Source organism: Buteo buteo, chromosome 5 (genome assembly GCF_964188355.1).
Source record: "Buteo buteo chromosome 5, bButBut1.hap1.1, whole genome shotgun sequence".
NCBI classification, from domain to species: Eukaryota; Metazoa; Chordata; class Aves; order Accipitriformes; family Accipitridae; genus Buteo; species Buteo buteo.
In genome coordinates this window covers 3,983,981-4,044,928 of record NC_134175.1, presented here as the reverse complement: position 1 = coordinate 4,044,928, position 60,948 = coordinate 3,983,981, and the positions used below count along the sequence as shown (strand labels likewise).

The 60,948-nt window shown below is 40.1% G+C and overlaps 1 protein-coding gene and 1 long non-coding RNA gene across 4 annotated transcripts; one reads left to right on the top strand and one right to left on the bottom strand.

Moving 5' to 3' along the window:
- Positions 1-1,221: 1,221 nt before the first annotated feature.
- On the bottom strand, positions 1,222-8,492 carry LOC142031561 (uncharacterized). The gene is made up of 3 exons (XR_012650567.1): positions 8,421-8,492; positions 7,295-7,490; positions 1,222-1,462 (listed from the first exon to the last, which is right to left on the bottom strand). It is a non-coding gene; the product is annotated as an uncharacterized LOC142031561 (long non-coding RNA).
- A 67-nt stretch (positions 8,493-8,559) lies between these two features.
- On the top strand, positions 8,560-28,286 carry C5H1orf159 (chromosome 5 C1orf159 homolog). Of its 3 annotated transcripts, none has more exons than XM_075027280.1 (10): positions 8,560-8,667; positions 10,164-10,280; positions 14,724-14,814; positions 16,352-16,427; positions 18,385-18,489; positions 19,398-19,463; positions 20,811-20,945; positions 23,089-23,114; positions 23,449-23,479; positions 25,211-28,286. In XM_075027280.1, exons 3-10 carry the CDS (start codon positions 14,743-14,745, stop codon positions 25,306-25,308), a joined length of 609 nt encoding a protein of 202 aa, XP_074883381.1. In that variant the 5' UTR covers positions 8,560-8,667; positions 10,164-10,280; positions 14,724-14,742; the 3' UTR covers positions 25,309-28,286. The 3 variants fall into 3 exon arrangements, with proteins under 3 accessions (XP_074883381.1, XP_074883380.1, XP_074883382.1); XM_075027279.1 differs by lacking the exon at positions 8,560-8,667 and adding an exon at positions 8,774-8,863; XM_075027281.1 differs by lacking the exons at positions 8,560-8,667; positions 23,089-23,114 and adding an exon at positions 8,774-8,863.
- The last annotated feature ends 32,662 nt before the right edge of the window (positions 28,287-60,948 follow it).

Here is a 60,948-nt window from a genome sequence, read left to right as displayed (position 1 = left end):
GTTGCTATCTACTGAATCACTGCTCTAAGTAACTGCTGGGGACATAAAAGTATGCGTGTGACAGACGTATGTCCACCTTGTTGATAGTTGTATTCTCCAGTAGCCCAAACAGGCTTATAGCCCAAACAGCCTCATAGCCCAAACAGCCTCATAGCCCAAACCCCCTGAAGAACAGTGATGTTGGTGGCACACTGTGTGCCTTGGTCATATTAAATAGTACTTCTGGATGCTTTAGATTCAAATCCAGGTGTTGCTGTGTTGTGAATGCATTGTAGACTGCCATGGAACTACAGAGTTTGTAAAATAAAAGCAGATGCCCAGTTTATCCTGTTACAAGATAGCTGGCCCACATAGAGAGAGAGAGAAATAAATGCAGCATTCCTCTAACAAACTCAAACTAGTAAAAAAGAGGCCCTTAGAGCTGCAGACGTACTTTTCTTGTTGAAAATTTCTTGCATGTCTAGGCTTCTAAATCCAGTTAGGCCTTTAGGAACGGCCATGAAACAAGAGTAATTACCCTGGCTGTCTACAGCCTCTGCTCCAGAGGCTCATCTGTAATCTTGCATTGATAATGGCTAGTGAAATTGTAAACGTAGGTCTTCCATCTTAAGGCCACAGTTAATCTTTTTAAAAAGTACTACTCCATAAAGCAGTTCTCCAGTAAATTAATCGGTCACCAAGAAAAAAAAAACAAACAAACCAACAAACCCAAAAAAAACCCAGGGACTGCAGAAATTACGGCACTGTATTTTTAAAATGCAGTAGCAATTCTCGTGATTGCTCAAGAATATTATGCTCTTGCTCCTGCCCTCATCTTAGTAAGACCCACTGCTGTTCATCTTGCCTAGATACTGCTCATTCATTTAGCACATGATGCATGCCAGCACGTATTACATTCTGAGACACCTATGCAATACACCGATCTCTTCAGACTGTGAAGCTATACTTTCACCGACATCGATTTTTGCGCTTATCAAGCCAAATGAAAAATCCTACCAAAGCAGAATGCAATTTACTTTTTAATAAAACTTAAATGGAAGTCAATATATCACTGAAAATCTCTTTTCAATGTGGTAGTAATTAAAGCTATATATTACTGGAAGCATTAAAACTTTAATACATTTTCACGTATATTTATATAGCTTATATTTAATCTTTGTACTCGCAGCAAGAGCCTCAAGAATGATTCCCCAGCCCCCTTTTCTCCCTCCCTCCCCTTCTCCCTGTGTGAAAGGTATAGATAATATTTACAAAGCCATGGAAATTGAACAAGATTTAAAACTTATTAGCAGTAATTCATATAATTATCATATTTGATAAATTTACCTTCAACTAAACATGCAGAAATAAATGTTTCATTAAGAATGATGAATATTTATGTTTTTCCACCTCCTACCTTTGCATGCTTTACAAATATTTGCATATGAAGACACTGTTTTGTCTTATAACAAAGAACAAACACCTAAGGAGAGAAAAAAACCAAATCTATAATACCACGTGTAGAATTTGCAGAGTACAACTTTTAGTACTAGAAAAGTTTAGCTAACAGACATCATGAATCGCCATGAATCAATTCCATGTCCCCATAGAAATAGTTTAAGTGGAAAGCGAGATTATCCTCATGTTACAAATCAGCAGGTAGCTGGGGGGGAGGATTTGTTTAAATACGGTGGAATCTATAGAATTTTCAATCAGTACTATTACATTCATCTATACAAATTGCTTAGTTCTACAGACAATTTATGTACCTGGATAATTCTTTTCAATGCTTTTTTCCAGGCAAACATTGTCTTTAATATTTAGGATGGGACAATCTGCTTTGGAGGTTATGGTCCTTTGGTTGCGCATAGGTGTTCAGACTGATTAAACTACATAATATTTATGGTCTTAAATTTCTAAGCAGAAATTATAGTTCCGTAGCAAAGAAAACACAAAAGTGCTTACCTGTCATGTTTTGACCTTCAACTATTGGGTTTTTTTATGCATTTAAAAGCTTAATTTTACAGTTGTCATTTATACAGTGTCAAAATTTCAAAATGTATATCAGCATTTATCTGGTCAAAAAGCACGTAGGGTCATTGTATCACAGTATGGGAGAGAGCTTTTTATGAAATTACTAGAAATGGATGCTACCGTCCAAGGTTCTATCATAAATCTAGACAAAGCTAACAAATAACATTTTGTTTCAGGAATGAATGCTCCAAGTCATGATGTAATGACATTCAGGTTCCTCCCAGCCTGGTTCTTGTTGCCAAGGTCATACCCTGGGCAGTAATTTACAGCATGATAGCTGTGCTCAGAATGGGGGACAAAGCATGGAATAGCAGTCACAAACGAGGGACAGCAGATCTTGGGTCTTACTAGCATGCTGCAGGTATAGGACAAAGGCAAGATAAAGGTGATGAGCAATTCCCAGCATATCTAGCTTCCAGATAAAGCCTAAAAGGTTTTTAATTTGCATGCCACAACTCTGTTGTCAACCTGCAACTGTTGCCTGATGGCAAAACATCTGATGCAAATGAGTAGTTGACTTAGAAATGCCAAATTTAAATATATATGCGCTCCAAAGTAGTAGGATAGCTCTAGAATTGCTAGTCCTCATAGACATGCAAAACAGCAACAGATTAAAAGGGAAAAAAATAAACCACACAAAAAAAGCAAGCTGTAATAATGACAGCCCCTTGCAGAAGAAATTTGTTGTGCCTATGGTGCCTAATCTGTGGTTTGCAGATATCTGAGAATGTGTAGATTACTTCTAAGGAATTTACATATCAGTATTTAGCTAAGAAAAACAAAGGTATTTTCTCCTCTACAGGAATTCTTCATAAAGGACTCTACACCTCCACTAGAGAAAAAAAAACAAACAGAAAATCCGAAAAGGTTGAAAAGCACTGTACAAAACAGAAGTTTTCAAGCTTCTATCCTTTACTTGTATACTACAATAAGAGTAGTGTGATTACACAGGCAAAGCCATTTAGCTATCTGAGAAGCAGTATGTTTACAGTAACTCCCAGCTTTCCACTGGTGTCAATAAAACCGCAAGCACAGCAGTAGATTACCAGCGAGAGTGTGGCAATACTTTTTACAGTAAACATAGTTACAGAGCATTAGTTTCCACATTTCGAACAGAAAGAAGGTTTACCATCAGCAGGGACAATATTGTATGCTTCTGACCTTAACGTTTTGGGGTTTTGGTTTTTGTTTTTAAACAGGAAGAATTTCAGTTTCGATGCAATATTCTTATTAATACTTGATCAAATTTTCTTGAACTGCTTCTTGTTCTCATGTGCTTTTATCTTTAGCTGTATTTCTCAGGATAAAACTTGAATTTCAGCTGGTATCTATCTTAAACACAAACTTACAAAATATTTGAAATGAAAAGGTACTTCTAAGTTTGCACTGTGAAATTAACAGGCAGGAAGGTAATACAGGGTGGTTCTAGCTTGGGGAAGAGAAAGGACTTGAATTCTTCTGTTATAAATTATAGCAACCTTGGACATAAGAATAATTTTGTGTTGTTTTTGAATGCCTGTTGTTCATTATCAGACTAAAAGTGGCCTGTGAATTGCTTATCTCATACCCTACTGTAACCCAGACAGCTATTACGCCCATCTGTTGTTTTCTTTTGAACTCTGGAAACAACTCCTGTATGCATCAAGTCTGTGACTGCTTTTCATTTGTCTTCTACTTTTACACTTTCAGGATTTACCATAAAAAGCAGTTGGGATTTCATTTTCCTTTCTAGACCACTGCCTTAAGGGAAAAAAATGTTTAAAGGAAACTTGTCAATAAAATATAGCTGGTAAGTCAAGTGATGTGCATGTTGATCCTGCTAGTATTAAAAAATCTATTTAACAATAATAGTAGAGCAAGTTACTATATTAGTTTCAAACTGTGCATGAAAATTGGTCTGGAATTGTCCCCTCTCCTCTTTCCCCTCCCCCCCCAAAGTTAGCAAATGAAAGAAGTAGAGGGTATATTGGGAACAGAAAATCTTAAGCAAAGGGCTTCTGCTCGATAGGAGCATCATACGTGGCAGTAGATGGACACATATGTTTTAGTTCAAATGGCTAACAAATATCCTTTGGCTTGACTGAAAGGTGTTTCTCAAGGAGGTCGTTAATTCTCAGAAATCATACAATGAGAAGTCAGGGAGTCCTCTTCAAATTTCTCAATTAACAGTTAAGTAATCTGAGAATGACAACTGTTAAACTGCCTCAATCTATCCAATTACACTGGTAATACAGTTCTCCTGTAGGGTTGCTATATGTGGCAGGAATACATCAAGATGTTTTCCCAGTTAACAGAAATATTGCCAGTGGATTAGCAGACCATAAAATTATGTCAATGCTAGCAGTCATTCTCTTGACAAGGCAACTAATGTTTTTACTTCTGTTATGTAGGTCATATCTGCTCAAGAGCAATAACTTTCTGCTTGACTGCCTAGCTGTGTGTCACCCAGGTACTCTTCCAGGAAAAGTACAGGATGAGCAAATGTATTTGTGAAAGGGAGTATCGTTTACCATCTGGTATGCATTGTTTGAGTCCTATTACAAATTTTACAAATAACTTGTATATTCTTCTTAAAAACAGAAAGCTTTTGAGCTTTTTTGAGCTTTTTTGAGCTTTCCCTTATTACTAATGCAAACCTACCAATAGACTGTTATCATTTAAAGCTGATTTGAAAGAGAAAAGGCTTAAGCCTTCCTATTCCTGCTTTGATCAAAAGCAGACCTTTGAAATTGTCAATGTGAAATCAGCAGTGCTTGCTTAGTGAAGAGAAACCCTGCATATTTGAGATGATGTCATTTAGAGGCACTGTCAGGGCAAGCGGCCTAATAGACAGAATTCCAGAGTAGAAGATTAAAGACCATGACTGATTTGGGGCAGTCTGAATAGGAGCGAGTACATACAAGAGCTGATGCTTTAATTTACTAGAAGGATGGTAAGTCGGATCTGGGAAAATTTGTCAGCATCGGTACGGATGGTGTTATCCTCCACATGAGTCAATATTCCAAGCTTTTTCCTTAAGGATACGGTATTCACTGAAAAATGTCATTGGTCAAAGAAATAGGGAATGGAGTATGCTCACAGGCATCCGGCTTTCTACAATAACCTCTAGTCTCATCCCCATTCCCCAAATCTTTTGAAGCATCCCTTCAGACAGCAATATCAGAAGGCACTTGGTCGTTGTGCTGTGGATGAAAGGAATCCGGTTACCTGCTAGTGTGCCTTCAGCAACTTTACAGAACATCTTTCTGTAACAGCAGCTCTTGCATAGAACAGAAAGCTCTCTGAAGAAATCATTGCCTGAATAACTGCACGCTGTATTTTCTGCTTTGTTTCAGAGCTGCTAGTAACTTGCAAAGTGAGAGTGGTTTCGCTTTGTATCTTAGGGGAAATCTTGGTAACGGCCTCAACCAATTGTTAAAAGCCACAAATCAGGAAGCTGAAATGACAGAACGCTTTAGTGGTAGTTGTGTGCAGAAACAGACAAGTCAGGAAGCTGAGTACAGAAATCTAATTAATATAACCACTGCAAAAGCAAGGCTAGACTTAAACTTGCAGGATGCTGAAGTACACAGTAAACATAGCAGAAACAGTGTGGTTTCCTCCCAGCTCTACAAACTTCTGGCAATGCCTACATATTACACAGATATACTGGAAATACCCTACAGAGAAAATGGATAATATAATCTAAAAGAGTTTTTTCTTTCCTTTCTCACAGCTTGACAATAGAGTCGATAGATTAGATCTTTCCGTTAAGTAACATGCAATAATAGTTGTTTTGTTTATTTTGAAGCAATTTGTAACTCTCTGTCTACTAAAGGAATGTTAATTTTGACACCTTTTTTTGCCAAGCACTCCAAACAATATGCAACAGTTAAACCACTGCAAAGTTGTGTCTGCCAACATCACTTTGAAGAGATGCCTGGACATGTTGTGTGAGAAAACCTTAATAAACAGAGCTGAATGCAAAAATTCAGTAAAGTAAGAACTATTTTAAAAGCACTATTGAGGTATAATAGACATATTTTGAAAAGATTTTTATTAATAATGTATCTGGTTGTAGTTAATTGTCATAGTAGCTTGCACTTTTTTCACACAATGAAACTTTCCATAATATCCTATTTTTGCCCTACCCTCAGATTGGAAAGGTCACTGCAAAAAGCTGTTAGAACCGTACGTCCTGTTGATTTACTCACTCTTTTGTTCTGGTAAAATATGTGCTTGTGAGCAGCAACCTAGTTTTGAAGGACTGCACTTTAGTTTTAGTGCTGCAGTGGCAATAACTATGGGACCAGCCAGAAAGACAGCTATTTAGTGTACTCATTTGTTTTGCCAGCATCTACAATTCTTTTCCAGCAATTTTATTTCACAGTAGTGCTGCCCTTCTGAATTATGAGGGGAAAAAAAAAAAACCCAAACCAACAAAAAACCTAGATATGCCTGTCCATGTGCAGAACTTTTTTCTGCCTCGTGAATTGTTTGTTGACCCTAAATTCAAAACTCATAATTTCTACCTTTCCTTCTTCCATCTATAAACTTGAAAGTAGCATATCTTGTTCTGCACAGGCATGTTGCAGAGAAAGATACTGAGTTTTATAGCATAACTATGGTTATGGAGAAATGTAATAAGTTTGAGTGTCAACTACTAAACCATTCATAGGATTTAAATCACAGCCTCTTACATGCATTGAATCTCTTAGGCAAGAAGAATTCCAATCACACTGTCACACTATGCATTCAGCCAAGTGTCCTATTTTGTGAAATGCCGATGGAAGGCTGGGGTGGGGAGGGATCGCAAACAGCTTACGAAGCTGCAGAACAAATTTCAAGTGACACATTTACGAAGTAATGCAAACCACAATACACAGCTAAGAAAAGAAGGCGAGAAATGTTTTTCCTGGCTATGAAGTCATTGTCAATTTTATAGCTAGTGAACAGAATAGAAGGCAGAAGGCTTAATCTTTGAAGAGATAAGGGTGAATTCGATATCGAGATGAAGTACTTTTAAGTCAAAATACTTTGTCCTAGTATAATTTTATGTGTGGTTTTTTGCATCCAGTAACTCATTGAATCCAAAGGTATTTGAGAATCGTTTCTAACTAACTGCTCTACTAAAGTGTGAATTATGCACCTCTGAAAGTTCTGTGTAACCGCAAATGAAACCAGTAACAATTTGTTTGCAGTTTCAGCACTTTAGCTGCTCTGTATATTTATCAGAAGCTGAATTCTGTGTATCATTGGGTGCTACACACAAAGAACAGAAAGCAAACAAGTGTCCACCCACCTTCCCCATTTTCATCTCTTCAGCAAAGTGTACTGAATTATACCATATATCCACACTTTGTGGGAGAAACTCTAGGACTGCTGTGTCAAAAGTTCAGTGAAAGCTTTTTCCTGCTGACTTCTTCAGTCTTGAGAATAAGTAGTGCATTTAAGTCTTTCTCTGGGATTCTAGGTTCTGCTCCGAAACATTGCACCCACTTTGGAAAAAAAAAAAAAGAAAATCACAGTAAATTGCAGTTCTTCTGAGGTATCCAGGTGAGGAAATCTGTAAAGAGCTGCATTTAGTTTTCATCTGCACAGCTATATAAATATGCAGTAAAACTGAACATGAATTTTCTTGGTAAATATTTTTATTCTTTACATTTAGTTTTCATCTGCACAGCTATATAAATATGCAGTAAAACTGAACATGAATTTTCTTGGCAAATATTTTTATTCTTTATTATACTTAACCAGGTAGTTTCTTCCTTACTGGAAAAAATATTTCCACGTATGGTTCAGGAGAAGGCAACTTCCAAAGAATTTAAGTATTTTAAAATCTTTTATTTAAAAAAGCATACTATAGAATTGAGACCTTTTCCCAAATGATGTTTGACATTGCCTATAATCTTTGTATTTTAAATTCGTTACAAAATGCACTGCCATCTCAAACTTGGAACACGTTCTAATTCTCTTCAAGACCTAGGTGACTTGTTGCATGAAGGCATAGATTTCGGATCAGAAGTGCAGCCTCCCCGTTCCAAGCCCTAATTTTTAACGAGAGATCCTGCCCTTTCTGCCACATTTCGGCAGCGGTTGTTAACTGGGCTGAGACATGATGGTATGTAGGGTTAGGCAAGCAACTCCGTGCTGGGTGTCATCCTTCTGGACACGGGCATTGCCCTGCGTTTCTCAAGGCTTCCTTCCTTTCTCTGAAATCCCTGTGCTTCCTCAGGAGGCTGCTGCCAGGCGGTACCCAAGGACGTGTGTGAGGGCTCGGGAGGAGCTCAGGCGTGCCGTACCCTCCTTGCGTCCCCTATCCTGACGCCTCCCGAACGAAATATTTAACCCTTCGATCACGATCTCCCCCGCTTGGCAGAAGCCTCGAGGGACGGGGGGAAGAGGCCTTCGCCTTCCCGCCTGCCTACCTGCGGCTTCGTTCTCCCTCCCGTCGTCCCTCCCGGGGCGTCCGCGTCGCCAAGCAACGCCCAAAATGGCCGCTCCGGCGCTAGGCACACCGGGAAACGCAGTGCCGGGGCCCGCCCGTCCCTCGGCCCGTCTCCGGACGGGGGACTCCATTTCCCAGGAGGCACCGCGCGGAGGAGAGCGGCGCTAGCGAGGCCGCTGCGGGGAAGGGCTGAGGGAGGGGATTTACCTGCGGGGAGGAGGGCGCAGGTAGGGCGCGGCGCGGAGGCTGCTGGGACTTGTAGTTCCCAGCCAACGGCCCCTTCGGGGAACCCGAGCGTCGGGCCGGCAGGGGGGGAACTACAACTCCCAGGGCGCGGCGGGAAGGAGCGGGCAGGGCGCCGCCTGAGGGCGGGGGGTACGAAAGGGAACCTGCCGCCGGTGCTGCCGGCGGTTGTTTCCTCAGGTAAGGAGGCGGCGGCGGGAGGGCGGCCGGGCCCCTCGGGCGGCGGCAGCGGGGGCGGGAGGGAAGGAAGGAGGACGGCGAGCCCCCGGGAGGGCGGCGAGCCCCCGGGCGTTGCCCCATTGTTCGGGGCGCGGGAGGCGCCGCCGGGCAGGTGAGGCGAGGCGCTGAGGGCGCCGCTGCAGCTTTCGGTGAGGCCGCAGGCGGCAGCGGGCCCTACCGGCCCCGCCGGGCGGGGAGCGGTCTGTCAGCCGCGGGCCAGGCCCCCCCCTTCACCTCACACACACTCCCTCCTTCCTCCACGGTGTCCCGCTGCCGGTGGAGGCGTGTGGGGCCGGTCCCCGTGAGGCGTCCCGGGGTTGGGCAGCGGCGGTAGAAATGTGTTTCCAGAGCGGGCAGAGGGAGGGTGCCTTAGCCGAGGAAAAAGCCCCCGACCCTTCTCGCTGGGGGGGGTGGTGTGTGTGAGGGAACCGCGGTTTGCCATGTAGGTTGAAGCCGGGGGGGAGTTGCCCCTCGGTCCTCCTTCTTGCCCAGCTTTTTCAAGGCTGCTTGGTTCCTGGAACGTTTTACGTTGAAGTGCTGTATTCTCGAGACGCGTTTGGAAACAAATCGTCTCCTTCTCATGGTCCAGTAAAACTTTGGATACTTTTTTCCCTAATAAACTAACTCAGTTCACTACCGATTTTGGCATTCTGAGACTTTTTAGGGTTGTGGGTGTTTGGTGGGTTTTTTTGGTTTGTTGTTTGTTTTGTTGTTTTTTTTCCCTTGATACGTTTCAAGCAAATATATATGTCTATAACACAAATTTTTGTTGCACTGTTTTTGGGGGGGGTAAAAAGCCCTAAACAGGCCATGAATATGCTGAGTTTCCAAAGCATCTTTCCCTGTACTGTATAGCTATGCTATTGGCAACCAAATTGTGCTAGTATTCACTTCTGCTCTCAGTTTTTTAGCTTGCAATGACTGTTTCAACAGCAGAATGTGTTACTGCCAATTTTTTGTTGACTGAACAACAGTAAATGTTGGTGTTAATTAGTGTTTGCTCTAGGCGTATTCCAGGTATGTAACTGCTTTTGAAGCAAAGCCTAGCTTAAAGTAGATATCTTCATTGTCATGAGAGGAAGGTGTGTATTTTTAATTGCTGGTTGCTGGCCTATTACATAATCATTTTGATGGAAGGGTAGGGATAGTAGTTCTTTTCATGGGTGCATGTTAAGAAAGCTGGAAAAACAAGTCCTCCTTCAGCTTTAATTTATAAAAGATTGTTCTAAGCACAACCCATATCTGTTCGTCTACTGTGCAGGTTTATTGTGAAACACTTGCAGTGTCAATGAGAAGCTAGCAGTAAACCACATACCACAAGCGTTCAGTGTTATCTGAGGAAGATGCAGTGTCCTAGTGCATACCTCTGACGGAGCTGGTAAGTGAGAGTTTAGGCCTTTACAAGTCTGTTTGTGAGACTGCATTTTGACTCTTCTGTTTTATCATGACTAATTCAAGGTCACATCAGAATTAAGAAGCCTTTGGCAGTGGGATGAGTGTTATTAGTTTCAAACTCTGATCTGCTGAATGAATTATAAAACCACCTGAAATTTAGGCAATGTTTCTTTTTACTGCCATCTTCTTCCATGTACCTGAAAAAATTACCTTACTCAAACAATGCTCCACCAACATTTTAAGCAAGGAAGATACTGATAATACAACAGAAATAATAGATGCACAGCTATATGTGTGGAAAATGTAGACATAAAAATGAATTAAAGAACACTTGCTTCCAGGCATGGGAGGGAAAAAGTCTTCTAGTGCTTGGTGTTCATGAATTGTTTGTGTTCTTTTTTTAAAAGCAACAAGAGGAAGAATTCCCTTAGTGAATCTTGATGTGTTTAGCTTATGTGTATTGTGGCACTTGAGATCCAAGTTGACAGTGACTTGAGATTTGTTTCAAATGTGGAACTCTGGTGTGAAATACTTGTTTTAATTAAAATGTCTGTGTTAGCAAAACTGTGCTGGTATCTCAAGCATAAATACTTTCTAATTTGGGCTCCAGTTTGTGCATGACATTATCTATTTTTTCCTGTAATCCAAAGAGAAAATGCTGCCAAAAGTGAAACATATTATATGGGCTTGTAAATTGTTTTGCTGTGGGTGTCTGATCCTGGTCAAATTCACGTACTTAGAATTTAAGAACTAAAACTTCAGCTACCTCATTCAGAGGCATGGTTGGTATTCCTGTGTACTGAATGTCTTGGAGGCTTTAGGGCTTTTTCCTTTCTAAAGTTAAAATTATGGTGTAAAATACTGTTCCGGTTGGCAATAGAATGGTTGTGACTGACTTGTGGCTGGAAAGCAGTAAAATGAGTTGTGTTACTTCTGTGGTTTTGTACAGGGAGACCAATTAACAGTACAAATCCCAACTTGAAGTTGCTGTCTTGTTTGGAAGTTCTGCACTTGATTTATTCTTTGACTTACAAGTCCCAAGCTCTCTCCAACCTTGCTGAGGTGTGGCACAACCAGACTTTAGGAACATTATATATGTTTTTCATATCATTACATATAAAGAATATGGATGCTTAGGTCTGTCCGATATCTTTCATGGGCATTACCCTAAAAAAAAAAAAGTAGATATCTAGTGTTACCTTCATGGCTTGAATTTCTGCCTCATTTGGACGGATGTTATTTATATGTTATGTTAAAAGGCTTCTAATTTTTACTGGCTGATAGAGAATCCAGCAGGGTGTGAAGAAGTGGTTCTGGGATGTGGAGTAAAATGTAAATTGAGTAAAAATAACACGTTTCATATGTTTGGAAGCTTTAAAGCATCTTGTTCATCTCCAATTTCCTTTTCCTGCAGTTAAAGCTGGTTCAAAATTCAAACAACAAACAACCAACAATGACATATATGTGTGTGTGTATATATATGCGCACACGAAAAAGCTTGGATATTGTCTCTCACAGAAATAAAAAATACTGGCTGATGATTTGCGGGCAAATAGATCTTGTGTCCTATTTCTACTGGAACAGCTGCAGGGCAGATGTTCCAGTTTGTTAGAATCACTAGTGGCTGTGAACAAATATCTGCCCATAACTGCAACAGTATTGTTGATTAGTAGCTTGATTTATTTCAAGAATGGAAATACAACCAATATTGAGCTGATGCTGTATAGCTATTTGCATTCACAAAGAGGGGGATTGGGCACTTAGAAGTGGCTAGTTTCACAAATGTTTTCTTGTTTAGTATGACTTGTTCCTGCAAATAAGTATTTTTCTAGATAACAAGAACATACTTGTTTAAACAAATGCCTCTTTCACCTGCCTTTTATTAGTATTTACAGCTATTATAATAACCAGGTATTGACAAAAATGTGTGCATAGCATCCAAAACAACAAAGAATTATCAGCAAATGTCTTTACCAACTCAGAGTATTTTCCCCAGAGGAAGTCCTTCTCAGCCAAGCAGCAATATCTCATTTCTGAAGACAGATTGTAGAGAACTGATAGGTAACAAGGCAAACTGTGTATGTATTTGTTTAGAATGCATCCATCCATATGCACATCCTGAGGATCGTTTTAACATTAGACTCTGCAGGACTGCTTTGAAAAACCTTAAAAGTTGTGCTACTCAACTTCTGCTGCAATAGAAAGGCATACAAATAAAAGTTTTTAAAAGGTTAAATGTGCAAATTAAAGTTACACCCAATGTGATCCGAAACAGAATTATTCATAACTTTTATGTAAGCACTCGTATACTGTCACACACAAGTGGAAAGCTCTCTGTCAAACTAAGTAAATGCAATGCCTACATCAGCGATCATTTACTGAGTCATGAGTAGCTTCTGTTCTGCTCAATTGTGCTCAAGGAGAAACTGTTACCATCAAAGCTATAAGCTAGGTGTTCTTGGCTTTTGGGGATACGTACTGCACTCTAGAAAGGTTGTCTCCTTTCATCTTCTGAGATGACTTCACCTTTTTGTTAAAACAGGTGGTTGCATTTGAGGTATCTTGTCACCTCGGGTATTGTTGAAAAATAACATTAAAGCTTTTTAGTCAGCAGTTTGTCAAGTTTGTCAGCTTAGCTGTGGATTAGAAATGTATCTTTCCATCCTTGCATACAATTCCCAAAGCTAAATTTTCCCTGCTGTTTTTGGCAGTGCCATCACTTTCCAGCAGTTCCGTAAAATGCCATGATCCGTCTTAATTTTCACTCCAGGATGTGGTGGTGGTACCGTTCCTGAAGCAAACTAGCTCTTAGTATCTCATTCTGGAGAATCTCTGCATGTTCAAAGGTTCCTTGCTGCTTACATTCCTTAGTACCTATAATCTACATTGCCAACAGCAAGGCTAATCAGGCATTGTCTTGGCCTGTGTCAGCTAGCATTGCATGCATAGTGCACTTTATATTGACTGGCTGCTTTTCATTTTAGTATATGCATCATTTTATTTACGTGTATGTAAATGTGAACTGATGAAATCATGGATGCTGTAGCTTGACACTGACAGACTTGATATCCATTGTTATGCTTAAATTGGAAGGTATCGTGACAGTGCAAGCTTTTCCTGCTCTGCCCCAATCTTCACTAACTGTAGAAGTTAGTTGTAGCAGTAAGACTGGAGTTTGGTTTTCAGGATTTTCAATCCTTGATCTTGGAGCTTCTGTGTGATAGCAGGGGATAATAATAAGTTGTCCCACCAAGCTGAACTAATCTTCCTTTGAAGTTGAGGCAACAGGCTATGTGTAAGTGATTTAATGGAATCACTGAATGGAAATTAATCATCGGAACTGGTCAATGACTTTTTTTCTTCAGAAAAACAACTTGCCCAGGGTCACGATACATATTTTGCAGTAATTTAAAACTCATCCACTGTTTTGTTTTTTTTTTTTTATTTAACAAATAGTAACAATTTCAGTTTGTGAAATGAGTCACTAAAGGAGTTTCCCCCTACGGTTGAAGGCTTTCTTTCAGACACTTTCTTCTTATTAAGCTCTGGTTAGAGGGCCTTGTCTGTCTCCATGTTTTACTTATAATACGAAAGACTGTTTTCCTAAAGTGAGCAGGCTGCAGGTACAGTAGTTCTGAGAACTGGATGTGGCTTCAAACATTATATTGACTAGAGAGTAGGCAGATATTATAATATTGATATAGGGAGTGTCTGAACAATGTGGATCAAGCATGACGTAGCACCTTTTAGTTTATCCAAACAGTTTCATGTAAGAAATGTGGACTTTGTTTAGGTTGTGTGTGGAGTTATATAGCAAAAGTGGAGGGGAAAAAAAGCAAGGCTTGTAGCAGACTGTCCACAACGTTCTGTTCCACATTGAGAAAGTCTGTTCTCAGGCAACTGAGAAATACTACTTATTAACAGACAGACTTCATTAATGCTTTATGACTGTGCTGTCATGGGAGAAATTAATTGCAGTATTGCCTTTTCAAAGTGGCGTGTGCTCTCTGTCCTGACACAAATCCATTGCAGTTCAATGCTGCAGCCAGAGGAGCCTGTAACTGTGGGGAGGCTTATCAGCGGTGGTGCCAGGCGGTAACTGTTCTATTGCAATCACATTGATTTTTAGATCCTGGGTGTGGAATAGTCTCTGCATGGCCCAGTTTGGAGCAGACTGATAAGGCTCCTTGTTTCTTAGCAACCACAGTCTGCCATAGCCAGAAACCTGCCCCTCTGCAGCTGGAGGGAAAATTCTGTATGTCTCAAATTTGTATCTTGAACCAAGGTAAGTCCCCCTGGCGTATTTAATTCAAAGGGCTTTACCAACACATTCCTATTATTTGAATGCAAAAGTTCCTTAACAAATGGAAAGCATAACTTCTCTCATCATTAATAAGATGCTCTAATTTCTTTCCCTGTTCTTTAGACCTGTGTCTTTCCTGGGCATGGAGGTGTCATATGTCCTTCTCTTAACTAGACTTGTAGCAGAAGTTACCAGCAAATCTACTGAAAGTTCGGTAGGTACTTCATGTTTTTGTCATGCTAGGCACTATAAAACCAGAAGTATCAGATTATTTTCCTCTCACATTGTAGTTTATAGAAGGCTTTCTAATTCAATAGAAGTGACCTGTACTCCTAGCAGTCATTAACTGAAACTTTTACAGTGGGTCAATTTGCTGTGATGGCTGATTGCCTATTAAAGCATTGAATTCTTCCTAGTCGTGTGCTTGTAGGCTAGCAGGGGTGCAACTGGTAATGCGTCTCACCATGTGGAAAAAGCACCCTGATGGTCAAAAAACCCCACTTTTCAAGCTGCTTGGCAGTTTAACTACAGACAGTCCAAAACTTGGATACCCAAAAGTTAACTTTTAAATGACTGAGAAGCTCTGAAGCAAACACTGCTTCAAGTCACAGAAAAAGGTCAGAGTACAAAATTCTAGTTGCAGGAGAGTTTGACCAACAAAACTTCTTAAGAAACTGGTCTTAAGCTTGTTATCTATAGATCTACTGGTTCTTTACAGTAGTCTACCTCCCCGTGATGCACTAAGAGTGTGAAGTCAGCCTACTAATTTCAGTTTTGACAGTCCCAACCATTTCTTCTGATAGCTTTGATCTTTGTCACCCCTGGATTTGATGGGTTTTGCAGATAAGCAGAAAAATACTGGCTGTTACATGTTAGGTATATTTAAGTTGCTTCTATGGCTGAATATAGATCAGGTCTTGTTACTTTTGACCAAGAATACTTCATCCATTTTTAAGACTGATTTGACTTGCTATATTCTTTAGGGGAATGTACCTGCAAAGCTTTAAAAGGCATGGGAGTTTTGTGGCTTATTTTTCTTGTACCGATTCAGAGAGTGGATATGCCCAAGTCTATAGGGGATGTTACTAATATCTATCAAAAGAACCACAGAGTTTGTAACAACCATTTATCTCTAAGCTTATGTCACAGCTTGTTGTAATTCGTAAATAATTTTGAAACTGGCTTTTATATAAACAAAGGAAAAATAAAAATAAACTACGTGCCTTCAGGATATGTGAAGTTATTCTTTTATATTAAATGTTGAAGGAAGAAGCTTTTGTAGTTCTACTGGATTGCTCTGCCAAATGTAGATGTTATCATCACTTGCAATATGGGCATTCAGTGAAAACTGTTTTTTGCTAGTCATTTTGCCAATAGTATTTCTGAGCAAATCTGTTAGGGCATTTGTTGCTGTGGGAAGGCTAGCCCCCTCTGAACTGTGCTTCACTGAAAAACTTAGCAAGTATATTTCTAAAGCAGTTTTTTGAGGCTTTGTCCAATGTCAACAGCAGATTGTGCATTTGTTCTCCAAGTGTTAGTTTGGGTAGCAGCTGCCAGGTCAAAATCAGCTTGGTGGTGCATCTAGCTTGTTCTTTCCTTGTAAGGTTGCTTAATGTGAAAAGAAAAAGTTACAGCAAGTTTTAACTGCAGTTACTGCTTATTCCTCTACATTCTCTGTAGATTCTTTGTTGTTCTTGTTGAAGTGTTTCAGTAAACTTAAGAACTGTGTGAAATAGAATTTCTGTTCTTAGGTTTCGGAAACAGAATGCTGTGTGGATATGTTGGATTCAAACAGTTCCTGTCCAGTAACGAACCAGTGCAGTCCAGGTATAGTGTGTCATTGTTTAATAAAATTCCAGATTGTTTTTGACAGTTAACACCAAAATACAGTGCCTAATTAATTGGGGAGTGAAAACAAAATAATTAGTGCATGTACATATTGAAGTTTTTCTTCCTCTGTAGACACAAGGTAATGCTTCTTATGACTCACAAATATTGTTCTTGCATGGTAAGGAGAGTAGACAGCTATTAATAAGGTTATTCTTTATCTTTTGTAGTTAGTGTGCAGTTAGATTATGTAAGAGCTATTGTAAATGCTTAAAAGCCCATATAATGAGCATAAAAAGCAAAAATGCTGTAATGTGTATCTAAGGGAGCATTGAGAATAAATTTAATATTGTTTTGTTAGCACAGAATACCTCATTCTTCCGAGTGCCATATATGTAGAGTTTTTTTCTTCTGAATGAAGTAAAAAACTTTTGTCACTCTCCAGCAGTAGTTAAAAACTTTTTAATGCCATTTTATTTAAAATCAGAGAGTGGGAAAATGGCTTTAGAGCCCACAGTAACAAGAGAATTAGTGACTTAACAATTGGGGTCCACTTCTGGGTTCAGTCATTTCCTTGTGACAGTTGTTAAAGCATTTTAAGCCTATCTATTTTCACTGCTTCGTTACTTCTCTAGCTGTTGCTTCATTTAATGCATTGTTTTCTGCTTCTAAATGATCTTAGATATGATATAAACAATTGTCTCCAAGTCACGGGATAGTGTTCTTAAATCTTACTGTAAACTGATAATCTACCAATATCTTTGGTGTCAGATAAGTGCTTTGATGCTTCCTTCCTATTACTGTAGAAAGTCTTTGCCCTTACATTGGGTCTGTTTGTGTTTAGATTAAATGTCAGATGTAATTTATTACTGTGGGCATCAAATGTGGTGCTTCTCTCTAAGGAAAAATGTAGCAGCAGAGCTGTTTTCAAATCAGCACCTTACTAATAGTTTGCTTTATGGGATAATTGATACCAGTTTGGCTCAAGGCTCTATAGAACTGGATTTTAGCCAGCACAGTAAGTTTTTTTTCTTTTAAATGTAGACTGTAATATGATCTAGTAGGAATATCCTTCTAATCTTCATGTCTCAAGTCTAAGCCTCAAGTGAAACCACCACAGCTTTATTGTATTAAATGAAGTTGTTACTGAAGATGTGCCCTAAAATCTCTTTTTCTTAACAAAGACGTAGCAGTATGCACATTTAAGCATAAATTGAGAGATTTGAACATCGAAGACAGGCCAAGATGAAAGTTTAATCAGTTTCCAGCCTGCCTGGTAGGGTGACCGAGATAAAACACTCACCATCTGTCACAGAATAGTTTAAACAGGTTTGGGTGGTTCTTAAAGTGAAACAAATAGTACAATACTTGAGAGGACTGAGGCATGGGGAAAAGACTGTATTATGGCAGTATTCGTGTTTTAGCTTGCCATGCTTCAAGTGATTGATTATAGAGATGCCAGCACCTTTTTTCATCCAACTACACTTTCTGGTTCTTAGCATCTTTGTCCCTGCCTACTTCTATTTTCAATACTATATATTAAAATGGCCTTAAATTTTGTTTCGACAGTGTACGACCTCTGAAAATAAATGGCAAAATTCTGCTGCTTTTTTAGTCTTGTTGAGGGTAGTTGCAGGTTGTTAGACACTTCCCATTTTTCTCAAAACTAAAACATGTGAAGCAGTGAATGGAGCTATGTTGAAATTGCCCTCTGGGAGCTGTTTGCTTGTAACTCTCTTTCTCCTTTTTGGCCCTTGAAAGGTTATCTTTTCTGGAATAAATGCTTTGAAATGAAACCTCTTAACTTGTGTAATATAATAGGAAGTAGGAGATGTTTGTAACCAGTAGACCAAACAGAGGGAACTTCTGTTGCCTTTATCTCTTTCTGAAGACTAGGAAATATCTCCAGTGTTGCTTTTGTTGTTTTCAAACCTCTGTACATCTTATTTTTCTGCAGGTTGTTACAGACGATGGAATGAGGATGGTAGTAGCAGCTGCATTAAATGCAAAAATGAAACCCTTCCTGTTTTATCTATTTACAATCTGACTGAATGCAGAAATAGTGAGTCATTTACAATCCCTTCATTTTGATGGGTGTTTTTCGGTACCAAGATCTCTTCTTGCATGCATGGTCCAGCAAAGACTGTTCAAGAAGGCATGAAATGTTGCAGATTGTATTGTTTTTTTGGTTTGGGTTTTTTTTTCCCTTCCCTTGTAAAACTTCAACCTTTTCCTAATATAACTTTGAGCTTTCGAACATGCAACAAAACCTATGGAAACTTTGAAACCTAGTTTGCAGAAACTGTGCAGAGTGCTATGGAACCATTACAGAGTCTGGGAGGTGGGGGGAATCAGAATCTTGTTATGTATTAGAGTAGCTAATCTGCAAAGCCAAATGCAACATCAAGGAAAAAAAAATTATTATGCCCAATATAAGTTCTTAAAATAAAAAAGTCAAGTCCTAAACATCAAAATGATTAAACTTACAGGGTAGGACCTGTATCAAACATACAGCAAATACTGAATTTTGTCTGCTTTAATCTCTGCTGTAAGGAAAAGGCATTTGCTGTGGGCATTTGCTAGGGACTTCTCCAGAACACAAAATAGTTCAGGCTGTACTTGAGTTCTTTGAAAAAAATCAGTATTGAGAAGACTAGCTTCATTTTGTATGTGTGCTTTGTTTGAGAGGTGAGAACCATTCAATTCCTTCTAAATATTTTTTTAATGAAAGAGACAAACTTGATGTAAGTTTCTGGGAAATGCACTACTGAATTATTTTCTTTTTGGACAAATTATGATGATGCTTGTTTGCTTCTCTCTTTTTTTAAATCTCAAAAGTGATATAAAGAATGAATTTTTCATGGGAGAAATCAGGGTTCTTATACAATTTCAAATAATTACTGAGAAGTAATTTTCAACAGATCTGTAGTTTTTGTGAGATTTTAATTTAAAAAATTCTTTTTATTACAGCTGGTATCAGAGGAATGAATTTCCAAATGAATATAAGCACCGTAACTCCTTTCATACAGAACGTAGGTGAGTAAACGGAAATAGCTATTGAGCGCAGGCTTTGTGATTATTCACCACGTACCAGCCCCTTCATGACACAGCATTTGAAACAAGTTGTAAAATGTTTTTCTGTAGCATAGCTTTTATTCTAAATGTAGTAGCCATTTTTACTTTTTCTGAGTTGTTCTCAACAAGAATCTTTTGTAAGTCTTAGAGTTGAATTTTGAGGTAACTGTATTTTACTGAATAGTTCTGATTTTTGTCCTAGTGATCTTGAAGTGATTTTTTTGGGTACAGGTTCAGCTGGTTATTTATGGAAACCCCATAACTTGAGTGTTGAACCTTATGCTGCACGAGTTTTGGGTTTTAGGGGTGAGGCAACGTGTTACACACCTGTTACATCTTGGTTAGTCTTTCTATAAGTTGATTTTATCACTGCTGACCAGTCATTTCTGTTTAATTTCCAAAAAATACTTGTTCAACACTGGTAGGAATAATACAAATTGAGACTATTTAGATGGTATCCTATCTCTTGCTGAAGTGTTGCTAAATGAAGTGATTTAGTGTTACAGGGCGAGTGCTTATCAGCGCTCTTAAAAAGGAAAGCTAAACAGCCATGTCAAACTTGAGTGCTGCTGATCCCTTTCTAACATTTGTCTTGTCGTGCATATACTTGACTTGTATCTAGTGCTCTTCAGTGTGGACTTCTCAAGCAGAGTTGTCAGAGATCTGTCTTAGTTTGTGTGCAACAAGATGAGTAACAACTTTTGGTTTAAGAAACGCTTGCTCTTTGGGATCATAATCTTAAATAAAAGAGCAGAATGAATATGCAGGACATTTTTTGAGGCCGGGAAAGTAGGAATAGAGATGGAGGGCACCTTTTGCTAATGTCTGCCTCCTTAAATGGTTTCTATATCAGTCACTTGTGGAAAACATAATACTGGGTGTACTGTACTAGTGGTATATTGTCTGTTGACAAGTCTGTCTTTAGGAGATTTCATTTAAGGAATAAAAGAACAATATTAATGTTGACTGCCTCCCAGCACTGGTTTTGAAAGTTATATAAAAGAAACAGAACGATGGATTAAAAATTTGCCTGCCTTCAAAAAAGTAGGGGCTAAGGCTTTCCTGACATTTGACAGGTGGGGTTGGGGAAGTTGCTCATGTAATAAAATGAGTATTGAAAGATCTTTGCAAATGTTTCAGTGAGGTCTGTCTGTCTGTATATTAAACCCCCCACCCCGTTGGTTTTTTTTCTCCTATGAATATCAGGAAGTTGGTCTTTATCTTTCGTTTAACTCTTCTAATAGAAGAGATTTGTAGTGAATAATAGTCTTTTCTCTCTCTCTTGTTATATACATTTTTTTTGTACAGGGGGCCCAGAAGTGGCAGCCTCTCTCATCTTAGGGACATTTTTCATCAGTTTATTCCTGATTCTGTCTGTTGCTTCTTTCTTCTACCTCAAACGTGCCAATAAACTTCCTAATGTTTTCTACAGAAGAAACAAAGGTAAAATACCTCTCATTGTCTATTTAATCTCTAAAATTTTGGCCCTTGAGTTTTTTAAATTAAAACCTTTTAAATTTCTTCATGTCAGTGTTCTAACTTAATGTAACTACTGTTACCTCTTTTGATCGGCTAAAGCAAAGCAAACTAATGAAAATTTTTTTCCTGCTATGTGTTTACAGTATGTATGTTTTCATGGCAGTGCACAGGATGTCTGTTCTCAGTCTAAGTGTGATTAGGTGCATATTACACAGTATCTCTCACATTAACCCAGCTATTGTTTTTTGTAGCTTTCAAAGATTTGCCAGAGTACAATACTTGATGTTAGTTGTCACTGAATATTAGATACTTGATTTCAAAAAGGGGGGGGGGGGGGGGGAGAAACAAGTCAGTGCTTTTTGCACAGAAGGCATCTTTATAGAACTTAATACTTGTTTATTTCAGTACACAAAATGCCAGACAATTATAAAGCATTACAAAAAGCAGTTGTTTATTCCTGGTTTAGAGAGAAATGAACTGTAATGCTAAAGGGCAGTGTACTTATCATGGATGCGTCAGCAGCAGGAGAAAGGGAATGGAATTTGAGGTTCCTCATTACTGTACTACTCATTCAACTGTGTTTACCCTCTAAATGCAGGACTTACTGGGGCTTGGAAGAGCTAACTGCCTGAATTTTTTTTTTTTTGAAGCAAACACCCCTTAGCTTTTCTTCTTATAAAGCAATCTATTTTTTATTTCTGCCACTCCTGTTACTGAGGAATGAAGCCATGTAACTAAAATGCAGTAACCTGACTTCATGCCAAAGTGATTCCAGAAAAGCTAAGGAAAGAAAACCTGGGATGTGCTTAGCCACAGGGCATCAAGACTTTATGTAGATACCTGGCTCTTTCAGATGCTTCAGTTTCTGTGAAGTTGTTCTATGTGTCCACATTTTACTAGTCTTCGGTTTCTGGGAGGTGATGAGCAAGATATGTGGAAGGTGTTGTCTCCATTTTACCCAGTGTTTTGCATGAAACTGAGGCTGATCTATGACTGTCTCACCCCTTCTGTGGAGTCACTGTGAATGATTCCCATGACAACCTCTAGCACAGCATTTGCTGTGTTAGAGCTCCTTCTGTTGAAAGCAAGCTGTTTACTCATTAGGTCTGCTAAACAAATAGACCTCCTGTTATTTTCAATTTTCATTCATGTCTTACAGGACCAAGCTCAAGCTAGACTGTCACAATAGAAATAAGCTTAAAAAGAGAAAAAGAGTGTGGGTGGAGTGATACAATTCCATTGTTTGGCTAAGAATGTTGTATCTAGTCATAGTTAACTTCATGGAACATCACATTTCCAGTCTCTGTGATATCATTTTGTGTAAAAGTATACAACAGTAGCTACCTAAGGTGTAAATTGATCAGTGCCAGAGGAACTGCTAGTATCTTAATCACAACTGCCATATTGAAACCTCTAGGTTGCTTTTGCATGTGTCTTAAAGTAAATTTCGTTAGTACAAGAGTCTCCTTCAGTTTTTAAGTGGGTCAAGAGCTGTTGTGGTATGACATTTCTAAGCTGGCGGGATACCAGACCTCTGTCGAGGCTTCAGTCATACTTGTCTGACTTCCACATTTTGTACTGACAGTTTGCTCTGGTCCAGCAGGCTAAAGCTTTTATGTCCTCCTTTGAAGGCGAAGCATTACAAACATTTCTCTGGCTTATCATGTTAGCTTTCATTCTGTCTGGATGATGATTATCACCTGGCCAATAAAGCCAGCAACGTCTTGCATAAGAAGGGTTGCATCTCTCACTGCTCAATTGTTTTCTATTTGTACTGCCTTTTTCTGGTAGCTGGCTCAAAGTGACATTTTTCCTACTGAAGCTTCTTCATATTAAAGAGACACTGCTGTGGCTACCTTCTCTGAAAGTAAAATAAGTCATTCTTGGAGACCTTTGCAACCCTTTACCTCTAATCTTGAAGAGAGTCCTACAGACAACGTATTCTACTAATGGGATTTCTGAATGTTCTGATCTGTTTTGGTAGTCTTTGACAAAACTATTTTTTTTAACAATAGAACTATTCTGTTGCATGCATTTTTAGAAAGCTAGCAGTTCTAGCCTTCTAGATTAATGATGGTTAGTCTCTCTCTTTCTCTCTCTTTTTTAGCATCTGTTCTCCAGCCTAGTGAAACAGTAAGTAAATTCTGTCCTTCCAATGGGAATAAGCAAGCATAAAACATCAAGTAAACAATAACTTAAAGTTTTAAGAGTTCATTAGGGAGCTACTTAATCCTATGTATGAGAGACCGAAATAAAAATAAAAGATGTTTGGGGGTTCTTTGTCCAAACTGGAAAAAAGGTGAAATATGAATACTGACCATATGGATTCTATTGAGTTACTTTCTCCAAGAAAGAGTATGTACACAGTAAACATTATTGGAACCCTAAAATGTTCCTGTATTTTTTAATGAAAGACTGTGAAGACAAAAGGTGCTTTGTTTGACATGATCATTCTTCTGTTATGCAGGCATCCATGATACCTCCCCCAGCTTCTTCAGGTGAGGAACTGTTCTCTGGGGCATGCTGGTACAAATGTTTTACCTGTTGGCTTCCCTTTTATGCATCTTGTTATTGAAAAGCAGACAAACTATCTCAAAGTGGATATGCTAAAAACACACAGCAAGTCAAAACAATTACCTGTAAAGCCTGGTATAGAACGGTGGAATCTGTTGAGGGGACAGAAATCCAGTGAAATCTGTCTAGTAGACCTTCTTGATGGGATTTATTGCTTTAATTAATGTAGGCATACAGTATTGATAGAGCATGTTATGTTAAAATAGATCTTTTGACAGCTCCTAAAATAGATCTTTCACTTCTCTGTCCTAATAGACAAGTCTTACAAGTAGATGCAATATTTTTTCATAAGTGCTCAAAAATAAATTATTCAGTCTGGGACCTATTTTCAGGATTGGAATCTTCTTGTCAGTGCCAGGTTGGCTCATTTTCAGGCTTGCTGATTTGAAGCTTATTAGCTTCTTGAAACAAATGATACAGACTCTTTGGAATATACAGTTTTGTGTGTATGTGGTGTGGGGGGTGTTTGTAGGTTGACTTTTTTGGCGAAGTGGGTTTTTAATACATGTGAAACTCGGGCAAATTTATTTCTTGAGGAAGATTAAATCTAATCAGCTTGTCTCACTTTTTCTCCCCAGTTTTTCATAATTTCAACCTATAAATATTACTGAGTAGTTCATACTCTAATATGCTGTTTTAGACCAGATCTGGGTAATCCAAGAGCAAAAACTTGCTTTTTGGTGGGCCTCTAAATTTGTGCTACTTCTAGGAAATAGTATATGCCATTCTTATATTATTAATGACCCAGTGAGATCCTAATAAAGCATGAAATAACTAAATATGACTCTCCCAAAATATACATTTAAAAGGGCAATGGATTACGCCAAATCAAATCAAGGCATTCTTTTAAGTGTCTCTGACCATGTAACAAAGTTTGAAAAGAAGTAGGTAGCAAAGGATATATTTTGCAAATGGTAGAAGAATTTATATCTATGCAAGAAATTAGAGTGGCTAAGAAAGTGGGTTTATTTGGCCAGGGTAATACAGTAAAATACCTTGTTTCTGTGCATGATCCCCATACTTTCAAGACAATGACAGAACTTGCAATGACTTAAAAGTGAGACAGACCAAATCTAAAAACTTAAGAAATAATGGCCTTTGAAGCTCAGCAAAATTTCTGGTCTTGCTTCTCATGTATGCGTAGGCCTTTTTAATCAAGATGGTGTAATTAAATTTTAACTTTTATTAATGCAGTCTTTAACTTTTAAACATTTTTTAGATGTGTTCCAAACTTGGTCTGGGTCTGGCTGTTAAACTGACAGCCAGTGCTGCTTCTGAAAAGTCTGTTTTCTTACCTTAATTTATACATCTGTTTAAAAAGAAGGTACAGTTGTGGGAGTTTTTGTTAGGGCTGAAAAAGGAAAGCTACATGTACTGTAAACACTTGCAAATAATGGGAATAGTTTGTAATGAGCACCTTATTTAGTAGGCCATTAGAAGCTTGTTTAAAAAGTTTATTTGCAGACTTTTGTTGTATCAGCTCTATGTAGGGGGTTTTGTGTTGGTTTTTGGGGGGGGGGGGGGGGGCGGGGTTTAAGGTCCAGAATGACTTTGGTCACTCAGGAATTGTTGGATGGCATGTGGTGTTATGAATTAATGATAAAGGCATGCTTATACAGCAGGTGCTAATGATGTTTCTGTGCCCACCATTTCAGTTCGGAAGCCACGATATGTCAGACGAGAACGGTCACTAGTGACGTCTGCATCTGCTGCTATGATCTCTTCTTCTGAAACCAGGGTCAGCAATGTTTAGCCTTCATTCTTGACTGAGGACTTTATAAGTGTACACAGTGTCGAAGAAACTTTTTCTGAATCCACTGAAGTGCCAGGAAAACATCGCAAGCAGCTGACCTAAATGGAAGCCAAATTACTGTCTCAAAGGGTTTGTGCCAAATGTTAACAGAGAAATGAACTAATGCAAAGATACTGATGGCAGGCTACATCCAGTTCGGTGAACTGCTTTGGTGATCTTGAAATGCACTATTCCAGCTCTGTGGTTTCATTTGTCTCCTACAGATGCTGTGTTTAAAATCTTTAAATAATCTGCCTTTCTTTGGTACACTTTCAGTTTTGGCAAGTTCTTTCTTTGTTGTGATGTGTTCTGTGTCCCCAGAGCTGAATGTCTCAGTGCTGCAGGCCAACACAAAACACTGAGATTACTCAAGGATGTGGACTTGTTTGAAGGACCCACTTGTAAATGCTACTAACACTAAGTGCCACTGCTTTAACGTTGTAGGACAATATAACAATACTTAACATGCAGTATCCTTCTGAAGCAAAAAATGATGCCTCCTGGAGCATCCTCTTCAGCCTATGACATAGCTGACCCTGGTTTTTAACTGTGAATATAGACCCGCTATCCAAATACTGTTGTTCTTGGTGCTTTTGAAGGCTGTGGACAGTATAGGTCCAATCCCAAGTGTGGGAAGTTGTTGGGAAGCTTTTCCAATTGGCTTCAGCTCTGTCCTTGGATAAAGAGCCATTTGCTATGGCTTTATAACTGATAGGCTGCTATGTCTGTCCTGCAAAGACTGTCTCTGCTAGCACTCTTCCCTTAACATAACAGTTGAAGGGAAACCAAAATTCCTGCAGAGTAGCTGTGCATCCGTTGGGCATGTCAGTGGGTATTGAGATGATCTGGAGAGGTCAGGTGAATTTCTGCCAATGCAATAAGGGGTTTCTTTGGTCAAGCCCTTGATTAACAGGCCTGACATCTGCAGGCCAGCACCTTATGACAGAGCTCAACAAGTATTTCTTTGTTGAAAGTGCCAGCCTAAATAGCCCTCACTCTTGGATGCTTGTTCTTGCCCATCTTATGCCAGCTGTGTGGCTGAGTTGTCACTTTATGAGGAAATTAAAGTAGCTGTTAAAGTAATTTTTTTTTTTTTTGGCTAGGTTCTCCTTCACCAATTTTTTTCCTGGCATGGCTGACTTGCTATGTGAACATGTATAGCAGCATAATGGGCACAGTGGTATGGGCATAAGAGTGGGTGACTGGAAAATAAGTGAAAAATCTGAGGTTGCTAAATTGGTTGAAGTGTCACTGTCACCATATGTGAAATTATAACTATGCAGCTTGTGCATTCCCACCTACCTGTGTTGCTATTGCCTGTTTTGGTTTAGCTGGCACTCCATTATGGGTCTATGCTCCTAAAATAAATTACTTGGAAGCTCTTCATCGGCATCCACTGGCATGAACAAACTGGAACAGCCTGTTCTCTTTTTCAGGAAAATGTGAACATAACTGTCTTGAGCTGACATGACACCCATATGGAGAGTCCAAACCTTGTGATCCAGATTCCCTTTTCTCTGTGGTTAAAAGCTAATTCAAACCTAAAAAAGGAGAACTGGGATGGGAGGAGATAAATATATCTTATTGAATAGACCTGTTTTTATGTAAGTTTCAGTGCAGTTGTGTTTACTTTTATCTCTGTCCTTACAAAGTAATGAGATCTCATGTAGCATCCAGACAAGCTAGGGTAAAGATTGGGGATAAAGAACAAACCATGAAGAGGACCCTGTGCCAAAAAAAAAAAAAAAGCCTGAATTGCTGTATGGAGAAACTTAAGATTGGCTTTCTATCACAATGATAAATGAAATTTTTGTTCTACTGGACAAAACTAAAGACAGCAGACAATGCCATTTTGAGACCCTTCACTTTTCAATATGAAATGTGCTTTATATAGTTCGTTATGTTCCAAGTTCAGGAGGTGGCAGTTTTGTTTCTGTCGTTTTGATGTCTTTTTGTCTTTGTGCTGCTGTGATTTTCCACAGGTAGAAATTATGTCTGGAGGTCATAGACTTTTTCTGAACTTAGTTGCTGAATATTTTCCTAACTGCTAAAGAAAAGGAGTAACTATGCAAATAATGCCAAGAAACTGCACCTTTGAAAGCAGGGAGTTTCTGCTTGCGAATCTATCAATGATAGTGCATTCTTGTATTGCTTAGTTGCTAATGTATTCCTTCTACACATAAATTACTGGAGGATCATTCATGTCATTGTACTGTCTGAACCCTATCTTATCCTCAAGTGCATATTGTAACTTAGTTTAATGTCAAGCGTCTAGTGCTCTAACTTCCGTGCGGTCAAGTTTTTCTCAATGATAACATCTTTCCCTTCCCATATTCTCCCCCCCAGCAAACTCTTCTAAATGCAGCAGATATTTTTACTATTTTTCTGTGTGTTTCAGGAACTGTTCAGCTTTTGTTATTGCTGTCTGACACAGTGGACTCCTGGTCTAAACAGTTTCTCATTCGCTTGCACTGTCAAATTAAATATATGATGTGGTGTTTTGGTTTCCATCTCCCTTCAAAATAATAATACATACCTATATATATATATTTTAAAAAATTGGCTTTAATGAACCCTGGTATTTAATGTATTTGTATATTTTTAAATTGTGTCAAAATAAACATATTCAAGCTTTTTTTTTTAATGACTGTGGAGGTCATTCATGTGTTTCCTTTTCAAGCACAGAATGAAGGGAGCTAAATTTAGCATCCAAAGTAGATAATTGTTTTGACTCATATGGCATGTTACCTCCACTGGAACTGAAGTTACAAAAAAAAAAAAAAAATCTGCTGAATGATCCTGCCCTGTTCTACAGTAGGATAGCCAGGCTGTTCTTCTGCAGGCTATATCTTCACACCTTAAACCATATGGCAGAAGCCACCCATAGTGGCCTTACCTGTAATGGTGTGAAAGTAACTCTTTGGCAGAGACTGTAGCTTCAGTAGATGACAGAATTTTTACATTAGTGTATGCTTACTTAAATCTCATTCAAAGAGGATAGCAGGAGTAGCAAGAAATCTCTTTTAGAGGAGGCTGCTAAATAGTGCCAAATGTACCAGAAGTCGAGGCTATCAGGATAATTTCTTATCAAGTGAAGATTATGGTCTTGGGTTTGGGGGTTTGGATATCTTCCCCCATCTGATCTCTGATTAATTTAAATAAGTGTGTTCTTACTGTCCTTTCTCTTCCCTGCCTGGGAATTTGGTACTCCTGTTGGACTTCTTTCTTACAAATGTATCTTGTGTTCTTCACTCCAGTTGCCAAAACAATCCACAATAACGAGAGCTGAGCCAAAGGAAATTGGGATGCTGAGCCATATGGTCTGAAATACTAGTCGTTAAATTTGGCAATGCTCTTTTTCCCTCAGAAAACTAGCTGAAGTAGCCTGACATATGAGAAAAGATGCTGCTTTTAGTGAAGTATGCTGATGAGCGAAGGATAAGCCAAATGCTTTAATGCCTACTGTGCATGCACTGTGGAAGGTCTAATAAACTTTGTTGTCAAAGCCAAGGTGACAGTGTCACATACAAAGAGAAATTGGCCTGGAAAATTATCCCACTGGGACAGGAAGACTTAAAAGTGGATTTGTCAGTTAAATGGACTCTGACCACCATGCACACCAGCATATAACAGCCTTTGGGAAGAGGAAGTACTAAGTGTCCTTGCCATTAGTCACCTGACTGAATTCAGTAGGTGAAATTGGCAGTAAGTGAACTGGGGAGAGCTGTAAGTGGATGTATGACAACAGGGAACAATTTGAGACTGTATTTTGCACACTTGAGAGGAGCTGTCTCCCTTAGCCATATGACACCATCTGAAGGTGAGTGCATTGTAGGTAGAAGACTGTGACAATTGTTTCTTAAAATTGTAAGTCTAAAACCTTGTTTCACTAAAATCTATTATCCGGTTACAGGCCTTCCAGAAGGCTGGTGTCATATGCATAAAGAATGAAACAGAAACGATATTGCATACAGGCCCTCTAAAGTATTTTGCTGTATGAAACTGCATGAAGTTTGCTAAAGTGATAAAGCTTTGTGCAAACATAATGACTTAGGTTCAACCTACCTACCTTCCCCTAGGCATTAATCAAAGTTCACAGAAACTGTGTTCTAAAGTTCTGTATTGTGTCTGTCTTTGCATTTTTTTTCTTTTTTTCTCCTCTTCTGTCCCCTGCCTCCCTCAAAAGCTTCTTGGAAACGTTGCTTGGAAATACGCCTGGGAGTACAGGCACAAGTCTAACTTCCTGACAGTAAGATTTGAAGGCTGAAAGCTGTTAAACTACAGAAGAAATTGAAGGGGAGTGGAAAAAGAAGCTGGGGGGACAACTTAGGTGCTAATTGGGAAAAAGGAGCGATAAGGTTTTTGTTCTTGTCCCTCTACAGTTACACAGGATGTGATCTAAGTTGCATGGGCAAAGAGATGGAAGAGTAGGAAAGAATACCGAAGTTGATACAAAAGCTTGAGGCTCTATCATCTACTTGAGATTTGTAGATAACTGGGTGGAGAGATTCAGCAGTGTGTGACTGTACAGAAATGCTGTCTGCTACAAACGGTTGAGCTTAGCAGGGAAGTGTAGCTGTGCTGTGCCAAGCTAGTACCTACAATGGTATGATAGCAACTTTGAGAAAGCAAACAAAACAAACAGAAGTTGTACCTGCTTGCACTCAGAATTAATTTGGTTGTCATTTTAAGCTGTTTGAAAGAATGCACTTAAGATGTAGTCAATATCTGGAGTGTGCTTGTGTTGCTCTTGCTACCAACACTGAGGTTTGTTGTAGTGTCTAAAGGCTGCTTTGCATTTTTGTCATTTATTTTTAATGCTCCCTGGTGGAAAAAAAAAAATTATACAGTGTTTATCATTCTAATAGCCTCAACATATTTTTATTGCTAACTGATTGAAAGCAACAGTATTCAGATAATTGCACTTCCTGTTTCAGAGCCTGGTGATTTATGTCCCTTAGTAAAGTGTTAAGTATGCTGAAATGATAGTTTCAATAAGATGTGATGCAGGTTGGAGGTATTTGCTCCAAATGATTAAGCCTTTACCGTTAAAGTTGCTGTATTCTGTAACAGGACTAATATAGAAGGGGTTAGGCTTTAGACATGTCATACTGATTTTGTAATGAGTGTTGTTTATAAATAAGTCATCTGTTTTGTTGCAATTTTACATCTATCAAATTGTAATGTTCTCTTCTGCTTCACAATCCCACTCCCCATGGGAATGCAGTAATTTGGAGTGGGATGCTCGACTTCCTAAAATGCTCAGGCTGTTCCACAATGCTGTAGTATAGTTCGTCAGCTCATCAAATTACTATAACTTGATGTCAGTGCCTGTAAAACTCCAATGATCTTCTGATGGCAATTACTCCCCTTTAAATACCAGTATGTAACTGTTCTTTCCTAGACCATGATCTTTTCTTACAAAAGTAAACTTCATCCTGCTACTTTCTCTCTGTTATCTCCGTTGCATCCACACTGCAGACCCTCAAGATACAACCTACAAAGGACAGGAGGTGGCACCAACATTTGTATGTGCTCCTTATGATATGAAGTATTCCTAGACTTACATAATGAAATCTGAAACTTTCAATGGGGGTAAGGAAAAGGGAGACCTGCAAAAAGAGTTCATTTTAAATACACACACACACAATGAAGCTAACTTTAAATGCTGCTCAAATTATTTTTGGCAGAGCTTAAAACAGCTACAGAAATGTTTTCAGCAGTAATTGTACTGAAGATAATGATTTAGGAATAAGTTAACTATGGGGAGGCATCTTGTTTGCATGCAACTTCATGTATTACATAAGGAACTGCTAGTTTATAATGTACTGAGAAATGAGCTGTAAGTAGTAAGGTTCAGGACCTTACTTGACTGAGGGCACTTGCGATTAGATATGTTACGATAAGGGGGGAAAAATGCTTTACATCAGCATCTGCTGCCAATTCACATCAAGCCCAAATCATTACTGACTGCAAGTTGCTGCAGTCTGACTGCTGTGAAATGAGTTTGGCAGTCCACTTCCCAGCACATAACTGACCATGTCCTAGGTCTCCAGAACTGGGCCATTGGGTAATTTGGTTGATACTGCTGCTGCCCTCCCAGCAGAATTGTATCATGTCTACTGCATTCAAGATTAAGGGTGGGATTTGCATTCCCCATCACCATGACTCCTTTCTGTGTGGAAACTGAGCATACATTGTAGCTAGCAAAAAAGAAAAAAATTCTAGAAAAGACAAAAATGGCAGTCAGTCATATTTCAATGGTGTTGGCTGGACCATGACCTTTAAAATTAGAAGCAAACCACAAATCAGTTGTGGCAGTGCGGAAGTTACAGATGAGACAGAAGATTCTTCGGGTCTTGAGACCTCTGTTACCACAGAATTATTTTTAGCACAACCTTATCTGATAAGGGCAAGCTTATGCTGTTAGGTGCAAACAGTCCTTCACTGGCTTTGCTGCTGTGCCAGTTAGCAGGATGTGAACAAATTTTCCTCCAAAACCTCTGTGGCCTTGATAGTGTGGAAGTGCACCCATGCTGACACATCCATCTGAGAGGCATGGGTTCTTACTAGCTGTGTGGGTAAACAATTCCTGAATCGGTGTTGTCCTGCTGGCTCAGAGAGCTGGTAGGAGCTAATACATGGTTTTACATATCTGTCTAAAGAGGGCTACGTGTGTACAGTCCTGAGTCTCCATATCATAATATTTCACATATCTATGAAACTAAACCTATGAAATCAAACCATTGGGAACCTTCTCCACATTCAGTAGAAGTCAAAAAGGCAGTAGGTATGATTAGTTTAATGTTGTGCTCTGAATCCAAGCAGCTGAGAAAAACCATGTTCTACAGCACTCTGCTCTCTCATTAAGCCTTTAGTATCCACACTGACTTAGCTTTCTCTATTGCTGGTGCTGACAAACTAAATAGACGAAAGCCCAGTAACAGCTTTCAGATATGGAACAGTTGATATAGATTGTGATTTGCATATATGTGCCATCAACTGGATGAAGTAAAACATATCTTCATTCTCAAAGGAATAGGTTGAACCTACAATTCTAGTGGTCAAATACCTGACAAAATGCAAAGAGCACTAGTGAAGGTTAAGTATTACTTGAACTGGATGCTCCTTTGATGAGAGTTTATGGGCTGTATCTTAATTAAAGAGCCAGTTAAAGCAGGGGAGGATGAGATTTTACTCAGGCCAGAGAGTTACATTTCTATTGCTGGAGCGATAACGACAGTTATCTAGATGGAATACGGTGTTACACACTGCAGTTCTGTATGAGATTAAACCTTGTATCTTGACTTTGATCATGCCCTGATTTCTTGGTATGGTTTGTGTTCCTTAAGTCCAGTGGCTGGTGTCACAAGCCAAGTACTGATCTTTCTGTAGGTGTTTTTAAGTATTATTTACATGATACTAACATTATCAGACTCTTCTGAATTTTGCAGGTTGGGGGGGCTGGGTTTTTGGGAGGTGGGTTTTCTTTGTTTTGGTTTTTTTTATGTGTTGGGTCATCATCTTTTAAGTCCCCAAGCAAGATGAACCAGAAAAATAGCTCTGGGTTTTCTACGTGCGGATTTCCACAACGTGGGTATAGAAGTAGAGCATCCCAAACTGTGGGCCAGCCCTTCCTACCAGTAGAAGGCCAAGCAGAGGAGGATCTGGGATGCTGAACGTCCCATACTTGCCTAAGCACAGGCACTCTGGGTGCTCTATGTTGCGTTGCCTGTCTGACACGTATGGCTTTTTCAGGCAGCGCAGCGGCGCTTCTGCAGGCTCCAAGCGATGTTCGGTGCTGTACGCGAAGGTTTCTTCTCGTCTCTGAGACAATAAAGATTGCCTGACCGCAAACCCTGCGCTGCTCGCTCAGCTCAGGGCTGTGCCTGCTCTGCAACCTGTCACTGAGCAAAGCAGGCCTTGAGAATTACTGGAATCGGTGTTCTGGAAGCGGTCTTCCAAAAAAAACGGCACGAACGCCGCAGTCCTGAGAACAGGAGGGACTCGGTCTGAAGGGTCTCGCTGCTCGTTTTGGTGTCTGCAGCTCGATTTCTTGAGCGTGGTGCACAGAGGGAAGCTGGAGGCTGGTGCTGTGGGGGCTGCAGGTGTGACTCGTTTTTGATGGGGGCTGATCCCTCAGGTGCAGCCGGTCACTCTGAGGGCTCTAGGCGGGTAAGAGCTCTTCAGGCAGCACAGGCTGGTTTGCGGAGCAAGGAACAGGTCAGGTAAAACTATTTGGGGTACTTGGATTGTGCCTTCGTGTTGTTCTCGGTGCTGGGACCAGTGGGAGATATCTTGGGAGGCTGCAAAGAACAGGAGCAGAGATTGTGGTAACTTGCCAGGGGCTGTGAAAGCACCTTTGTGCCTGTAACCCTTTATCTGTGAGGTTGGTTTAGCCATGTGGATCTAGCCTGCCTGCATTCCCTTGGCCTGAGCTTGCCTGGAGCCTTCCCTTGGCTCCCGCGTAAACGGCAAGCAGCTGCAGAGCGTGGTTGTGGGGTGGCTGTGAAGTCTAGACAGCCCGAGGCGTGGTAAGCAGCTCTGGTTTGTGGCACGCTTTAGTTTCTCTGTTAGGTTTGCTTTGCGTCTGTCTGGATGTTTTTAATGGCTTGTCCCACTGAAGTAAAGCAAGGCTGCCTGCTGGTTTCAGTAAAGCAGGTCCTAAATCCATCCAGACAAAAAAGTTTTTAGGTTGAGTACTTAAACTATCCTTCCCCACCCCCCCCAAGAAACAGCATTTTAATTTAACCCCCCATTTTTCTTGCATTTAACTGTGCTTTCTGTACAATCTCTTATGTCTGCACTTGTGTTTTGTAGGGTGAGGGAGTGTGGAGAGAGAGAGCAGGGAAAACCTTAATCGGTGAATACTCATCTCTAACGTGTTGCTGATGGGTGGCATCAGGAAAATTACTGCTGGGTGATGTCAGTCTTCTTCCAAATGCACTGCTTCGTTTGGACTTTCTTTTGGTTTTGAATCTGTTTCCAGTTGGGTGGTGTTTTTGTGTGGGCCTGGCTTTATGAAGCACAGTTACTCCTGGGCAAAAGAGCTCAGGGCTTTTTTCCAATCCTAGGGAAGCACGTCTTGCTGACTGTAAACCCTTTTCAAATTTATTTGCTTTGGCAATCCTGAATCTGAAAGGGTTGCTGTTTTGCAGTTAGACTTCCTTTATGATTTACATAATTAGGAAGAAGGCTTTTATCAAAATAAAATAGGGTGATGTTTTCTTAAGGAACTCCCTGGGAAGTTCAGCAGCCCAATGCTGATGATGGTTTTATGCTCCTGGTAGAAATCTAAGTCTGACTCACAGAAACTAATGGTGTAATTCTTTGTCTAGGTTTAACATTCTCAATCTTGGAAGATGGGAAGTGTAAAAGTGGTGAAAAAAAGAGTAAGACGACTTCAGGGAGAATTACTTCCTGTTGCAAATACATGACTGCAGAAGATCTTACTTTTGATTTTCACTGCTTAATCTCATTTTGGTAAGGCAGAAAATGGATGAACTCCCCAGTGTCAGGAGTTGTATCAGTCAATCCTTTAGATATCAATATTCTAGCTCTTCAAATTAGCTGAAGGGGAGGTGGTTAGTTAAAGGTAGTTAATCTAATGCTAATTATGAAAGAAGGAAAAAAAAACCCCAAGTCCTGGACACCTGATGTGGGTGTCCTGGATTTAGCCTGTAGCTAGGCAGTGCTGTCCTCATGTAGCTGGAAGGGTCTTTTACATGCTTTTTTGACTTGGGCACTTAATTGATACTGTTAAAATCTTTACCTTGCCTTTCTCCTTCTCTGGAGTTTGTGATGAAGGTGCTGTTAGTGCTTCTGCCTGCCCTGCAATGGGTTGTGAATATGGTATAGAAAGTAGCAGTGAGTGTCTTTTCATTCCTGCAAATCACTGACAGTGCTGGATGGCTTTGATTACCAGCCCAAACCTGGGCTGGGCCAGTGCAGCATTAATGTTTGATACCTCTGCAGGTATAGAGTCTGAGAATCTCAGACATAGGGTCCGGATTCATGCACTGTGAAAATGAGAACTATGAATAACTTGCTGGCTCCTGTCTTAGTGGTCTCAGCCATGGTCAAAGATCAAGTAGGCTACCGAGCGGGATGAATTTTATTGCCTGTAAGGCACAAATTTTTGTGCTAGTAAAGCAGTAGGCTCTGTTCATATTGCTGCTGCTCTGTACACAAAAGCACTTCCATTCTTTACAGGCTGTCAATCATTCTGGCAGCTTTTAGCAGCTGTAAGTGAGCATCCATTGTTAATTACTTTTTCATCAATTTCCAAGGAGGATGGGAAAGATCCTAAATTAATTGCATGATAGATTAGGGTGTGCTCTGAACCACTCAGAGTATTTCACTGCTGAAAACCTTTGGAGCATTAGCTTTTTTCCCCTCCTTTTTATTTAAAAATAGCTTAAAAAAAATAAATTCAACTTCAATACAAATTCAACTTCAATACAATTTAATAAAGCACTGTTTAAAAAAAAAAAATTAACTACACAGAGAAACCGAGAAATTCCAAATGGAAGTGCTCCGGTCTACTAAGTGTACTATTGTAGTTCTGCTTTCATAATGTGGGACACATTTTAATTGTTCTCTCTTGAGAGGCGTCAGCTAAAATCTTCTCTCAACAATACTTTGTGTTGCGTGTATCAGTTTTTTATCATTTTAACAGCCCATTGGAGCATGGGGCAAGGGTTTAGGCTGGGCAAGAAACATGGAAATAGAGAACTACATCAGGCTTTCTGTCATCATAATAGAGAGCATAGATGCAAGTTTGCAGCAGCTTTCATGAGCTGATGAATTTGAAGAGTGTATACATGCCTGTTTATGGATATTGCCTTGAAGCTATTGTTTGTGTTGCAATTTGTGCCTTCAGGTCAGGGTTGGGAAGCGTAGCCTGCAACCTTCACCCCCTGTCTCTCTTATCCCTTCCATCGTGCTTCAGTGTTAGGGTTATTTTGTTATGCTCAGAACAATATCCAGAATGAATGAAAGCATATTGCTTTTCTGTACAGATGCAAGGTGAGCAGAGGGATAGTTCTGTGACTGCAGCGCAAGAGTCTTTTCCTTTAGGCTTTCCTCATTGACCTTGAACAAGTTACCTGAGAACAAAAAGGCAGCATTATTGTCGAACTTGCTGGAGAGCACATGAAGATCTGGGAAGTGCTCAGGCTCTACACAAGCGTGTGACATAGTATCTATAGACTTTCTAGCTACATGGTGGTAGAAAGTGCAATGCAAATACAGTATTTAAGCACCACTTAAACTCGGGGACTGAGGAGTAAATGGGAACAGCTTCAGACATATATGCCTAAGAGTGTCATCTCACAATAGCTCTTTCTGTGAGCCGACGTCCCTGCCCTCCTTGACTTATCTGAGCCCTGTTTTAACTGCAAAGGAATGCAGAAGTACTGGTGAAGAAAGTGTGAACAGGAAGATCTGTTAACAAGAGCAATTTATCCTGAAGCTTGCCAAACAGTGCTAGGACAACAATAGAAGTCAGGGGAGTGGGAGAGAAAAACAATAGTTAAAAGTATTGCTCCACAGGGAGCCAGGTCACAAAGGAAACACTTGAGGGAGGTGGCTTTTTCTTGGGGAGTTGTAGTTGCTTATTACTCTATGGAGGACTGCTGTACTCTGTGGCAGATTCGTTTTGGGAGAATGGATTCTGGTGCTGATCTGAAAAATGGGCAGGAGATCTGGAGAATGATAGATAACATGCCTATCATACATCAGACTCCTAAGACCCAGGGGTTGCAGGTTTAAACCAGGACTTAACATGTAACTATTCTGAGATACAAAGCAGATTTTTACTCTTCCATATACTCAGTGTGATTGCTTTGACTTTCTGACTCTGTCTAAAGGGCAAAAAGCCATACTACTCGCTTAAGAGATGCTCCAGCACAAATTCTCAGTAGATCTCACATGAGTAGGTCTATGACGAGGGGACTGGGTGACTTAGCAGAAGGGATTTGACATGCTAGTTTTATTATTGTATGCATTCAACTCTCTATGGGCTTCCAAAGTGAGAAGGATTGTTGAAGTTTCTTTATAATATTGCTCTTTGTAGATTATTTTGTTTGTTGCATTTGAAGCATTGCCTGCATTCCCCTGGCTTGTTGTTCAAAGTAAGAACAAAGCTTTTTAGTTTCTCTTGGTGTTTAAAACGTCCATCGCTATAAATTAAGTACAACTGTATCAGCAACACTTAGAATCTTCTCTCTTATATCACAGCAAACAAGTGCTAATTAGTTTTTAAGGCTTACTATAGTGCAGCCAGGCTGCTAAACGGCATCTCCAGATTCCTCAGATGGGACCAAACTTCAGACACAAGGGTAGGGGATTAGGTGCAGACTTAGTCTTAGGACAGGTGTGGTTTGGTGTATTTAAAGTACAGCATGTATAGAGAGGATTGGGGTTTTGTAACTGAAAGATTTGGCCTTTCACAGCAGAAATGCCCATGTGAGTGTATTGATTTTATTGCAGCCAGACAAGCTCAAGGGGAGAAGGCGACTTGTCCTGTATATCTGTCTTTCTGGGCAAAGATTCTAGCTTTTGGTATCTGGTTGATAACCTGGTACCTCTGCTAATCTTCCAAGTATCTGGCAAGGAAAACTGAAGAGTCTGAGCAGCTCTGTAAGACTGGTACCATATATGCACATAATGAATCTGGAATACTCGGTCGCCCCATGGAAAATGATGAAATTGGATTATGTTTATTGTCCAGCTACAACCTGGGAGTCTTGCATGCATCTTCCTGAAATAAATACATGCATGTGAGGAGAGATCATTTCAGTGGTGAATCTGTGGCCTTGCAGCCCCTGATAATACCGATAGCAGGATCTTTCTGAAAACGGGTAGTGTTAGGTGGACTTTTTATGTGGGAGTCTTAAGCCCTGTTCTTCTACACCAGAACACTGTCAGTTGTCTTTGGCTTACTGAATTGCATCTGGGCAAATTGTTCTGCTTACCAGCTTTCTGTATTACACAGAACCTCGAGTCTGTCACTGCATATTAGGTTTATGACCAGCTGCTGCATATGCACCCCAAAGGCCAGGCGTACCAAGACCAATGCTGGCTTTCCAGCTTTGCTACTAACAAAGAACTCCTTAATCTGCTGTGCATTGCCACCCTATCCCTTTCTTGTACAAAGCAGTTCCCACTGCCTCAGGCGCTATCTGTGAGGCCTGTCTGATTATTCTTGCTTTTACCAGCATCCCAGTAAATATTGTTTGAAGACAAGGTATATATTACTGATGTGTCATTTTACAGCACACCACACAGCTCTTTATTGCTGGGTCACACGAAGTCCAGGACCATGACCTTTGGAAAGCTCTCACTCTCCCCGAAGGAATTTCACGAGTAAATCACTGACTTTTCGTGCTGGTTATTGCAGTTAAGCAGTGGGGAACAAGTCCCCTGCCTAATTTTTTTTTTTTTTTTTTAATAGCGTTCTATCCAGTGAAGTATCAGGTATCTGATGGTGACCATCACTTGATTTCTGTGTCCCAAAAGTTAGATTCTATTTAAAATCTTTATACTGGAAGCTTCCATTTCCTTCAAAACTGACTTAGAGCAATTGTCAAATTGTTTTAAGCTTGATTTATGAAAATCATGATTTATGCCAGCTACAAAATCCCCTTTAGGCCTTACATACTTTCCCTGTGATAATCTATGCTTTGCTAAAAATGCACCTTCTAAAGACAAGGAGGTGAATGAGAATTTTGCCTCTCCAAAGTAAAACTTAATTTCAAGAGTCCTCATGCAGGTGCAAATTGAAAAAACTTAATGGAATGCTTGCTGGAAGGGAGGTTTCTGCCCGTTCGGAAGGTAAGACTCTTCTCTGGTGTCATAGTATCTAAGTAGATATAGCTCAAAGCAAATTCTAGTCCTGCTCACAAGTGCTCTCACTCATGACTTGTTTCTAAGAATGCTCCTCTTGTTAAAAGAGCTAAATCAGTCTGAAAACAAGTTTTACAGCTAAATCCCAGGGAAGAGATGGCTGGAGATAGTTGTTCTTGTTTACACTTTAAACACTTTGTAACTGCGTCAGTTCTTGAATGAATTTTCTTTAACAATGATGGCTTGAAGAGATAAGTGCTTTCTTTATAACCCCTGACTTATACAAGTAAACAAAAAGCTGGTTATGACCAGTATAGAAACAGGACCTGTCCTGTTGCAGCAGAATCACGTTCCAGCCAGATCTGCAGTTCTTGGGCTCTAAGAACAATTTGCCTAAAAGGGTGGGTGGGTGGGTAGGCACAGGGAGTATGTGTTCATTTGTTCATGCCCATCTAAGGAGCAAGGGTTCTGATAAGCTTCTAGTGCTAATGGTGTTTACTGTAACTGAAAGGAAAGGATCTTTCATTTTGTTCACGTTACATGAAACTATAGGAGGGCTGTGATGCTGAGTACATATGTGCAAGAAACCGATTCTAGTGATTGTAGTTTACACCACTTAGTATTTTTATTTGCCTATAGATCTTTGGTGTCTCTCTCTTTTAAAGTAAAAGCTGTAGGCTGATACCGATAGCCAATTCTGTCTCTAATATGTGTTGTGGTACGAACCTGCATTTCTGTGGAAGGCAGGTGATGACCCATGCAAGCAGGGTGTCAGGTGTTGAGGACTTCATGCAGCATGTTTTTTCCTTAGGCTCCTGGCGCCCTTCATCAGGCTGTGGAAGAGAGCTAATTTCCATTTTTACAGAGCAGGAGACTTTTTGTCCATGCAAGCCCTCTGGCTTAGACCCCAGCCGTTTTGATTTCCAGTGTCTGTTCGGCAGCAGATGGATCGTGCGCTAAAGCGCTTCGCGGAGCGCTCAGACCTCTGGGCTCAGTCCTGCTCCCCTTTGGAGTTCAGTGGGTGTTAGGAGGGCTCAGTAGTGTTACTTCCACTCGTGTGTCTTGCATCTGTGCAGCAGGAGGTGGAACGTACTGTCGAGGAGACGTTGCTCTTTATTTGATGCTCACATGGCTGTCGCTCCACCCCTTCCCTATTGTTCTGCCAGCACATAACAGGGCTTCTTTCTGGTTTTTGCGCTCAAGCCCTGTGTTCCAGGCCTCTGCTTTTCCTGGGAGGTGCAGAGTCCTGCGGTTATATTTATATGCAGGAAGAAAGGCAAGCCTGTTCAGTGGGACAAAGCTGGCATTGTGCTACATGCTCAAACAGAGGCTTGTCAAAGGCTTCATGCTCTAAACATCCCCTGGGCAGGGCTTGCTCAAAAAGCCCAGGCAGCTGAACAGAGCGAGTGCCACTTACGTGAGGATTCAAAGGAGAAGGCAGTCTCTAATCAGAGTTTAATGCACTCTACTACCTGACGGAGTTGGTGTCTAGTGTTTCTAACTAGTGCTGTAAGAGCACTAAGGCAGAGAGGAGGACATGATAGGAAGCAATTGTACAGAAGCAACAAAGGCAATAAAGGAATGCTGCCCCTGCTCCCAGCTGATAGAGGCTCTGGACAAAACCAGGCAGGGGGCCTTAAAGCCTATTCATGCATGAAGTTGTAAAAGTTTTTCTCCATTTCCCTGAGCTTCCTGCCTGTGTGATCGACCAAACTATCTTGATTTAAAGTATCTCCTTGGTAAACTTCTGGGGATGTGGAACTGTCTTGTAATTGGCATAGACCAGCTATCAGAGGTTTTTCCTCTCAAAGAACAGCTGGGCAGCTTCACCCGTTTTCATCCATTAGTCATCCATTAGTGCAAACTGTACAGTCTTAATATATCCTGCTAGCATGCTTTGGAGGAGCAAATCAAATTTTCTTAGCAGAGGCTACTTGAAAGGAAGCAATGCAGTATAGCACTCTCCTTGTATGCTTATTTGTTTATTTGCATCATAATGGTTGTTGGATGTGCAAAGCTTTTGTAGAAGCTTTTCTTAAAGCTTGGGTTTCCATGTTTCTACAAGGTTGTTTTTCTTCTTTTCAACCAATAGTAACTGGTCAGCTACACTGAAAACTTCCAGTATTGTTTTAGAGGGGGGGATTGGTGGGGATTTGACAAAGTTCAGCGTACTTCGGATGGCAGTAAAAGTTTCTGTGCCAGAGTTAGTTCAGAAAGCATTGGGTTATCAATCATCACTGTTGAGTAAAACAGAGATCCTATGCGTCATGTTCTGGACCACCCTTCCTTAAAAAACTGCGCCTTGTCAAAACTTTGACATGCTCTGAAAAGATGACTCATTCTGCAGCGGCCTCCTGCCATAGTAAGTGGTATATGACTGACACCTTGTGGTACACGGCGTAATCTCAAAAATTGCACTTCGTTTTGCCCATCTGCAGAACGAATGCTGAACCAGTCCCCAGCTCTCTGCTCTGTGATGAAGTGGATGCACACTAGCCTGATGTATTTGTCGCCAAAATTTCACTGCCCGTTTGCTCCCTTAAGGCTAAAGTAGAAGCAGCTGGTGGAGTTTTGCCAGTGCAGGAATGTCCTGGTTTCAGCTGTTAAAAAAAAAAAAAAAAAGAGAATCATGTCTTTGGCTTTGGAATGTGCTGGGTGCTGCTCCACAGCTGACCCTTTGCACATTGTAGCACCTCACAGCAGTGAAATGGCAAGACACAAAGTATTAAACATCAAAAAGAATCCAGTCTTTCCAAGTAGCGGTCTCCAGATTATGTTTTTATAGCAGATCAAGAATCTGTTCAGCAGAAATATTTGACATTTTAATTGGCTTGCTAGTGAATAATTTTGAATATGTACACCACAGATATAAAATAACGGTGGTTGCTTTATTTTTCATTACAGATTATTTCCTCATTCTACTATACGATTTCAGTAAGAAAATTTATTTCTGATTAAGAGACAGAGAATGGTAAATAGAATCTTACTATCTGTCATGATGATAGGAGAAGGGCTTTATGTTGAATGAGGAAAGAAAAAGCCCTAACGTTGCATTTAATTTTAGCTTGCATCCTGTCAAAAATCTTCAACTTCATGAGAAATTCTCAGTTGGAAAATATAACAAAGAGAACAAGTAGGGAGATGATATTTGAAAATCTAATTCAAAGCATATGCTGCCCTCAGATAACACAGCATGAGCTAATCTGGTTCTACAGGTAAATAGCCTTTCAGGAGATTCAGAGCTGAACAGTGATTAAGATGAACCGAGCGTGTAATTTCATGAATTATCCACATTCCCACTTCAGATTCAGCAGGGAGAGTGCTTCATCTAATTCCAAAAGAGAGACAAATGTCTGAACTGCTCTCTGATAGAAACTTCATTATCTCCAGTGTTGAGTTTTAAACAAATTTTAATTCTCTATAACACTGTTGGCTCGAAGGCTTCTAAATTTTGGCAGAGCCCTGAAAGTATGGTTGATAACAGTATAAGCATAGCCTAGGTGAATGTGGTTTTTGGTTTCTGAGTCTGTGTTCTCCTGTGATGTGAATATCTGCCCCACCAGGACTAAAGGTCAGTTAAATGTAGTGAATATAAGTTACTGAAGAGCTGCTAGAACTGAATTTTTATTCAACAGAGAATGGGCATGTAAACAAATCTATATATGTAATGTGAAAAGCATCAAACTTAAACTGCAAAAAAAATAAGTGGAAGGAAAAAAATCTTTTCTGAGTGTGCTTTTCTGTGGAAAACAGGTTTTTTCTAAACAAAAGGTGAGTAGATGTGGGTCTGAGCAATGTCAATTCTGTATTGTCCTGACACTGCACCACTGCAGAGGGATGTGTGAGATGGAGTGATGGAAATGGGATCTTGTTAATTGAGATGTGGCTAATCAACAGTTACTGTACTTCTTTTTGCCTGGTTATTGGAACAGCCTAGGCAATCTAGAGCATGAATGTTCTCTCTGAAGGGATCCGGTGCCCTCAAATACAGGATAGCTGTCGGTTTTGCCAATCCCAAATGCCTACAACCCCACAGAGCTGCCGGTTGCTCACTGCCCAGTTTTTGTAGATGGCTGCTACCTATTTAACACCAGAATGAAGCAGAAACCTTCTAATAAAGGTTTAGGATCCAGTCTGTGTGTGTGATACGAATTGAGCGCTCCAGTCCTACGTGCTGAGATCCTAGGACACCCAAAACTGTGACAGAAATGGAAGGGGTGCGCTTGTCTTCTGTGGTGGTGGTTTTAGGCTGGGGAAGGCTTTAAAACGTTTGGTCCTAGAAGACTGACTTGGCCATGGTACTCTTGACATGCTGGTGGTAGGTTTTAGCAAATAGCCTATTTTACTGTTCTGCTGTCCTAGCCACAGCAGTCTGCTATTGCCTTACCTTTTATTCTGACCTTATTCTTTCAAGAATGTAACCCCCTGTCAAAGCATCACCTGAAGTGAGAGACAGCCTGCTGAACTATTGGTGGTCTAAACTTAGACGATATTACGTGAGCCTTTGGTAAAAGGCTAGCCAAGCACTTGCTATTCAGGAGTTGACTACCATGAGGGAAAAACCATAAAACCAGTCATGTACATATTGTAGCTCTTCCTTGGTGCTGTCGTCTTTGAAATTAGTTCTCTGTATACAGGGGGTGTGGTAATTACACTTTTATAAGGGAGTAAATGTTTAATATCACTGTTTAATAGTGCATGTTAGGCTGATAAAACCCACTTTAAGAGCATGAGTGTCCCTGCTGCTGCTTCGCTTCTTTTTAGCATTGATAAACATGGAGGGCGTTTTGCCATGGTATCTCCATATGTTTAGTGCATGTGCCACAGGGCAGATTGGGGATGGGAGAATCTTGCTGGGACAGCCACTTAAAACTTTATCTGGGGACCTCTTCCCTGATGGTGAATCCATGCTGATGTTTTCCTGTTTGTGTGCTACCTTATTGGTGGGAATTTTGCAGAATATGAAATATTTAATACGTGTGGACTCTCACAATTAATAATCTAAATTATTAAGTGAAGATGGAAGAATAAGGACACCCCTCTACTGCATATGCGTTTCTGCAGAGCAGGAAGCAGATATTTGTTGGTCTGCCTTGAAACCAAGACCAACAAATCTGTTGTGGATCTGGTCTTGTCCTGAATTTGGCGGCTAATTCATCTTTGTTAGAGAGTGAATGCAGGTGCATCTTGAAAGCCAGAACAGATAAGAAAATCTTTGACCTACAGACCTGGTCCACAATTGTCAGGATTGAGTCTTGGGAATGGTTTAGCAAAGCATGGTTATTTAATACTCGGAGGATTCAATAATGCAGAAAACGCTTCAGGTAGTAACCTAAGGGTAAAAGCTTGGGGAAGGCACCTTGCTGAGTCTGTGCCCAAGCACAATCTATTGCAGCTATGTATTTTCTCTAACAGAGCTGGGGAATCCTCTCTGAAGCATGACGGTACCTCAGAGGCTGCTCAGGCCATGAGCAGACTATGCCTGAAATGGTGAGCTGAAGAGATTACAGCAGCAAGGTGTGGCTGCTGGTTGCTGCACTGGAGCATTTCCATGGAATTTCCATGTCTTCAGACTTAAGGGTAGTGAATATGAGTGTCTTCACAATGTGTGATATTTCTTTTTTTTTTTTTTTTTTTTCCTTCCCCCCGCCTTGTCTTTGGGAAGACAATGTCTTGGGCAGCAGACCCCATCTGTCTTGAGACTGGAGGAAGAGGATTGTGAACTTTTCAAAAGTATTTTTCAGTCATCGTAACAAAATACACTTTATAGGTATGCTACTCTGTTTCTATTGCAATGCTGGGACTGGTATGCTATATTTATGATAGAATGCCAGCACTTACTGGGCAGGGAAGCCTTTGTTAACTTACTGTTATAAAGCAATGTTACTCCTTTGAATTCTTTGTCTACTTTCAGGAAGTATCAAAACTGATTTTGGAAGAAATGGAGTTATAACCTTAACTAGCTGGGGGACTTTCTCATAAAGTATATTTCATTTTAGTGCTATGTAATGTATAAAACTGCTCAGAAAAAGGAAAATACAGCACTGTTTGTTTCAATGCTATAAAACATGCTTCCGCAAATCCCATTTCACATCTGTTTCCTTAACCCCATGGACACTGTTCTTTAACTCCTTAAGTAATTCTCAATCTGAAGAGGATAGCAGTTAGAGTTGAATGATAATGAAAAAGCTGATGTGGAAGTAGGGGATCCCTAAGAGTCAGACTAATGAGCAGGTGAGGGGATTAACACCTCTCCCCAAGTGAACTCCAGTGATCTGTCAGGAGGCTGTAATAATGTAGGGCTTGTAGTTCCGAGAGTGGTTCAATTAGGCAGTATACAGTACAATTAACTGCCTGCAATTAGAATGAGTGCCTTAATTACTATGTTTACATTTTGCAACCTCTCTGCTCTGATCAGACAAAGCCTTCTCTGCATATAAAGCTGGGCGTAAACATTTTGCTTTTCACTCTTGTTTCCCTACCATATGCTAATTTAAAGAACTAAGATTGAGTTTTGGCAAATGATTATCTAGCTCAAATAACATAATATAAAGCAACAAAGGCAGCAAAGTTTTGACAGTTGTTTTGGTCTGCCTTTTTTTGCCTTTACACTTAATGGATATAGAAGTTTGCTAATCGCTTCACATTCAGAACTATTCCTTCCAATTGCAAGCATACATAAAATGGACTTTAAAGCCTCTTAAAAGATACTTTGTCTGGAGTTGCTTTCTTTTCCTTAAGCACTTGGGTTGAACAGGGATCTTTGTCTGCTGTTGCAGGCAGAAGGATATTTTTTTCCCCTATCCCAAGTGGCTGCTGTCTAAGGCTTGTTTCTAAGGTGTCTCAGAGCTTAACACCGCAATATTCTCAACTCCTTTGTGGTCTCAGATTTGGCTTTTGAAAATCCAGAACTTCCACAGTATGTAAATTTGGCTAATTGGCTTACTCTATAACTTCAAGATCAATTTCCAGGTATGACCATCCAAACATATATCTAATACGAGATGCAGAGATATTTATACATCCACTGAATGGACCAGAGCACCCTATGTTGCTGTATTGTAAAATGAATTGCTTACATTATGAACTCAGCTGTGTAGATGAGACAGACAAAGCTTACATATTAAATTCAAAGCAACTGATAAAGCCGTCCAGTAGATCAGAATATCTATTCCCTGTGTACAGAATAGCGGAAAGAACCGCAAAGGTGTTCAATGTACACATGATGATTTCTAAAGATGATGTATAATTACTCCAGAAGGTGTGTCTAGTATGACAATTTTTTGAAATCAGATTTTCTTAAAGCTGCAGTATTTCCCGATAACAGATCTGTACACCATCTGTCAGCAGACATTTTTGGTGAGAACTTCTAAAGACTCTTCCATTTTCCAATAAAATGCTGCTGCCCACAGGTGATTAACTGACAAACAGACTAATACAGAAATCTAGGCTAGGTAGTGTCATGCTGGACTGCACACCTGAGGCTCATGAACCTCACCACCAGGCATCAGCAAGTGCTAATAATGCTAAAGCTTCAGGGGCTGTCCCTGGGCAGGTGTACTTAGCAACTGTACCATCTCCTACCAGAACAACCAGAAAGCAAAAGGTCCTGTAAAGTTCATGGAAGAGCAGGGAGTGGAAAATGGGCCTTCAGGCAGCTATTCCCTTTTCTCATTTATGGAGCAGTAGCATTCTCATTCTGGCCCAAGAATTGCACTGTGATGGATCGTTTTGGCCGCAGATGTGCCTTTCAGTGAAATTCACCTATGCGTTGTTTGTTTTGAAAAAGAACTCTTTCACGCAAACTAACTGCTTTTGGAAAGCACCAGTTGTTTAAACTTGCATGATTTAATTCAACTTTGTGTTGAATAAGAAGCCATATGCATTTCTTTTCTGGGTCCCTCTACTTCTGTGTATTACATGATAGAATACGCTCAAAAAATGTTTTAGTGCCGTGAGTGTTGCCATTGTGAGAAACGGGAAGTCAACAATTGAAAATCAATAAGGGTTGTTGTCTGTGCTTTGCCCTGGAGAACAGATGTGCAAGCAAGTATTGAAAACCAGTGGGGAAAAGTCCAGCTCTCTTCCCTTTGGCATTGTGTTAATGACACTTTCAGGTGGATGGGCCAACTAAACGCAGAGAGCGTAATACTGCCACATCTCATCAGAGAAGGTCTTTTGTTTGTTCAGAGGTTCTGCTCAAACGTGAAATCACTTAAAGCTCAAGGATATTCATGTCTAGGGTTATTTGAAGGCCTGATTCTACTGTAGTTTTTTAAAACTATTTTTTTTAATACTGTTTCTCTGTGGTCTTTGTTGTGAAAACTCTGCTGGCAGTAGTGGTCTCTATTGCAGTTGTTTTGTTCTCCGCTGATAAATAGGAGTAGGTGAGAGGCTGATAAGCAGCATGTACAGCAGAAGTTCTGTAATATTTCAGCATTTTGGGAAGGAGAGGAAGAGCAGCATATGTAAAATGTCTCACAGCCAGCTTATTAGGAAATAAAAATTGGTACTGTTCTCATCAAAATGCAACAGGTGACATCCTATGTCACCTGATGTTCTGAACCTAGCTTCATACTTTTTGCATGTATCTTATCTTATCGAACTTCCACCAAAACCAAGACAAAAACCAGTTTCACTAAGACCTATCATCTTGCTTGGCTGCTTGAACTTCTTCCTCCTGCCAGCTCTGCTCACTGCTGGCATCTGTAGTGAGGGCTAGAAATTCTAAATCTATGGGGAACATAATGGTCAGCAAGTCTGGTCTTTTTTAAACAACAAGCCCTAACCCTGAACTAGTGAGACCCACTTAACTTCCAGTTGCATTAGGGTGTGTCTTCCTAGAAGACACCCAGCCTTGATTCCAAAGATTTCAAATGGGGGAATTCCCTGTGTTCTTAGGTAAACTGTTCCCATGCTTTAATTTCTCTTGTGATGACTTCTGCAGTGCTTTTATATTTGCAGACCACTTTCAAATTAAAGCAAGATGAAGAATGATCTGTTTATTGATGTCTTTTGTGTACTATCCCAGTGCCCTCGGCAATAAGAGCTACCACCAAGTAAATACTTACTTTATAAGTTAGGTTAAACAGGATGGAGAGACTGAAGTATTTTGTGCTTTAATTGGAGTAAATTATCAGATTATGCAAGTAAATCTATGTGGGAAAGGTTACTTATCTGTTTGCCTTATCTTAATGCATACTCAAAAAATGGAAGGCAATGATAAGGATGGTTTGTGAAGGGAGGGAAAAGGCTGAAGGGGCAGAAGTCGGAGGACAGAGGGATGAAAGTGAAGCAGCTTACAAGCAAATACCCCAAACCTCTCAAGGATTTAACTCCACGTTCTGCTGGTGTTAGAGGGGGCTCAGAGGCTGAAGGCTTGCATACTTCAGGGTAGGTGGAGCTGAATGCTTTAGGTCACTGTTGCCCCTGTGCTGTATAAGACTGCATGTTCCAAAATAGCTAACATTCTCTTTGTATCAAGCCATTTTTAAGGGTATTTCAGATTTGGCAAGTTGACTGACATGGTCAAATGATTGTGAAAATACAGGTTAGGGTTGCTTCTACTGTAATAGCATCATAGACAGCAGAAAATGCATTACCTTACTTATGCTGTTCTCTTCTTTGATGATGTTATCTATTTTAAAGGTATTTTTATTTCACTGGGTATTAATGAACCTTGAGAGGGAATGCAAAAATAGAAGTTGGTAGAGAGATCTGTGAATATGCAAGTTGATTCCATGAGCTGTGTTTTATTATTTGATTAGCTAGTAGCGGACTAGTGAGCTCTGGGATAGCAGGCATTCCTGCTGCCTTGCTGGTAATAAGCAATTTTTTAAAATGTTGGGCAAACACATTATGAGTGTGACTCTACGTAGTAGAATTAGAAGAACAAGCGTATTCTTTTACTTTCCTCTTTGGATAAATGTCTGTGATTACTGCAGCAGATATCTGGTTTTTATACTTGGAGTTGCATGGTAGCAGTCTTTTGGGCTTCAAATATGACAAGGTTCATGCTGGATGTATCTCTGACTCAAACTGCTGATGGAGAGAAGGAATGGAGTTAGAGAAGGTGAAAAAACAAGTGTTATAACTGATCAGTGGTAGGACTAGATGCAGGACTGATTAGTATCAATATTTGTTCTTTTCCTAGTGAAAGCTGGCAGGTGAAGGAAGTTCCTGTAAGCATTTCTGAAGTACCTTTATTCAAGAAAAGTAAACCATTACAGCACTTCTAAATTTTAGGTAGGCCATACAGCTTCAGTGTCAGCTTGCCTTGGTTTCCCTAAATATCCTAAGTAGTACATGAGCCATTTATCCTTGAGCAGGTAGAGATTAAATATATTTTTAAGCTGTAGGTTCCCTCTTAGGTACTTTTCACACTGGACAGGTATTTACATGCATAGCTGTCAATAACTCTGGCTCTTAAATAGGCGTATACAACAATGCCCATTCATTCTGTGAGAAATACAGTACCCCAGTTGAAAAGGAACTGACTTTGCAGGATTCAGAGCATGGGTTTATTTTGGTTTGGTTTTGTTTAATTGGGTCTCCCAGGGAAACGCATGGGAGTCATGAGCTGTTTTTTCCCTTCCTCGCTTCTCCCTCCCCCTGTCGATCTTGGGGAACTTTTTAGCAGTTAATTGCTAATTTTTTTGATGCATGTGGAATATCACATTGCTGCTGGGGTAAGCTGACATAGAGCCACTGACTGCTGTAGCTGTATTTAATTTCACAGAATGCTTACAATGATTCATTATATAGCTCTAGGTAGAACTAGGGTAGATGCGGGGTTGTCACTTTGCAATGCAGTTGCACCTTGGTTGTAAAACTGCAAGCTTTTCGTAGTCTGTAACACAACAAAGTGGTTTTGGCATACCTCAATGGCAGCAGGCTCCATGGATTTCATGTGTCTTTGGTGAGACAGAGGAATCTAAGTTGTAATGCACAAAAAATTGTCAGTCTTGATGAGCACTTCTGCTAGGAGATGTAACATGCAACTGAAGAGGGAAAAAGACATAGCTGTTTATCAATTAAAATGGGCATGGGTATAAAAAGGAGGTCACCAATTTGCTGAAGTAGGCAGAACTGCATCAGATGTATCTTTCCAAACAGTGGAGTATTCTTCCTTTTGTTCTGTATTGGTACAAATCTTGGGTTTCTCTGATCAAGATCTTCCCTATCATAGAGTATTGCTTTAACCAGTTCCGTCCTTACCTTAAACACTAAGGCTTTCCGCTGTGAAAAGTCTGTTTCTCCCCCCCTTCCTCCTTTTTTTCCTTATTTTAGTTTTCCTTTTGTGGTCACAGCCCAATCTCTCTGCTCTCTCCAATGGTTGGGCAGTGAAAATTCATAGACCCAGAGCAAGTAGTGGCCTGTTGTTGTGGCCACTTGGGGGTGTTAGAATGCAAGGCGTAGTGCCCTCCTGCTCTGGAAGCACTTGACTTTCCAGCAAAGCAGTGGGGTGGGAAGAATCGGAGGAACTTGTGTTCCAGGAGATACTTGAGTCAGTGTTGCTGGCTTGGTCAAGCTTCTGAGTGTCAGGAAACTTGGTGGTTGATGGCAAACACAAACTGGTAGGAATTTACCAAAAAAAAAAAAAAAATCATCTTAGGAAGAGAAATGAAGCTTTTCTTCTTCTCCAAGGTTGGGGTTTCTCCAAAGAGGATAATTTTTGGCTTGCAGCATTAACTGTTGTTGGAATAAGAAACAAAAGACCCCACCTGGGCTGCAGCCAGAAGAGTGCTTTCTCTTAGTGGTGTCACACCTGCCTCTCAGCATTGTTCAGTCCCATCTGGGTGTCCCGACAGCAGTAACTCCCAGTACTAGCCAGTTCTCTGTCCACGAGTTGGCTTTCAGCTGGTAATTTGGTCTGACTGCTACTTCATCTGAAGACTACAGGAGACTAAGATTAGGCAGTTAACTTTGGTGCTGTTTCTGAATTGTGTTGGTGCGCTCCTGACAAATACAAGTACTACTTAAGGGCACTCCTGTAGGAGAAAAAATAAAACTTAGTCTCGGAAACACTCTGATTAAACTTTGAACTAGAAATAGATATGGATGGGAGGAGCATGGTGAGCTCGTCATCCTCGTGGGAGCTTTTGAATATTTCAGGATCATAAAATAAGTGGACTTCTTGAACACAGAAGTTGTGTTGTAACCAGGCTTTTCATATAATCATCACCAGCAAGTTAATCCTTCCCTCTCAACGCACACCTACTCCTGCAAGCTGTTCATTTATACCGGTTGCCTCCTTGCTAATAAGCTTTGAAAAGCAAGTTCGTTAACGTGCTGACTGCCAGACTGTGCTTTAATGAGCCTTTCTCAATGCCTCCTATCTTATCTTGAACTTGATAAGTACAAAATGTTCCTGTGACATTGCTATAAATCACATTTTATTGATGCATCTCAATATGAAATGCCTGCTGCAGTTTCATGGTGTCTGTTTGCTTTGGAAGGGATAGTGTTCTACAAATACAGGTCTGAAGTTTTCTTGTGACATGGGGATTGCTGGGGAAAGATTTTTTTGAGGTACATGGGAGGCTTTTGCACGCATGTGAAAAAGGAGGACATTGCCAGTTGCCTTCCACTCCAATCAGTTCCTGAATTGTGCAAGGTTATTGTTAATTCTGAGCACTAATTTTACCTGAAATTAGGATCCCCCCCCCCCCCCACTAGACTACATAAAAACTACGGGGTTGTATTTGCTCCGTACAACAGGTAGGCTGCCTGTGATTCAGTCTGCTGAAGACCTGAGCTGATGGTTAAGTTAGGTACTTCTGTTCTGCTTTATTGGCACATGAATGCATTTGAGACGAAGGGAGCAACTGAGAAGGCACATGTAATAAATAAACTATCTGGTGGTGTTGATGTGAACTATGCTCAACACGAGGAATCTACAGACAAAGGTAATCCATGCCGGACCTGTTTGTTTCCCACAGCAATCTTGATCAGCTTTAAGGCTGCTGCAATGGCTTCCTGCATCAGCCTGCAGGAGAACATGGTGCCTGAGTATCACTGGAGGCCAAACCACTCTGGCTGTACTTTCTGCTCTGCTACAGATAGAAAGGTGGAAAATGACTTTTACAAACATTACTTAGCTGCTTTTTCCAGAGTCAAGATTCCCTAACTGCCTGTGCTGCACAAAGTAGCCCTGCTCTGGGATATACGAATTGGGAAAGTTTAAGCTCCAGTAATTAATCTTGTAAGCGTGATTTTAAATACCTCCATGCCTTCTGTATCCATAAAAGAAACACAAGGTGTTTGTCCTTTGTCAACTGTGTGGGTGGGGAAGTGAGCTGTGACTTTGAACTTACTGTGATGGATGTTGCTTAGTGATAGTTTCCAATTGCTATGGACAGCATCTGTTAAGATGTTGAGAAACACCTGTGTGTGTGTTACTGAGTTGTCCAGAGATGGGCGTGATTAGGTTTACATTCAGCAGCGTCAGTCACGGATGTTTTGCAGGTTTTTTGTTTCAGTGCTTTCAGCTAATGTACATTGTTATTCATGCTGCTGTTTGTCTACCTGAAAAACAGGCCAGCCGGTCTTTCAGCCCTTCCCCAGCAGGCCTTTATTTTCAGTTGATGCAAATTTTAACGGCTATCAGGAAGTTGAATTTGGGGGACTTTCTTGTTTTCAGATTTAAACGGTAAATTTTTGCAGTTTTTATTGAGCCTAACTGTGAACATTTGTCTGTACTTGCACATGAGAGTGTCTTTGAAGTCACACTTCAATACTAATACAAAATAACTTAAAAAATGTATAAAAACTGCCCATGTGTTCCTAACAATTCCCTTTCCAGAACCACAGCATCATCCACCTGGAAGGTTCCACATATTTGTTGTCCAGGCTCTTGCTTTTATGCTTTTGGTGCAATTAAACAATGAAACCCATCAGGCTGTATTATAACTATGTGCATACATGTTTATACATCCTAGACAGGTGTTTGCCTGTGTTGTGCAATAAATGATGTGTGTGACAATAGATGTACAGAAACATGGTTTTGAGCTAAGAGCATTGACAATTTGTTTTAAGAGAATGTTCCTCTCTCCTCTGAAATTTATCTGGATACGCTATATTTCCACTTCACTAATGAGGACAGGCACTTCAACTTACTGAATTACAAATATTCTCTATGTTCACTACAGAAAGCAAGATGGGAACGAAACAGGGAATTTTGCTTCTTCCTGACCAGCTCAGAGGCTTTATTCAACTGATTTTTCTGGTCTAACAACATGTAATCAACAGAGACAGCAATTTTAAATGTCTGTTTTAATGAAGCTTTAATTGTGCAGGTGCTCAGCAACTATATTACTAACTCCACAGCTTTCAGTGTGGAAAAGGGCAGCTGCTGTATTGAAGAAAAGCGATCAAACCTGGGTATAACAATGACATACACAATAATAACAGGGTGCCTTATGAAAGGACTGAGATATTTGCAATGGGGCTCAGGTGGCATTGCCAGGTTTGTGGTTTAGTGTGTCTGTATGTGCTTCTGCCTGCAGGAGAGGAGGCAGTTTCTGTATTGGGCTTTGTTGTGAGAGTAGACATTTCTTACCAGAAGGATGGTAAAATGTCCCTGAGGCCAAAAATGGGGATGATGAAATAGATCCTTAAAGCCTTGAATGAAGTATTCTCTTCTGTTCTGTGTGGGTATTGGATTGGGTTGTGATTGCTTGCTGAGGACTTCATCACCGTGGAAGGAGAAAAACATCACTTTAAAATATCACGTACTAAGGCAATGAGTACGAGCCTGGGATTCAGTGGCTTCTTGGTGCCATCTTACTGAATGACGCAGTTTGCTGTAACTCTCAATTTCCTGGCCTATGTTGCCAGGTGGAAGGGCGCTTGAGTAATTTGCATTACACAAAGTTACTTGAACATCAGCCTATTTGAAAATCTGATCTTTTAAATGTCTGGGTACAGTTCAGGAGATGGGGTCTATTCCCAGCTCTTGCACTTGTTCGATATATAACTTCTTCACAGAGCTGAGGTGACCTGTTCCTTTGTTTCTTGTCCTAGATTTTTGCATATTTATTTTGTGACTCAGGGTAGACTTTTCTAGTTTGTGTTAGTAATGTACCTAGCATAGTGGGGTGTGAATTTCAGCTGGCCCTCTACAGAGGTGTAACATAATACAAATAATAATATAGTTGATTAGAATTGCTAACTACTGTTGTTTTAGCAGTTCTGAGTAGATTAGGTTGTATTAGCCACAGATAGGTAGAATTATTTATATTTTTAAAAAAGAAGAAAATGAACTGGGAAATCACATAGTCTACAGTTCTTGAAAGATACAGCCTCTCAGCTATGTGGTTATCTCTTCATTTTCCCAGAAAAGTTCATCATCTTTGTGCTAACCTCTTTCCCCTTGTTCCCTCCACCCCAGGGTAGCAGCTGGAAGGGACAGTGCACGTGTTCCCCCCCCCTCCCCCCCCCCCAATTAGGAGTTCTCTTTCCATTAAATAAATAAATAAAACCTAATCAAGCAGACAGAGTGTATGAGACCCTGTTTTTCCTCCCAGAGCTGAAGTTAAAAATTATTCAATGTAAAATTCCTGGCCTGTGAAACAGAGGCTCTGTACTGTACCAGGCAAAGATTTTCACCAGCATTCTCTTGCTTAGCCAAGGCTGAGATAACAGACACTGTAAAGCATTTGGTGGAATAAATCTACGGTTCCGAGATTCCGTCGGAGTGTTCATCTTCCACCTTGTTTTTCCTTTGCTTAATAAGGTATTGCGTGAACTTAAGAGTTGATATTTGACTTGACTTCTTTTCTTCATGCGAACAGTGCCAAATGAAGCTAGATGTTGTTGTTTTGGTGGTGGTTTTTTCTTTGCATTTAAATGACAAGAACGACTGGAGAGAACAAGTAAGTGGTTAGACTTTATCTTCTCTTAATGAAGAGTCTTCTTGAGGACTGTTGTAATTGTGCTCGGCAACGTTTTGATGCAGTTTTGAAAGTGGTTTAGGAACAAAAGGGTAAAAATTACTGTATTTTGAGACACTGAAGTAAGGCTGAATGGTAACAGTTCTCTGGTGCAAGGTGGCTTCTTGAGGCAGTGATTCTTGTTGCTGACTTGTGTATTAAAAGAGCTACCTGCAAGTTCCTAGCTTTCTGATAATTTCTGAAAATGCTCAGCCACTGATATGGTTGCTTGAGAGGCAGGAGGGAAATTACCAGTGGAAGAAAAAGACAAAACGCTTTCTAATTTTTTTTTTTTAAACACAGGGATCTGTAGTGATTGATGTTGTTTGTAATCATATCTTGGATATTTACTTGGGGATATGAACTTCCATTGTTGGCTTATTACCGTAATCATCAGTCAGCCTGTGAAAGCCATTTCCTATTCAGAGGTATCCTAGGTCTGTTGTACGAATGTTAGCAGCTAAGTCAGGTTTGCATTGCTGTGTAGGTTTTGTGGAAATGGGTATGCGGTGAATCTTTCAACAAAGGAGTCCTAATACAAAATCTGTGTTCCTTCTGATGAGTGGATAGCTAAAAAAAAAAAGTGACCGGATAGAGGGGTGCAGTTCTTAAGCAGACGCAAAATGCACACAGAGCTTAAGCTGTAGGAGTATTTCCAGCTTGCTGTCTGAAAATGAACTAGGTACTATTTTCTTATTTTATGGGATACTTTATATGTCTGTGAATGTTGAATATCCATGAGGAAGGGAAATTATTATTTATTTTTTTAAAAAAGATACTGAAATGCTAGCAAAACTAGGTATTATTTCAAATTCGGGTTAATACTATAGCAGAACACGGGAGACAAATGTGGATTTGGACTTGAAATACAATCATTGAAAAGAACAGGGCAACAATAATTTGCAGCCCCTGTTGACGTGGTGCCAAGCATTCAAGGCAACTTGAAAAAACAAATCAACCCCTAAGGTCATTTCAAATTGCCCTTGAGAACACTATAGGAATAGTTGCCATTTATTTCAGTGTGAAATTTTCAGAAGACCAAGTGTCTGTCCCCTCTTTTGGGAATCCGTCCATACCTGTAAAAATTTTCTGGACTTTATTAGATAGAGAGATAAGCACTCTTCTTATTATGGTGCTTTTTCTTTACAGCCTAGCAGGGAAACTTGTGCACAATGGCTTCCCGTTGTTCCACAACAGGAGCAGGGCACAGATACTGTGGAGGCAAATCACAATGTCAAAGGAGCCAGGACTTTTAAGGAAGTGTTTTCTTATTGCTGATGATTTCATGTATTTATTTGAAAATGGCAACACATAAAAATGATGTGCCGGACTTGCAGGACTTCCTTAATTTCCATTCTTTCTTTCCTATATGCTCTTCTGCTTCTTGGTCCCTTCACATTATTTCTAGGCAGGCTGTGCCACAACCTGCCCTCAGCTGTCGTGACCTTTCTTTTTAGTGCTGTGGCCTTCAGTTGAACTGGGGTGGTAATAAAGTAGCATCAGCAATTCTGACTGCGCTGTGACATCAGGGATCTTTGCTTGGATGTATGGGGCCAGATCCAGTTGCAGGGCATAAAACTTCATTTTGGACTGCTGAAGTTTTCAACTCTTTAGATAAATCACCCCCCTGGATTCTAGGCGATACGTAATTATATATATACAGGCTATATGCAATAAAAATTTCAAAAAAGCACAGTGGATCCAAAGCCTATAAAGGGCAACAGGAAAGCTCTGACCCACTTCCTGGAATTTGGGTCAGGATTTTGATTAATATCTACTATCTCTTTTCTAAGAAAAAAGTGTTTTGTTTTGTTTTTGCTTTGGCTCAAGTGAAAAGGATAATTATTGCTAATGATTTATAGGGCAGTGAGACGTAAAATGAGAACACGTTTCAAAAGAATGGCAAAATGTTTTCTGGGAGAAATCACACTCGGGAGTTTTCTGACCTTGCTGAGCAACTGGTCTGGGGGCAGGGGGGTACACAGGGACATATCTTTTGACATCCCTTGATATCCCCTGGTGCATCTTGGGAATGCCCAAGACAGATCTTTTTCCTTTCTTGTTAATGGGAAGCAGAATTTGAGAGTTTTCCAGATCCAAGGGGCAATATAAACCGACTTTCTTTTTCGTGCTATGTGTCTTGGAAGCTGTATGTCTCCAGGTCTGTTGCATCTGGCTAATGTAGGCAGGAATCTATTTTTCATCTCTGTGTTCAGGTGAACACACTACTTGGTCCATAGGGATACTTGCTGTGATATTATGATCTGCATCATAATACTGCATATTTTACAAAGTATTGTGGAACTTGGTCGTGATTTTGGAAATGCTTGTGTAGCTCAGACTGAAATCTGTGTTATACTATCTTACATAATGTATATACTGTCTTATACTATCTTATAACAAGACGATTTCATATACTGATATAAGAATAACATCAAAATTCATATATGCTCATACCAAGTGAATAGAACCAGAATGCAGCCTCTTGCATCAACACTAGTGTAAAAATAGACATTCTTGTTATTCATGTTGTGGTAATATCCAAACTGAGCATACTGCAGCCTCAGCCTCATTTAATATCCATGGAATTCAGTGAGAGTCTTTCTACTGACTTTGTGCTCTAGTCTGGGTGCTTGATGGGCACCTAAAAAAATTAGGATCTGAGGGGGAACAAAAAACTTAGATGGAATACAAAGCACTACTGAGCCTTTGCAAAGTTGCCTCCCTGGGATGACAATTTTTCTGCTAGGATTCATGTCAGGGTTCCTGATTGTTACTTGTACTGGGAAGCAGAATGGTATGTTAAAAACAAATGTTTCTTTTTTTCACCAGTAAAACGAGTATGATAATGTAGAACTGACTCTTGTTGACACTCTAGGCTGGTGGCATCATGTCTCAGGACAGCACCTTGCACTCAGAAAAACTGAGTTAATGTGTTGGGTTTGCTGAGTGCATCTTAAAGGTCAAGTTTCTTGTCTGCTTGGGAAAATAGTGGTGGCTTCTTCCCTCGGTTAAGAATCTGGAAGAGTGTAATGATAACACCAAAAGGAGCTGTTCCTAAGTTTAAAGGCAACAGAAATGGTTCTTGGGCCCACGAAGGCCAGCATCTGGGACCACAACATAAGCAGCAAACCTGGAGTCATGGTCAGGATCTTCTCATCCTCAGCTACTAGCTGGAGTACAATCTGTAGGTCAGAAATGGCTCCTGGTACAACTACTACCTGGTGTTGCTGTTGGCAAGCAATGGGAGAGACCTGATGTCCTATAAAATATCTTAAACAGTGTTTCTTGTGCTGTGGTGGCAGGCTATAGAAACAGGTTGTTGCTGCTCATCCTTCAGGTGTTAAAGCAACTATGTGAGGAAACTGCCTTAAAAACCTCCTCGTCCGTCTGTCAGACATTCCTCCACCCTGGTTGATAACTCACTGGTGTAGTTCGTGTTTCCCAGTGGCCAGGCAATAGCAGGGCCATGCGTGTCTGCTCTGAGTCAGCAGCCTTGGTGTGAAACCTGACGCTGGCCTGACACTCTGTTAGGTCTGCAGGAAGCACCCGGAGTTGCCTCTTAATTAATACTCCTTCCTTAAAAAAAAAAACCTTACATGTTTTGTATTTGAATATTTGCAAACTATAAAGTTTTTCACCTTTTGATATTTATTATTAAAATTCAGCTGTAGGGCTTTTTCTTTTTTCTTTTTCTTTTTTTTTATTTTAGCACAGAGGCTTGCCTCTTTGTTCCTACAGCAGGTTGAATATTTGTAACAGCTTCTCTGCCAATGCAAATCAATGTAGTTATGTGATGCACGCTCAGCTGAGCAGTTCATTGGTCCAAGTCCTAGAGATTTAGAAACCTAAGAACTCTTCTTTCTGTGCACAAATGTAAATTTGTGTATTTCATAGACCCTCTGCTTTTAATTACTTCTTACAGCTACCTATTGAAACCTTAACTAGCAGTTTCTGCCTTCCCAAGGAAAAACGTCGCTCTGCATTCCCTCTTATGCCCAAGTCCTATTTTAATCTCTTCTTTTGGGAAGCATCTCCCAGCGGAAAGAAACAAGGCTTCGGAACACATGAATCACAGCTGGAAAGAGCATTTGTGATACTTTTAAGCTGATGTTGGTGTCTTCTATGGAACACGAGTGACAGTTGCTCTATGAAAAGAAAGGAGAGAAGAATATATGTTGTGAGAGATAAGTGTGAAACTTGCCTTAATGTTAACCTAATCATAAAACAAAGTAACTAGAAATCAAAATGAAAGTGGATGCCCAGACAGAGAGGCTTTAGAAGTTCCACTACGAAACACTGTTTTATCAACTCAGAAATGCCTATTTTGTGAAGTATTGCAACAGCATAGAAAGTAAGTCTAATCTGCACCCAAGTAATTAAAACCAAAATGGTCTTTGGTTTTACAAGCTCAAGTAATATAATGAAGAATGAGGTGCAAGGACATTTTTGCCTCTTAGATGTAGTTAGATATAATAGGATGGAGTTTGCAATTAGGAATAAAATCCACATCCTTCCCTATCTATGAGCACCTGTCTGCCAGTATGTTACTTTGGGGTCTGTCATGATATCAGAACTACTCATGTGACTATTTATGTGTTACATATATGTTACCTGTTTCTTCAGAATCTCATCAGCCTTTTAGAGGAATTTCCAACTCGGAATGCTAACAAACAAGGGTTCATCTTGAGAGATAAGGAGCATTGCAAACAAGAAGAATGGTAAAAGTTGGAATACTAAGGGGCAAACCTGGAGCTTATCTAGAGGCTTCCCATTAATGTAAGACCTGGAATACAGCAATATCTGAATGACACGTATACCGTATGTTTTCTCTGTTTCACAAACAGGGCAGTATGAAACTAAGTGTGCACACGGGTTTTCTGGAATTTGCAGCTTGGATGGGCTGCCAGTTGGGTGTAACTTCCTTTTTGTAGGAAGTGTTGATGGCATCAAATGTTTAAAGTTCTCAGTTTTGTATCTATTGATGTGGACCTCAAGCAATCTGAGTGTGGTGCTATATTAATGGAAAAGTTCATTACAGTAAGTCACTCCTAGTTTTCAAGTTATGTAGATTGAGGGATGCTTTGATTTCATGCTGGTCACATAAATCTGGGTCTGCTGTAGGAGAAGCAGAGTTAGGGAGAAGGGATTGACTACGGTAAGCCCTGATCTGAATATCTGGTGATTCGTGCCAAGGATGTGCAATTCAGAGCATTAGCTCACTTGGTTTCTTCTTCCTGATTGTATAGATCTGCACTCTCAGTCTGAGGTTACTGGATTCAGGTCGCTCTTGCATTATCCTGGTGGGACTAGCCCTTTTGATAGATTGCAGTGACTCACACGGACCTTACAGTGTTTGCGTTCAGGTAACTGGGCAAACAACTGTTCTAAAGGCATCTTTTCCCTACCTTAGTGCCTCTTTCTAGATTTGGACCTAGTAGCAGGACTGAATTAGGCAAAGATTGCATCATATAATTAATCCTTCTGTATCTTCTACCTTTGGGACTGCTTTTTAATGCAGCCTTTGCTGAAAGGACTGAAACCTCATTAATGAAAACACACTATAGGTTTGTTACAAGGTCTGGTGGTGCTGAATAGCCCCCAAACAATTGCTTTGCCTCCCGTCAGTCAGCTTTGAACCAGATATGCTTGTTCTGCATGTTATTAAGGAACATAAATTCAAGAAAACAAGATAGCTGAAGCACTTTATTGATTCCCTGCAGCATATGATAGAGGGGATTCTCTCCGAGATGTCTGTTTTCATCAGCATACAGAGAAATCAGGCTTGGCTCAAGTGTCTGGGTAGAGTATGTAAAATTTT

Excerpts from the sequence above, each read along its gene's own strand:
- C5H1orf159 (XM_075027280.1), top strand. The coding sequence starts at position 14,743 with ATGGAGGTGTCATATGTCCTTCTCTTAACTAGACTTGTAGCAGAAGTT. Across the intron at positions 14,815-16,351 it reads GCAAATCTACTGAAAGTTCG|GTTTCGGAAACAGAATGCTG; the intron begins GTAGGTACTTCA and ends TTCTGTTCTTAG. Across the intron at positions 19,464-20,810 it reads TCCTTTCATACAGAACGTAG|GGGGCCCAGAAGTGGCAGCC; the intron begins GTGAGTAAACGG and ends TTTTTTGTACAG.